This window comes from Pecten maximus, chromosome 2, assembly GCF_902652985.1.
Source record: "Pecten maximus chromosome 2, xPecMax1.1, whole genome shotgun sequence".
NCBI lineage: Eukaryota > Metazoa > Mollusca > Bivalvia > Pectinida > Pectinidae > Pecten > Pecten maximus.
The window spans coordinates 24,603,312-24,675,400 of record NC_047016.1 but is presented as its reverse complement, the minus strand read 5'-3'; the positions used below and the strand labels follow the sequence as shown (position 1 = coordinate 24,675,400).

The 72,089-nt window shown below is 35.6% G+C and overlaps 1 protein-coding gene across 1 annotated transcript; it reads left to right on the top strand.

Moving 5' to 3' along the window:
• Window positions 1-37,937: 37,937 nt before the first annotated feature.
• On the top strand, window positions 37,938-71,030 carry LOC117342240 (neurofilament medium polypeptide-like). Its single transcript, XM_033904301.1, has 12 exons — window positions 37,938-38,052; window positions 38,858-39,456; window positions 51,210-51,396; window positions 56,853-56,948; window positions 59,291-59,452; window positions 59,758-59,883; window positions 60,416-60,636; window positions 61,316-63,498; window positions 65,227-65,378; window positions 65,584-65,688; window positions 65,870-65,986; window positions 66,388-71,030. The coding sequence occupies exons 2-12, from the start codon at window positions 38,876-38,878 to the stop codon at window positions 66,424-66,426; spliced, it is 3,969 nt and encodes a 1,322-aa protein (XP_033760192.1). The 5' UTR covers window positions 37,938-38,052; window positions 38,858-38,875; the 3' UTR covers window positions 66,427-71,030.
• Window positions 71,031-72,089: the final 1,059 nt, after the last annotated feature.

The window sequence follows — 72,089 nt, the reverse complement described above, 5'->3', positions numbered from 1 at the left end:
TTAGGGACATCATACGGCTGTGTCGTTCTTCTAGGACTCGTCAGTGATATTAGGGATATCATACAGCTGTTTCGTCCTTTGTAGGAGTCGTAAGTGATGTTATATGGACATCATACAGTTGTTTCGTCCTTGTAGGAGTCGTCAATGATGCTAATGGCCTAAGATGGTCATAGGAGGCGACTAAAAGACTCAAAAACGTTCAAAAGAAATGTCAAAATCTGGATGGGGAGGTGCAAAAGTCAAATGATTAAAAACTGCACCATACTACTGTTAGATGAGATATAAACAAAAATGGTGACGAAATACTGCCCAATGTCAATGCAAGAGAAATTCGTTACTACTTATTAAAATATAAAGACATGAAATAAAGTAAATCACTACATATTCGGAAATAGAATAGGAAAGAATTGTAAATGTAAAATTTGATTTGATAAGGCGGGGTAAGATTATTGTGCAGTTTTTTCGTAAGTGTTTTTTTTTCTTTCTAAAAGTGAAGTTTCAGTTTGGTTTGTTAAGCTTTCATCTTTCAGAAATGTTCTAGTTATAAAGACGATGTTCTCTCCTGGCTGATAAAATTTTTCATTAAATTTTGGAGAGACATCTCATTTTGAAGGAAGGCCCTATCTTGGACAAACAAAAAGCATTTTCTGAACTAGTTTCTAGGATCTACAGTATATAGAAGAGCAATGTCTCTCGTATCACAGCAGTATTCCATCACACACACTTCAAATACTATACACACCTTGGACCCAGTTTCTCGACATCAGACACCCTTCGTTGCTCTCTGACCCCTAGAACTGGTGATAATCATTGAACATCCAGTATAACGACGTTTTTTCTTAATGCCTTAGATATTGAAGTCTTCATATCTATTTATACAGTCTGTAGTAATATGATCGAATACGATCGTTTAGATTGCTTTATAATCTAATTACGACGTTGATTTCGTCATACAATTCACCATTTATATAGTTATACAATCGGATCACATGGTTTTTGTTTTTATGCAATCAAATCACAAATTCTGTTACTGCACTATCAGACCACACAAAAATCCGTTACTTCACAGAATTCTGAATGTCAAAGGTATTTGTTATATATAATCCCCTTAGTAACGTCACATCTTATTTCCTGGTTTTTCATCACTTCCAAAAAAATTACATTTGCAGTTTGAATTCCATTTGACAAAAGTAGCCACTAATAGCGTTTCAGGTATTTTTTTAAATTGGAATCCAATTGTGATATCCAAGCAATAGTTATTAACATCATCTAATTTCATTAATGTATATTAATGTCCAGTGAAACAACTACATCTTAATTATATCAGGGGTAAACATTAACCAGGAGAACATATTAATTAATCTATTACATGTCAGTTAAAACAAATTCACCAACACTTTAACATCTGAAATGTATTTTAGTTAGAAAAATAGTTTTCAGTTTTGAATGATTACCAGTTCAATACTGCACGCTAGCTTTGCATTTAACATAAATGCAATTACATGTCATCAAAATTCTGCAAGCTGTTTGTGTTGTATTATGTAACTGTAATATAGGATATTTGCAATACTTTTTTTCAACATTGGTGTTTTTTTATCAAAATAATGAAAGGGTTGTCAGCAGCTCCCTTAGCTTTTTAAGTCAATTTAAAACACGAACGAAACACAGATATGACCTTGGACGGTCGGGAATAAGGGGAAATACACCGTCATGATCGATTATATAATGTGTTATTGTGCTGATTCAGCGTGCTGTGTAGATTAGACTCCTAACGGTTTTACACTGTGCAACTCACAACATTGCATGTTTAATTACTTCACTTTCTCAGATCTTCGATTTGATGCGTGCTCTCTCTGAGTCGTTCTTTGAGAACGGAAACAGATGAAGAATGGGATTATTATTTTTTTTAATATAGGAAAATATTTTCAGGTTGAGTATTCAGTTGGATCAGATGTGTTTTTAAAAAAAAACCATATTTCGGCCATACCCCTTCCAGTTATCTTTGATAGTTCAAGTTTTAAAGGGTTTTTCCCATATACCGGAATGACGATCTTAATGATAAACTATGTCTGTTGATCATTCATCACAGAAACATTAAATGTCTTTGTACTGTTTATATAAACATATTTAAGCATTGATGTCAATTTTTTTTTAGTTTCATCGGGGTATGAAAAAAATTTTGCTTGCAAACTATGAATCCGCGTAGCGGATTCTTACAGAAATTTGCAAACAATTTTTTTTTCATACCTCTATGAAACAATAATTGATATCAACGCTTATAATTAATTTTTGAAAATAATTTTTCTTATTTAAAACATGTTTTATGTACAATTTTACTGGTTTTATATGGGATTATTTTTCTCAAATCAATACGCAACGTCAATTTTCGTATTGTGACGTCACATTTTTCGCGCCGTTCTCGGAATTATTTTCATAGTTTTATGAAAAAAAACATCTCAACCAATCAGAAAGCCGCATTCTGCGTTCAAACAATGGAAAATTAATTATAATATAATGGAAACGAAGAATATGGAAGATATTTTTTACAAATTACAGGGATGCGAAAACTAAAATTTATTTGACACAAACGACAATGATCGTCTCTCTCTCGAAAAAAAAATAGGAACATTCCTGTGCTCGTGGCTATTATTGGGCATTTCAAGGTGATAACGTGGACTTATGTATGGGTTCCTTATCTATATACACCTGGTGGTGCCCTGATTGCAACAAGATTGGGTAGGAAGTCAAAACTTGGGTAAGGTATGGATTTCGACTTGTTAATGGGTTCCAACTAATACGCAGGACACAAACAAGGTTAACAATCCGCGTTCAATATGAGCATCGTATTGAATATATATGCTAGCGAATTTGGGCGTTCATATACCGATTAACTGTAGAAAAATTCAACAATATTTATTCGGCATCAATGAGTATTATACACCACAGAATGTTTGTAATTGTAATTAAACCAAGAGGAATAACTCCACTAATTATGACTGGATTAATGGTTCTATCAGAGTTAAATGATGGTTTAAAGTTATATAATGGTACGGATTCATTAGACAGGTAATCCGTGGGTAGTTGATATAAAGAAAACTGCCATACCCGAGACATAACGTCATTAAATGTAAAAGTGGTAATCAAGTATGGCTACATCTCCATACATCTGTTCAACTGAATGATTAATTTCTTTGTTCAAATGTCCACAGCTTCAACAGTGAGAGTCAAATGATACCAAATTTTAATGTACGCATTGCGGGGTAAAAACGTTTCTGAGGAAATGTTAACGGGTATAACAACACATATTTCCTAATTTTCAGACAATCTTGCCTACAGGTAGACCAAAAATTATACATAGTGTTGAGTCAATCTCGTCTACAAGTAGATCAACAAAATTCCAAAATATTGAGTCAATTTCATTTGCAGGAAGACAAATGTAACATTCAAAAGTATGATAAATCACGTCGGCAAGAGGACAAACAAAGCAGACCTAACTGATGAGTCGAGTTTGCCTACTTATAGACCCCACTTAACTTGTTTGATATCAATCTGCCATTCAATGAACTAAACGTGCGATGTGAGTACATAAACTTACAAGGAGATAGTAGATTTAGTAAATTGGATGTGAGCAATGAGCACGACAAATAAGAAGGTACGGGGTTGTGGTTTATAGGATAATAAATGAACAGGGCGCTTTCGACCGCACGTTTGTTCGTTAGCATGAACATATATGTTTCATAAGCTGATGAACAGAATGAAATGACAAACCCAACCTCTCACATCTGAAATGTTTGTTCACCCAATATTGATAAAGACGTCACCATTTCCGTGTCAACATCTAAATATTCAGGTCAAGACCGAGTATAATTGGTATAATCATCATGAATACACCGATATGACCTCAGCGTGTCTTCAACAAAAGATTCATTGGCTGCGAAATACATTAGTTTTAAGAGCATGACAGCATTGACCTGGTTCTGTACCCGATATGTCGGGACGTTTCTCACCCAAATGTCAGTCAATCACACCTGTGTGACTCCTCTTTCATAAGTTCCAATCAGAATGACTGATCCGCTGGGCATCATTAAGACAATCAACATGATTCACAGTTGCTGAATGAGGCATTCGAGGTTTTCGTTGTCTTAAATTAAAAAAAAAATAGTGGCACAGATTATATAATTAAATCGGATTGGTTAGCTGAATGTAATACATGCATGTTAACATCTGACCAATCGAAATAGTAAGGTAACTGGCTCTATCCAAACTGTAAAACTACGAACGGTTTCCATAAAGCTCTGAAGCCAACTGTGACTTTCAATATCAATTTCGTTGAACACTTCAGCAGAGTCAAAAGGGTGTAAACATCAAGATGCAACATAGGATTATCTTTCAGTCATTCAAAATAAACAATGGAAATTGAAAATGAAAACAAAACATCACGTCTGTATTTTACGATCTTAAGTTTACAATGGGAAGTTTACGTAAATAAGAACGTTCTGTGTCTGGGTATAAAGCTAGAGATAAATAACGTCTAGTTGTTTTTCTCTCTCTCCTTTTTAGGTTTAGAAAACAATGACAAAGGCCAATATAAAATAAGCTGAATGTAAGAAAACTGAATTGCTGATAACCATGACCTTTTAGGAGTTGGTATTTTTACAAAAGGCTATTGACGTGTTGGTCCAAACAAATTGTGTTCCTGCAATTGCCTTCCATATCAATAAAGGTATTAGATATTGCAATGATTGTACAACAGATTCACTGATAATAGCGATGATATATTCATGTATCACCTTTGATTCGAAATTAATGGCATCACATAAAACATTTATCAGCCTTTAAACACAATCTAATTTACAAAGCCACTATCTGGGATGGTTTAAGCTGTATGGCCAATGTGCAAATTTTCCTACATTTGTACCAACTGTTCAGAAACTACGGTTTCAAGAAATACAGACTCATCAAGCCTTGTGGTCATCACCATGCTCTCAATGGTAAAAAAAAAACTTTGTTCTGTTTTGCATTTTGATTCGTCGACTCTCCAGATATTGTGAACGATACAGGAAATAAGAAGTCTTATACGGGCCTTAGCGGCCACTACTGTAAGATATCTATTGATTCTATGTGAGTCTGGTATCTTCTTTGTGTATCACATGTCTCCTCGGTTCCTCTTGGTCGATGGAGAAGAGGGAAACTTGTGAAATAACGAATTCAATCTCACACAGTCAAAATTCAAAAATTGGCTGCCTATCGGTCGTCTTTTTATGATTAATCTAAAAAAATCAACATGCACACTAGAGCCTACGGGACGATAAACGCAGATCCATGAAGAACATTTTGAGAGAAATAGCCATAACAAACCTAGCTATGGATGCCCTGCGGTTGTGAGATACCAGCACATATGGACTTCCTTATCAGATGAGAGGGAAATATTCTATCCAAAGGCAAAGTTCAGGTGGTCTAGATTGGTTACCTGGCGGGTATTAACGAATAAAGGATAAGTCTGACAATAAAATAAAATCGTCATAACAATAATATGCTATTAGTGTAAATCAAATCCTCCCTTGTAGAAGTCCCTGACTACAAACTAAATTGTAAAACATTAGATATCTATCTGAAAGTTCGGACGAATAAGTTACCCTGAAATACATAAAAGTTTATTTGGCTGCTGGGGCAAGAGGTTATCGCCCTCTGATAACTATTTCATTGATGAATTATATTTAATTGTATCTTTCCTATATTTTCCTTCTGTTATTATAACTAATATCACATGTCTGTCTGTATATCTGTCTTTCTTTTTTTCTTTCGTTCTTATTTTCTCAATATAGTATTGCAGCGCGTGGTATTAAAGGAGTGGCAAAAAGCTATTACTGTCAACTCAATTCCAGAGCTGTGGGAATTTGCCCAACAGAGTTATATTTATTCCATGAGAAAGATAAGTTTAAGCACACAACTTATAGATCCATGATCAGAGCAAATTGTCTGTGTTGTTTAAGAGTTTATTTGAGGCCTTATGATAAAGATGATATTTTAATGAACATGATTACTTGGTGTTACATACGTATTTCCTTTTTGTTTTCCTGTACCGCAATTACTATGTTTTACCATAGCGTATTCATATCATACTTTTTTTCAGTTATCAACAAGATATACTTCTAAGGATGTCAATATTCGCCTTTCGGAAGTAAAGCCGACGAATAAGGAAGCGAAACACGAAAGCATTGCATCTGGGAAATCAGTCGACACCCTCAAACAAAGGGAAGAAACTACACACACGCCAACTTCTGTGGCATTATGCTTACAACAGATTCACACAACATTAATCTTTTGCAGTTTTGACATTTAGTAAACACTGTTACCTGTCGTCACTTTTTGTCTTATATCTACGACAAGGTCTTACATGAAGGTGAAAACTTTTGTCACAGGTTCAATACATGACATGCAATGATGATATAGTCACCTCGACTGGCTCATACATAACGAGCGAGCACGTGGTCACTAAGGCTGCATGGAACGTGCACGTGATATATTTCTTGTCTGATACATAGTTTTCAGGATCACAAGTCTCGTAAACAACTAATTTGTTGAAGTTAGAAGAAGTTAACGATATTTATGAGTGGACTACATAACATGATGGTTAGGTTCTGTCAATGAAATTCAAGGTTAAAATCTATCCATAATGCATCTTTGCAACTTTCCTTCTGACACGTAAAAATGAAATGGGTGAATTATTACCCAGGTAGCATGCTTCAAAAGAATTTTCGTCAACACGCATGAAGCTTTCTATACAAAGGGATACGCTTGCATGACCAATGATGACGGACAGACCTAAAGAGAGCGGATGTCAGCCTAATATTATGTATGCTGTTCAATCATGATAAAGCTCCCATGGTATCACAACTGAATATTATCACACCTATGACACGCTGTACAATTAATCAGCTACTCAGTTTTATAGCTTTGTTTTGAATGTTATGAAGGAAGGGTGAATGGACCAGAAAATGAGCAGTAAGCCAATATATTCAAAACTCGATCAATATAGTTAAAAATACATTGAATTGTATTTTAATTTGTCTGGCAACGCTTTACTATCATTTTTAATGTTTATGTTAGTCTATACACTGAATCATTCTTGCTTTGAAGTGTTAGAATAATGTAAATAACAATAATTAGTTTGAGCGATTTTAAATACATGTATCTGTAATGAAGTATTGACCATTTAATGTCCTCCCTGACTAAAGATAAAGTATGCATTCATAAACTTGGCAGTATTGTCCTTATTTGGGAAATACATCGCATCTCCACATGCCCTTTTCTACGACTCGCCTGTTGTTTTCAGCTCCATCGCATTTCCGGCATTTCCCTGCGTCTTGCCTATAGTTTTCCGGCTCCATCTCGTCTAAAGGCTTTCACCCACGTCTCGCCCTCCTAAATTTACCATCTCCATTGTATTTCCAGGCTTCCCCCTCCACTTCGAGTTCAGCTTTTGATCTGTGTACCCTCATTTCCTTAACTACAAACATATCGGAGTAAAAACAAGAATGTTACGAATCAGGTTGACCATAATTACAAGGCTTCAGGTGCTTTTGTCCTAAGCATTTTGAGACAATTCATCTTGTCCCGAAGATAGATTGGTAACATAAGGCCAGACTTCGGGGATGTCTCGTCAACATTTTTCTTTTGATAGGAAATACTACTTCAGAGTTCATGGTAGTACACACGTTGGTACAGTTTATCAATTCTATATACCATAATTCTCTCTTAGACAATGCATCGCATGATCATGGAATTATGGCAATTTTCTGTCATTTGAGATTTTTTTTCTGCAAAGCCTTCACATAAGCAGGTTTCACAATAAAGGTTGTGACGGAAACATATGTCAATTTCAATGACAGCTGCGTTTTTTTCGCTTTGAATAAAACAAAAAACTGAACGGGCAATTTGACGGTTAGCACGCAACACTGTCTGGTGATTCAGCCACGTAAAAACGTAACTAGTAAATAGTCTGCCGTCTGTGGGTCATTAACGTAAAGCATCCGAACAGTCTGGATGTTTGACTGATGAAAAGGAAGAAATGCAAAGTGGAAAGGGTTTACCAACACCGCTTCCACTTAGTTTCACCTGGAAATTCTGATTATGATGAATGTCTACCATTTACGTTCTGAATAAGCTCATCAACATATCAAATACTCGATGCCAATGCAATGGTCAGCAGAAACTAGAAGCTAATTATTTGGCAAAATTCTGGTAATGGAAAATAGAAACATGCAGTTGTGTGTTTCGTTTTTAGTTAAATGATGATGCAAAGGAGATATGGTTATTTCTTGCATAAGATGAACCTTTGTCATGGAAACATTCGAGGAGACTGTATTGCGTTTGCATGAACATAGTTTGCTTTTCTGTAAGTGTAATTTTCATGCGATCTGTGACAGAACACAAAGTCAGACAATAGAAAAGTGTTTCCACTCGGAACGACAGTTGTTCCCATCAGACTCCATGGCTACCCTTGACCTCACTTAGATTTCAGATTTAAGACTTTGTCAATAGTCTTCCGTCTCCTCGATTACTCATTTCATTGTTTACATTTCCTTGATATCTAACATCGTCTACACTTATCAAAGTTCTACCCTTGTATAATGTTTCATGTTTTCTATCCTCGTTCTCACTCGTCCGATTCCCACCCTTTAATACATTTTCATGTTTTCTTCCATTGCCTTCGACCGTCAGATTCTCAGCTTATTAACATTTAATTTCATGATTTCTTCCCTCGTCTTTCCTCGTCAGAATCTTACGCTTGCTAACCTCATATTTTCATGATTTCTGCCCTCGACTTCCCTCGTCAGATTATCATTTTTAACTACATTTTCATGTTTTCTTCCATTGCCTTCGACAGTCAGATTCCCACGCTCGTTAACCTTTTATTTTCATGATTTTTATCCTTATCTTTCCTCGTCAGATTCTCACACTTTTCAACTTAACATTTTCGTGATTTGTACCCTCGTATTCCCTCGTCAGAATCTTATGCTTGTTAACCGTTTATTTTCATGATTTTTACCCTCATCTCCCCTCGTCAGATTCTCTCGCTTTAACTTAACATTTTCATGATTTCTACCCTTGGTTTCCCTCGTCAGATTCTCACGCTTTAACTTAACATTTTCATGATTTCTACCCTTGGTTTCCCTCGTCAGATTCTCACGCTTTTAAACTTAACATTTTCATGAATTCTTCCCTCGTCTTCCCTCGTCAGATTACCACGATTTTTAACTTTACATCTTCATGATTTCTTCCCTCTGCCACTTTATGTTTGTATATTCCTATGACAACATTGCCTTCATTTTCATCCTAATTGAGACACTAAAGGCTACATTGTTATCATCTACATTCTCCCGACTTCCACTCTGGCTACATTCAAATTTACATAACTTACTCTCCTTATATTAATATTGCACATTCCCAGATTATCAGCCCTGTCCGTTGATACATTTCTTGTTACCAGTTATGTAGAAATGCTTCAACTGTAAATAAAAACTCAAATGAAAACAGGTTACGATTAGTTTCAAGCGATATTTCAATTGGATTGTTTGTTTTTGTTTAACGTCCTATTAACAGCCAGGGTCAATTGGACAATCCCTGTCATTTGAAAATGTATGAAACAAGAAGAAATGACATAATCGCAGATAATGTTAAGATTACAATTAACATGTACGCTGAAAATAAATAATTACTGCTTTGGATTTTGTAATGAGCAGTGAAAATATAAGTTTTATCAGTTTGATTTTCTATATTTCACAGGCAAAAATGCAATAAATGACAATGCTATTCTTTGATGTCATATTGATTCATCAATTACAAAATCCAAAGCAGTAAATTATTTATTTATAAAATGAATATAAGATTCTGCAGTGAATATATAAGATTTTCGTGTTTGACCAATCAGAGCGAACCTCATTACAACTTGCCGATTTTTCCAATCAATGCGAAGATTGATAAATAAGTAATTTTGCTGTATTTTTGAAATATTCAGACTTGTTTTTGACCAAATACTCACTTGACGTTGGCTTTTCATTCACAGTTTCTCCGATAACAACAGAAAACGCTTACATTGTGTTAATCAATCCTTTCAAAATGGCGCCGTAACGCTGTCGTGAGGCAACGTCAAAAAGAGATTACGTTATGATGTTTCTGAATCCCGCACTTTATGACAGCATAAATTTTTCGATGTTTTTAATTTTGTTTTTTAGATTTCACTCGTATGGCAGAATATGTAGATATTTTTATTTGAGCTTCGCACTCGTGAAAATATCAATACCCTGTCATATTCGTGAAAGCATTTAATATTCTCTATTTATTTATTTATATATTTATTTATTTATTTATTTATTTAGTTATTTTTGGCAATAATTTTGGGAAAAAACAACAAAACGAAATGAAATATTCCAAAACGAAGGAATTGCAAGTCTAGTTCATTAAATGGAATGAATGTCGTTATACCGTGCTCCACATATAATACAAAAAAAAAATAGAAAAAGCAAAAAAAATGTTCGAAGTGCAATTTGTCTGAAATAACATATCTCCATTAACATGCATGTTTTTGGTTATTCGTGTATTTTACTCGATAAACGGACACGTATCACGCCACAGTGTCACATACACGTTCTGAGCACCGGAAGCTAGGGCAGGCTACAAGATCGGTTTCCGTCGTATTTGGAATAAATCTAGAGAACAGGAAGTCAACATTATTTTTCAACGTCAAACAAAGAAATGGGAAACCACAATATTAGGTGAAATTAACCGTAATATGTCGTCCATCGGAATTATATTCAAATAAAGATTTATCGAAATTAAAACAAAACAATAAAAATAACAAAACAAAACAAAAATAAACAAAAAACAAAATGTACCAGTGAAATCATAATGCAGTTTCAGATCATCCATCAATATAATATTATCCATCCTACTGACTGGCGAGGTCAACACACTCCATTTACTGCGTTATTGTATTGTTCCAGGTTTGTACATCGAATGTATCGTTTTATCTTCTAAGATAAAAGCTAGACACAGCTGTCAAAATGTTGTATTATCATATATTTAAAATTCAGTTATGAGATCCAGACCTGAAATGACGTGATGGGTACTGTCCACATCGCAGACAAAATATGCGTATCAAAGAGCGCCGGTCCTGTCACAGTTCGACAGTAACTCTGATATTAGTCGCACGATAAAACTACAGCACTCCGACAGGCACAAGACTATTTTTTGGAATAAAAAATATCAGCCTATCCCATCATACAGTAAGTGCTTCCTGGTGCTGTCGGATCCACAGAGATGAACACAGCGGACATTTACGTCCTCATCTGATAAATGTCATTCTGGAAATGTTCCATGATTTTGCCGAATCAACTCTTTTGTGTAAACGAATTGAGAAACATATCTTTATCAATTTTATATGAGTGTTATGTGCATTTTCCTTACTAAATATTGCCTGCGTAACGTACTTTCCATATATGGATTTCATCTCTAAAATGTTATTTGCAGAAGAATATGATACGGGTCAATTCAAATCGAATTTTGATGTTTTATCTTAGCTGATAACAATAAATTATCGTATATATACGACGCGAGGTTACTATCCCCTAGTCGTTTTATAGATCCATTCAGGATTGGGCATATCTAACTGAAATATACAAAACAGACAATTCCACGACATGAAAATAAATACGGACAAAAAAAAGGTTGGAGCTAAAAATCATCAAAGGGCCAGCGGGACACCAGAATAGGGGAAGACTTTATAGAATTATAGAGTAAGGGAATAATAAAAATATGGGAGTCATCGATGAACCGATCAGGCACAATAACATCAGGAAAGAAATCACTGAACTGATCACACACAATAACATAAAGAAAGACATCACTGAACTTATCAGACACAATAACATAGAGAAAGACATCACGGAACTGATCACACACAATAACATTGCGAAAGACATCACTGAACTGATCACACACAATAACATTAGGAAAGACATCACTGAACTGATCAGACACAATAACATTAGGAAAGACATCACGGAACTGATCAGACACCATAACATAAAGAAAGACATCACGGAACTGATCAGACACCATAACATAAAGAAAGACATCACTGAACTGACCAGACACAATAACATAAAGAAAGACACAATAACATAAGGAAAGAAATCACTGAACTGATCACACACAATAATATAAAGAAAGACATCACTGAACTGACCAGACACAATAACATAGAGAAAGACATCAAGGAACTGACCAGACACAATAACATAGAGAAAGACATCACGGAACTGATCAGACACAATAACATAAGGAAAGAAATCACTGAACTGATCACACACAATAACATAAGAACAGACATCACTGAACTGATCCGACACAATAACATAGAAGAAAGACATCACTGAACTTATCAGACACAATAACATAAAGAAAGACATCACTGAACTGATCAGACACAATAACATAAAGAAAGACATCATCGGAACTGATCCAGACACAATAACCTCAAGACCCGACATTCACTGAAACTGGATCAGACCACAATAACATAGAAGAAAGACATCACTGAACTTATCAGACACCATAACATCAAGAAGACATCACTGAACTGAATCACACAATTAACATGAGAAAGACATCACTAAACTGATCACACACACTAACATAGGAAGGACATCCACTGAACTGAATCAGACACATAACATAAGAACATACTTCACTGAACTGATCAGGACACAAATAACATAGAGAAGAAAGACATCACGGAACGATCAGACATCAATAACATAAGAAAGACATCACTGAACTGATCCAGACACAATAACATAGAGAAAGACATAACTGAACCGACCAGACACAATAACATAAAGAAAGACACATAACATAAAGAAAGAAACACTGAACTGATCACACACAATAACATTGCGAAAGACATCACTGAACTGATCACACACAATAACATAAGGAAAGACATCACTGAACTGACCAGACACAATAACATAAGAAAGATATTACTGAACTGATCAGACACAATAACATAGAGAAAGACATCACGGAACTGATCAGACACAATAACATAAAGAACAGACATCACTGAACTGATCAGACACAATAACATAGAGAAAGACATCACTGAACCGACCAGACACAATAACATAAAGAAAGACACAATAACATAAGGAAAGAAATCACTGAACTGATCACACACAATAATATAAAGAAAGACATCACTGAACTGATCAGACACAATAACATAAGGAAAGACATCACTGAACTGATCACACAAAATAACATTAGGAAAGACATCACTGAACTGATCACACACAATAACATTAGGAAAGACATCACTGAACTGATCAGACACAATAACATCAAGAAAGACATCACTGAACTGACCATACACAATAACATAAGAACAGACATCACTGAACTGATCAGACACAATAACATAAAGAAAGACATCACTGAACTGATCACACACAATAACATCAAGAAAGACATCACTGAACTGATCAGACACATTAGCATAAGGAAAGACATCACTGAACTGAACATACACAATAACATAAGAACAGACATCACTGAACTGATCAGACACAATAACATCAAGAAAGACATCATTGAACTGATCAGACACAATAACATAAGGAAAGACATCACTGAACTGATCACACAAAATAACATAAGGAAAGACATCACTGAACTGATCAGACACAATAACATCAAGAAAGACATCACGGAACTGATCAGACACAATAACATACAGAAAGACATCACTGAACTGATCAGACACAATAACATAAAGAAAGACATCACGGAACTGATCAGACACCATAACATAAAGAAAGATATCACTGAACTGATCACACACAATAAAATCAAGAAAGACATCACTGAACTGATCACACACAATAACATAGAGAAAGACATCATTGAACTGATCCGACACAATAGCATAAGGAAAGACATCACTGAACCGACCATACACAATAACATTAGGAAAGACATCACTGAACTGACCATACATAATAACATAGAGAAAGATATCACTAAACCGACCAGACACAATAACACAAAGAAAGACATCATTGAACTGACCAGATACAATAACATAAGGAAAGACATCACTGAACTGATCACACACAAGAACATACAGAAAGACATCACTGAACTGATCACACACAATAACATAAGGAAAGACATCACTGAACTTACCATACACAATAACATACAGAAAGACATCACTGAACTGATCACACACAATAACATTAGGAAAGACATCACTAAACTGATCAGACACAATAACACAAAGAAAGACATCACTGAACTGACCATACACAATAACATACAGAAAGACATCACAGAACTGATCACACACAATAACATTAGAAAAGACATCACTAAACTGATCAATGTATCACATATTTATTACAGTTGTCGAGCTCCTGCTATAATACTTTTGGCTAACCAGGATGTATGTAATTGGCTTATCCTACTTATACTTTTAACATCATTCACACTTTATTGACCATTCATAGAGGAGCTACTTTCCTGTGGTGTCGTTACTGTTTTGTTTTACATATCAGCTTGTGTTGGAAAATTCATCAAAGACAATTTTTAAAAAAATACAAAAAAACTGTTCAATCTATAGTTGTTACATTTTGATTTGCCACCCTTGATTATGTGTACTGGCCTACAATGTATCATCAGTGTAAAGTGAGTTCTGTCATGATCGCTATACTATTATATCCTACACCGGAGTAGATCTGACAGCGCGTGTCATTCACTTTGATAATGTGAATTTAATTGAGCGTTCAATCCTTGTGATTCTTCGTAAGGATATTTAAAACCCAATTACGTAATTCCGCCGTTAACCGTCATTTAGTGATTTTATCATTAGAATCCAGTGAATATTATACAGAATATCATATATTATGTTTGATATTAATGCTCGTTGCATTGTACAACAATGTGCCCATATCTGACTACGATTTGAAAAGCATGTGTCTTTTTCAATTCATTCGTGTACAAACAGTTAAAAGTAATACCATTGTCTACTCGTCAAAAGTAATATCACATCCTACTCGTCAACAGTAGTATCACATCCTGCCCGTCAACAGTAATATCAAATCCTACTCGTCAACAGTAATATCACATCCTACTCGTCAACAGTAATATCACATACTACCCGTCAACAGTAATATCACATACTATCCGTCAACATTAATATCACATCCTACCCGTCAACAGTAATATCACATCCTACCCGTCAACAGTAATATCACATCCTACCCGTCAACAGTAATATCACATCCTACTCGTCAACAGTAATATCACATACTACCCGTCAACAGTAATATCACATACTACCCGTCAACATTAATATCACATCCTACCCGTCAACAGTAATAGCACATACTACCCGTCAACAGTAATATCACATACTACCCGTCAACATTAATATCACATTCTACCCGTCAACAGTTATATCACATACTACCCGTCAGCATTAATATCACATCCTACCCGTCAACATTAATATCACATATTACCCGTCAACAGTTATATCACATACTATCCGTCAACATTAATATCACATACTACCCGTCAACATTAATATCACATCCTACTGGTCAACAGTAATATCACATACTATCCGTCAACAGTAATATCACATACTACCCGTCAACAGTAATATCACATTACTACCCGTCAACAGTAATATCACATACTACCCGTCAACAGTAATATCACATTACTACCCGTCAACAGTAATATCACATCCTACTCGTCAACAGTAATATCATATCCTACCCGTCAACATTAATATCACATCCTACTCGTCAACAGTAATATCACATATTACCCGTCAACAGTAATATCACATACTATCCGTCAACATTAATATCACATACTACCCGTCAACATTAATATCACATCCTACTGGTCAACAGTAATATCACATAATATCCGTCAACAGTAATATCACATACTATCCGTCAACATTAATATCACATACTACCCGTCAACAGTAATATCACATTACTACCCGTCAACAGTAATATCACATCCTACTCGTCAACAGTAATAGCATATCCTACCCGTCAACATTAATATCACATCCTACTCGTCAACAGTAATATCACATATTACCCGTCAACAGTAATATCACATACTATCCTTCAACATTAATATCACATACTATCCGTCAACATTAATATCACATACTACCCGTCAACATTAATATCACATCCTACTGGTCAACAGTAATATCACATACTATCCGTCAACATTAATATCACATACTACCCGTCAACAGTAATATCACATCCTACTCGTCAACAGTAATATCATATCAAACCCGTCAATAGTAATATCACATCCTACTCGTCAACAGTAATCTCACATACTACCCGTCAACATTAATATCACATCCTACCCGTCAACAGTAATATCACATCCTTCCCATCAACATTAATATCACATACTACTCGTCAACAGTAATATCACATACTGCCCGTCAACAGTAATATCACATCCTACCCGTCAACAGTAATATCACACCCTACTCTTCAACAGTAATATCACATCCTACTCGTCAACAGTAATATCATATCCTACTCGTCAACAGTAATATCACATCCTACTTGTCAAGTCAACAGTAATATCACATACTACCCGTCAACATTAATATCACATATTACCCGTCAACAGTTATATCACATACTACCCGTCAACATTAATATCACATCCTACCCGTCAACAGTAATATCACATACTACCCGTCAACAGTAATATCACATACTACCCGTCAATATTAATATCACATCCTACCCGTCAACAGTAATATCACATACTACCCGTCAACATTAATATCACATCCTACCCGTCAACATTAATATCACATATTACCCGTCAACAGTAATATCACATACTATCCGTCAACATTAATATCACATACTACCCGTCAACAGTAATATCACATACTATCCGTCAACATTAATATCACATCCTACTTGCCAACAGTAATATCACATACTATCCGTCAACATTAATATCACATACTACCCGTCAACAGTAATATCACATTACTACCCGTCAACAGTAATATCACATCCTACCCGTCAACATTAATATCACGTATTACCCGTCAACAGTAATATCACATTACTACCCGTCAACAGTAATATCACATCCTACCCGTCAACAGTAATATCACATACTATCCGTCAACATTAATATCACATACTACCCGTCAACAGTAATATCACATTACTACCCGTCAACAGTAATATCACATCCTACCCGTCAACATTAATATCACATATTACCCGTCAACAGTAATATCACATTACTACCCGTCAACAGTAATATCACATCCTACCCGTCAACAGTAATATCACATACTATCCGTCAACATTAATATCACATCCTACCCGTCAACAGTAATATAACATGCTACCCGTCAACAGTAATATAACATGCTACCCGTCAACAGTAATATCACATACTACCCGTCAACAGTAATATCACATACTACCCGTCAACAGTAATATCACATACTATCCGTCAACATTAATATCACATACTACCCGTCAACAGTAATATCACATCCTGCTCGTCAACAGTAATATCACATCCTACCCGTCAACAGTAATATCACATACTATCCGTCAACATTAATATCACATCCTACCCGTCAACAGTAATATCACATCCTGCCCGTCAACAGTAATATCACATACTACCCGTCAACATTAATATCACATCCTACCCGTCAACAGTAATATCACATCCTACCCGTCAACAGTAATATTATACAATTATTGCCCTTGTTCCGGGTTGACATGAATATTTGACCACCCGAGAGGTGTCATGTCACCCGAGGGCGTAGCCCGAGGGTGACATGACACCTCAAGGGTGGGCAAATATTCATGTCAACTCGGAACAAGGGCAGTAATTGTTTTATTATACCGAAAAAAACATAAGTGAATTAATTTTGGTATCAATAAGTTTATTTATTACTATCAACAGTTTTTAAGAAAAGTTTTTAAGAGGTACCCCATCGTCTTTCTGGACCCGGCATAAAATTCTCCCAGTTGAACTTTCAATGTATGGACGTCGAAGTTTTCACAATCCTTGGTCTAGGCCTACCTGTTGCAGATAGGAAATGTCTAAAGGAATCCACGGCCACATTGATGACCCTTTTGGTGTTTTTAGAATCCTTTTCTTGCAATAATTTCGCCAATTCCTCCTCTGTTGGCAGACGATAGCGTCCGCCGGCAGCCATTGTTGTTGTCAAGCAGAATACTCGGAACTTCTCTGATTCGACTACTTTTGAAGACGTTCCGGAAGAGAGTTCCGAGTTGGGGCTCACGAGAGGGTGACATAACGATTTTGGATGGCTCACGAGAGGGTGACATTATGATATTCAGAGGGTGACATGATGTTTCGAAAGCGACAGCAAGTCAATAATGAATTATTTGGAAAGTTGTGGTTGACATAACGAATGTTTTTAATCACGTGACATGGTTTTCACTAATCAGAAGCTGTGATACAAGTCTCAGGTATAATAACATATACTATCCGTCAACATTAATATCACATCCTACCCGTCAACAGTAATATCACATCCTACCCGTCAACAGTAATATCACATCCTACGCGTCAACAGTAATATCACATACTACTCGTCAACATTAATATCACATACTACCCGTCAACAGTAATATCACATACTACCCTCAACAGTAATATCACTTACTACCCGTCAACAGTAATATCACATACTACCCGTCAACAGTAATATCACATCCTACTTGTCATCAGTAATATCACATACTACCCGTCAACAGTAATATCACATCCTACTTGTCAACATTAATATCACATACTACCCGTCAACATTAATATCACATCCTACTCGTCAACAGTAATATCACATACTACCCGTCAACAGTAATATCATATCATACCCGTCAACAGTAATATCATACCTTGCTCGTCAACAGTAATATCACATTACTACCCGTCAACAGTAATATCACATCCTACTCGTCAACAGTAATATCATATCCTACCCGTCAACATTAATATCACATCCTACTCGTCAACAGTAATATCACATATTACCCGTCAACAGTAATATCACATACTATCCGTCAACATTAATATCACATACTACCCGTCAACATTAATATCACATCCTACTGGTCAACAGTAATATCACATAATATCCGTCAACAGTAATATCACATACTATCCGTCAACATTAATATCACATACTACCCGTCAACAGTAATATCACATTACTACCCGTCAACAGTAATATCACATCCTACTCGTCAACAGTAATAGCATATCCTACCCGTCAACATTAATATCACATCCTACTCGTCAACAGTAATATCACATATTACCCGTCAACAGTAATATCACATACTATCCTTCAACATTAATATCACATACTATCCGTCAACATTAATATCACATACTACCCGTCAACATTAATATCACATCCTACTGGTCAACAGTAATATCACATACTATCCGTCAACATTAATATCACATACTACCCGTCAACAGTAATATCACATCCTACTCGTCAACAGTAATATCATATCAAAGCCGTCAATAGTAATATCACATCCTACTCGTCAACAGTAATCTCACATACTACCCGTCAACATTAATATCACATCCTACCCGTCAACAGTAATATCACATCCTTCCCATCAACATTAATATCACATACTACTCGTCAACAGTAATATCACATACTGCCCGTCAACAGTAATATCACATCCTACCCGTCAACAGTAATATCACACCCTACTCGTCAACAGTAATATCACATCCTACTCGTCAATAGTAATATCATATCCTACTCGTCAACAGTAATATCACATCCTACTTGTCAAGTCAACAGTAATATCACATACTACCCGTCAACATTAATATCACATATTACCCGTCAACAGTTATATCACATACTACCCGTCAACATTAATATCACATCCTACCCGTCAACAGTAATATCACATACTACCCGTCAACAGTAATATCACATACTACCCGTCAATATTAATATCACATCCTACCCGTCAACAGTAATATCACATACTACCCGTCAACATTAATATCACATCCTACCCGTCAACATTAATATCACATATTACCCGTCAACAGTAATATCACATACTCTCCGTCAACATTAATATCACATACTACCCGTCAACAGTAATATCACATACTATCCGTCAACATTAATATCACATCCTACTTGCCAACAGTAATATCACATACTATCCGTCAACATTAATATCACATACTACCCGTCAACAGTAATATCACATTACTACCCGTCAACAGTAATATCACATCCTACCCGTCAACATTAATATCACGTATTACCCGTCAACAGTAATATCACATTACTACCCGTCAACAGTAATATCACATCCTACCCGTCAACAGTAATATCACATACTATCCGTCAACATTAATATCACATACTACCCGTCAACAGTAATATCACATTACTACCCGTCAACAGTAATATCACATCCTACCCGTCAACATTAATATCACATATTACCCGTCAACAGTAATATCACATTACTACCCGTCAACAGTAATATCACATCCTACCCGTCAACAGTAATATCACATACTATCCGTCAACATTAATATTACATCCTACCCGTCAACAGTAATATAACATGCTACCCGTCAACAGTAATATAACATGCTACCCGTCAACAGTAATATCACATACTACCCGTCAACAGTAATATCACATACTACCCGTCAACAGTAATATCACATACTATCCGTCAACATTAATATCACATACTACCCGTCAACAGTAATATCACATCCTGCTCGTCAACAGTAATATCACATCCTACCCGTCAACAGTAATATCACATACTATCCGTCAACATTAATATCACATCCTACCCGTCAACAGTAATATCACATCCTGCCCGTCAACAGTAATATCACATACTACCCGTCAACATTAATATCACATCCTACCCGTCAACAGTAATATCACATCCTACCCGTCAACAGTAATATTATACAATTATTGCCCTTGTTCCGGGTTGACATGAATATTTGACCACCCGAGAGGTGTCATGTCACCCGAGGGCGTAGCCCGAGGGTGACATGACACCTCAAGGGTGGGCAAATATTCATGTCAACTCGGAACAAGGGCAGTAATTGTTTTATTATACCGAAAAAAACATAAGTGAATTAATTTTGGTATCAATAAGTTTATTTATTACTATCAACAGTTTTTAAGAAAAGTTTTTAAGAGGTACCCCATCGTCTTTCTGGACCCGGCATAAAATTCTCCCAGTTGAACTTTCAATGTATGGACGTCGAAGTTTTCACAATCCTTGGTCTAGGCCTACCTGTTGCAGATAGGAAATGTCTAAAGGAATCCACGGCCACATTGATGACCCTTTTGGTGTTTTTAGAATCCTTTTCTTGCAATAATTTCGCCAATTCCTCCTCTGTTGGCAGACGATAGCGTCCGCCGGCAGCCATTGTTGTTGTCAAGCAGAATACTCGGAACTTCTCTGATTCGACTACTTTTGAAGACGTTCCGGAAGAGAGTTCCGAGTTGGGGCTCACGAGAGGGTGACATAACGATTTTGGATGGCTCACGAGAGGGTGACATTATGATATTCAGAGGGTGACATGATGTTTCGAAAGCGACAGCAAGTCAATAATGAATTATTTGGAAAGTTGTGGTTGACATAACGAATGTTTTTAATCACGTGACATGGTTTTCACTAATCAGAAGCTGTGATACAAGTCTCAGGTATAATAACATATACTATCCGTCAACATTAATATAACATCCTACCCGTCAACAGTAATATCACATCCTACCCGTCAACAGTAATATCACATCCTACGCGTCAACAGTAATATCACATACTACTCGTCAACATTAATATCACATCCTACTTGTCAACATTAATATCACATACTACCCGTCAACATTAATATCACATCCTACTCGTCAACAGTAATATCACATACTACCCGTCAACAGTAATATCATATCATACCCGTCAACAGTAATATCATACCTTGCTCGTCAACAGTAATATCACATTACTACCCGTCAACAGTAATATCACATCCTACTCGTCAACAGTAATATCATATCCTACCCGTCAACATTAATATCACATCCTACTCGTCAACAGTAATATCACATATTACCCGTCAACAGTAATATCACATACTATCCGTCAACATTAATATCACATACTACCCGTCAACATTAATATCACATCCTACTGGTCAACAGTAATATCACATAATATCCGTCAACAGTAATATCACATACTATCCGTCAACATTAATATCACATACTACCCGTCAACAGTAATATCACATTACTACCCGTCAACAGTAATATCACATCCTACTCGTCAACAGTAATAGCATATCCTACCCGTCAACATTAATATCACATCCTACTCGTCAACAGTAATATCACATATTACCCGTCAACAGTAATATCACATACTATCCTTCAACATTAATATCACATACTATCCGTCAACATTAATATCACATACTACCCGTCAACATTAATATCACATCCTACTGGTCAACAGTAATATCACATACTATCCGTCAACATTAATATCACATACTACCCGTCAACAGTAATATCACATACTACCCGTCAATATTAATATCACATCCTACCCGTCAACAGTAATATCACATACTACCCGTCAACATTAATATCACATCCTACCCGTCAACATTAATATCACATATTACCCGTCAACAGTAATATCACATACTATCCGTCAACATTAATATCACATACTACCCGTCAACAGTAATATCACATACTATCCGTCAACATTAATATCACATCCTACTTGCCAACAGTAATATCACATACTATCCGTCACCATTAATATCACATACTACCCGTCAACAGTAATATCACATTACTACCCGTCAACAGTAATATCACATCCTACCCGTCAACATTAATATCACGTATTACCCGTCAACAGTAATATCACATTACTACCCGTCAACAGTAATATCACATCCTACCCGTCAACAGTAATATCACATACTATCCGTCAACATTAATATCACATACTACCCGTCAACAGTAATATCACATTACTACCCGTCAACAGTAATATCACATCCTACCCGTCAACATTAATATCACATATTACCCGTCAACAGTAATATCACATTACTACCCGTCAACAGTAATATCACATCCTACCCGTCAACAGTAATATCACATACTATCCGTCAACATTAATATCACATCCTACCCGTCAACAGTAATATAACATGCTACCCGTCAACAGTAATATAACATGCTACCCGTCAACAGTAATATCACATACTACCCGTCAACAGTAATATCACATACTACCCGTCAACAGTAATATCACATACTATCCGTCAACATTAATATCACATACTACCCGTCAACAGTAATATCACATCCTGCTCGTCAACAGTAATATCACATCCTACCCGTCAACAGTAATATCACATACTATCCGTCAACATTAATATCACATCCTACCCGTCAACAGTAATATCACATCCTACCCGTCAACAGTAATATCACATACTACCCGTCAACATTAATATCACATCCTACCCGTCAACAGTAATATCACATCCTACCCGTCAACAGTAATATTATACAATTATTGCCCTTGTTCCGGGTTGACATGAATATTTGACCACCCGAGAGGTGTCATGTCACCCGAGGGCGTAGCCCGAGGGTGACATGACACCTCAAGGGTGGGCAAATATTCATGTCAACTCGGAACAAGGGCAGTAATTGTTTTATTATACCGAAAAAAACATAAGTGAATTAATTTTGGTATCAATAAGTTTATTTATTACTATCAACAGTTTTTAAGAAAAGTTTTTAAGAGGTACCCCATCGTCTTTCTGGACCCGGCATAAAATTCTCCCAGTTGAACTTTCAATGTATGGACGTCGAAGTTTTCACAATCCTTGGTCTAGGCCTACCTGTTGCAGATAGGAAATGTCTAAAGGAATCCACGGCCACATTGATGACCCTTTTGGTGTTTTTAGAATCCTTTTCTTGCAATAATTTCGCCAATTCCTCCTCTGTTGGCAGACGATAGCGTCCGCCGGCAGCCATTGTTGTTGTCAAGCAGAATACTCGGAACTTCTCTGATTCGACTACTTTTGAAGACGTTCCGGAAGAGAGTTCCGAGTTGGGGCTCACGAGAGGGTGACATAACGATTTTGGATGGCTCACGAGAGGGTGACATTATGATATTCAGAGGGTGACATGATGTTTCGAAAGCGACAGCAAGTCAATAATGAATTATTTGGAAAGTTGTGGTTGACATAACGAATGTTTTTAATCACGTGACATGGTTTTCACTAATCAGAAGCTGTGATACAAGTCTCAGGTATAATAACATATACTATCCGTCAACATTAATATCACATCCTACCCGTCAACAGTAATATCACATCCTACCCGTCAACAGTAATATCACATCCTACGCGTCAACAGTAATATCACATACTACTCGTCAACATTAATATCACATACTACCCGTCAACAGTAATATCACATACTACCCTCAACAGTAATATCACATACTACCCGTCAACAGTAATATCACATACTACACGTCAACAGTAATATCACATCCTACTTGTCCTCAGTAATATCACATACTACCCGTCAACAGTAATATCACATCCTACTTGTCAACATTAATATCACATACTACCCGTCAACATTAATATCACATCCTACTCGTCAACAGTAATATCACATACTACCCGTCAACAGTAATATCATATCATACCCGTCAACAGTAATATCATACCTTGCTCGTCAACAGTAATATCACAGCCTACCAATCAACAGTAATATCATATCCTACCCGTCAACAGTAATATCATATCCTACCCGTCAACAGTATTATCACATTCTACTCGTCAACAGTAATATCACATCCTATACTACTCGTCAACAGTAATATCATATCCTACTCGTCAACAGTAATATCACATCCTACCCGTCAACAGTAATATCACATCCTACTCGTCAACAGTATTATCACATTCTACTCGTTAACAGTAATATCACATCCTACCCGTCAACAGTAATATCACATCCTACCCGTCAACAGTAATATCACATCCTACTCGTCAACAGTAATATCACATCCTACCTGTCAACAGTTATATCATATCATACCTGTCAACAGTAATATCACATCCTACCCGTCAACATTAATATCCTACCCGCCAACAGTAATATCATATCCTACCCGTCAACAGTAATATCACGTCCTACCCGTCAACATTAATATCACATCCTACTCGTCAACAGTAATATCACATCCTACTCGTCAACAGTAATATCACATCCTACCCGTCAACAGTAATATCACATCCTACCCGTCAACAGTAATATCACATCCTACTCGTCAACAGTATTATCACATTCTACTCGTCAACATTAATATCACATCCTACTCGTCAACAGTAATATCACATACTACCCGTCAACAGTAATATCATATCATACCCGTCAACAGTAATATCATACCTTGCTCGTCAACAGTAATATCACAGCCTACCAATCAACAGTAATATCATATCCTACCCGTCAACAGTAATATCATATCCTACCCGTCAACAGTATTATCACATTCTACTCGTCAACAGTAATATCACATCCTATACTACTCGTCAACAGTAATATCATATCCTACTCGTCAACAGTAATATCACATCCTACCCGTCAACAGTAATATCACATCCTACTCGTCAACAGTATTATCACATTCTACTTGTTAACAGTAATATCACATCCTACCCGTCAACAGTAATATCACATCCTACCCGTCAACAGTAATATCACATCCTACTCGTCAACAGTAATATCACATCCTACCTGTCAACAGTTATATCATATCATACCTGTCAACAGTAATATCACATCCTACCCGTCAACATTAATATCCTACCCGTCAACAGTAATATCATATCCTACCCGTCAACAGTAATATCACGTCCTACCCGTCAACATTAATATAACATCCTGCTCGTCAACAGTAATATCACATCCTACTCGTCAACAGTAATATCACATCCTACCCGTCAACAGTAATATCACATCCTACCCGTCAACAGTAATATCACATCCTACTCGTCAACAGTATTATCACATTCTACTCGTCAACAGTAATATCACATCCTACCCGTCAACAGTAATATCACATACTACCCGTCAACATTAATATCACATACTACCCGTCAACAGTAATATCACATACTACTCGTCAACATTAATATCACATACTACCCGTCAACATTAATATCACATATTACCCGTCAACAGTAATATCACATACTAACCGTCAACAGTAATATCACATATTACCCGTCAACAGTAATATCACATACTAACCGTCAACAGTAATATCACATCCTACTTGTCATCAGTAATTCAATCTCTTCGAGATGTAGGTCTCCGGTTTGGAGAAATTACTCCTATAGCGTCACCTGTTATTTGGAAACGCGTCATAGTACCTACCGGAATGTATGCGTGTGGAATATGGGGAAAAGTGCCGGGGAGGAGTTTAGACAAACTTGAGGTAACGCAAAGAAAGAGCTGCAGAATCCTGCAGGGGTTTGATAGAAATTCACCCTCAGATAGTACCATCGAAACTCTCGGGATTTGTCGTCTCTCATACTACATCGATAAGTATAGACTATTGTTTTTTGGAAGACTGTGCTTGACTCAACTAACAAAAATACACAAGCATTTATTTAATTTTAACATAGGAATATACCTCATGTTCGGATTATCAGAATGTACCGATATTTTTCGGACATTAATCTCCACTATCTACGAATATGGTCTTGAAGACTTCTTGGATAGTTTCATAAGATACGGATGCTTCCCTACAAAAACCGCCTGGAAATATACAGTAAATAAAGCGATTTCAGAGACGTCTGAGCTTAAATGGAAAGAACGCGTAGCAAGACGATCAGAACTGACGCGATTCAGAAATATTCACCCACGTATCGCTCCACACAGACTGTGGTTCTTGTGCCTCGATATAAGCAACATGTGTCGGGAATTTGGATTCCTCGTCAAACTTGGAAGTCTACCTTTAACAAACTGTATTTGTGACTCGTGTAAACAAAATGTCGACGACATAGTTAAACATTTATTAATAGACTGCCGTGTATATTTTGAGGAAAGAGACATCCTACAAACTTCAATAGTGAATGTACTTCCGGTTATTCAGAGTGTCAGTATTTTAAATGATGATGAAAAACTTGTAAATTTTCTTCTTGGAGGAGATAATGATACGCTTGATATCAGTCCTGAGAATTGGAAACTATTGATGATCGAGTCCGCAAAGACATTCTTTCTAATGAAATCAGCTCTTGTACATTGGCTATCCCGCCTGTAGTGTTCTATCATAAGATTGACGAACTGTGTTGAACAATAATCAGCTCATATGACTTCGGCGAATTTCAGTCCATGTACTGAGTTTCAATATTAATGTAATACATACATAATATCAAATTAATGTCTATTTAATCAATGTACATACGTTCTCATTTTCATATTTTCAATATTGTCGAATTGATCTTCACACGTTGGAGGAAATAAAGATATTCAATTCAATTCAATTCAATGGCACAACGGCAGGTAACCCAGTCTCAATCACATCCGTCTCGTCAACACAAATATCACATCCTACTCTTTAATTGTAGGTAAACAGGACTATAATTACAAAAAAAACCTCTAAAATACAACGAAAAACTGTCGTTTTAACTCGACGCTGTATTTAACCAATAAATTTAACTTCATGATATATTTTGACACGCGGGAGAAAGAATGCATGCTGTATATATACATTGTATATACTCCAAACGTACATGAATATTGACTCGGGTGTCGAAAAAGAAATGTTATCCGAAATAATTCTGAATGCATTATTCAGAAGCTGGCAAAACCATCGTGTGTATGATTTCCCAAAAGTGTGATATCCCGAGATGGAAAGAAGTAAACTTTTTTTTTATTTACGGTTATAACGTAACTCGATCAATACCTTTACTATTTGAGAGACCGACCCGGGACCTCTGTCAGTGCCCGTAGGGAGGAGATCGCTCCAGAGTTGTTAACCTCTTTTCGTTACACATCAGGTATTGATTGCGTTGCCGTAAATTGTGTGTTTAGCTGGTGATGTTTCAACGATTCATGTATACTCCAAATAATCGTCTAAAATATTTATTGTCGGTTCATTTGTTATGGTTTCTTTTATAACCCAATGATGATATGTGCAAAGTTAAAACCAAACATTATGCAAATACATGACCTTTGGTGCATGCCTCGTAAATAGTATAACTACAAATGTAGACTAGAAAGATGGCTCTGACATACACAGGAACTAAACTCTCGTGCCAATGACGTTAACACAGGGTATATATAGATCTGGGTAATTAAATTCTACATATTCGACAATTTGATTGACCAATGGCATGTATGGATTTGTACAGGACGTCTTGTCTATCTCTGTTGTTATATACCCTTTATTCTATAAGTGTACAATATCTATATAAGGTACAGGAAGTTATGTTATAGGTAACAACCTTTATTCTCTAACTGTACAATATCTATATAAGGTACAGGACGTTTTGTTATAGGTAACTCTGCTATCATATAACCTTTATTCTCCAGCTGTACAATATCCATATACGGTTTTCTTCAAAAGTTCCTCCTACGTTTTTTTTCGAAATTTGATGAAGACGAGATATTAATCCAATGTAGAACTGTGTTAGGAATGTTAGTGACATCAAAAACAACACTTAAGTAAAGAATATTCTGTTTGTTTTTAACGATAAGATGTTAAGACCGATTACAATAAGTGTCCGCAGACCCTAATTTGTATTATTATATCAATAAAATAGATACAAGTATAGAAATATATAGTGTTAATCGCTACACTGCTTAACGATACCACATCGTTTACACTGGTTTTTTTTTTTTTAAACAAATACATCAAATGACATCCACTGTATAGAAATATATCTCATTTACACAATCACATCCACTGTATAGAAATATATCTCATTAACACAATCACATCCACTGTATAGAAATATATCTCATTTACACAATCACACCCACTGTATAGAAATATATCTCATTTACACAATCACATCCACTGTATAGAAATATATCTCATTTACACAATCACATCCACTGTATAGAAATATATCTCATTAACACAATCACATCCACTGTATAGAAATATATCTCATTTACACAATCACACCCACAGTATAGAAATATATCTCATTTACACAATCACACCCACTGTATAGAAATATATCTCATTTACACAATCACATCCACTGTATAGAAATATATCTCATTTACACAATCACACCCACTGTATAGAAATATATCTCATTTACACAATCACATCCACTGTATAGAAATACATCTCATTAACACAATGACATCCACTGTATAGAAATATATCTCATTTACACAATCACACCCACTGTATAGAAATATATCTCATTTACACAATCACACCCACTGTATAGAAATATATCTCATTAACACAATGACATCCACTGTATAGAAATATATCTCATTTACACAATCACACCCACTGTATAGAAATATATCTCATTAACACAATCACACCCACTGTATAGAAATATATCTCATTTACACAATCGCACCCACTGTATAGAAATATATCTCATTAACACAATGACATCCACTGTATAGAAATATATCTCATTTACACAATCACACCCACTGTATAGAAATATATCTCATTAACACAATCACATCCACTGTATAGAAATATATCTCATTAACACAATCACACCCACTGTATAGAAATACATCTCATTAACACAATCACATCCACTGTATAGAAATATATCTCATTAACACAATCACATCCACTGTATAGAAATACATCTCATTTACACCAAAACACGACTAAACTAATAACCTCGTCCCTATAAAACTGCACGTTACATAACCATATAGACTTGGATCATATATAATTTCTTCGAATGCAGTTAATTAATTAACTCAAACTAATTGAGGGTAGTAAAAGCCTAAATGTGTAAGTTTTGTAATTATGCTACAACCTGTTATTGTCTTCAAACCATCATAATTACTCTATGTAAGAGTTAGCTTCGTTAAGTGTAAGGTCACCATTACACAATATCTCTGTTGGTCATTATATAAACTCTATATACCCTCAATGTCCATTGTAGTATATGTTCTGTACACGCATGGTGTTTCGGAACAATGAAGCAAAGATTAGTTAAACAAAATTCCAATATTTGGTTAATTCGCTGTTAATGAGGCTATGGCGATAATGAAAGCAATGCTACTCACAACGGAAGTGCAATATTGTTCATATATAAAAACCGGAAATAACTTCATAGATAAAATAGTTTATGGAAAACCACGCGGTATTTACACGTTCCTCCTCACGAGGAAAACATTTTGAAAACAAACATTTAACATATACATATTTGTTAGTGAGACTATTATTTACACCAGGAATGTTCATTCATGTATACATGTAACGGATGCCTCCTTACCAATCACACAAATGTATTTGAATGTACTATATTCTATATGGTCCGATTTTACTTGATTCTATTGCTAAAACAAGGTTAATATTTTCATATATCAACCTGATCGTTTCAATTTTGCGTTTATAACGTCATAATACCCCAGTGTAAATTTCATGTTGTCTTATCTTACATACAAATTAACGTCCTTATATCATATTCACTCAATATGGTGTTATACGGACATGCTATATTTGATTCTACAACGTTGGTATAACACCATATTAACCTAAATAAAGGTCAATAATTGATATACGTTTCACTTGTAGGGTTCCAATTTAATTGAATACATAAACATAGACTATCATGTACATGGCATTCTTTGTAACACGATGCATTCCTAATAGTTGAAGCTTTATTTGTGGTAAATGACGAACAACGGATTTGTGCACTGTGAATAATCACTTACGTCCTACTAATACGGTACTTATTCATAACACTACCTCAGTATTGTGGTTAGCATATATATCATACAAGAAAGCAGTTACCAATTAGTGTATCGATGTTGACACCTTTAAATACACTACACTATTGTATTCGCATACACCAGGCCTGCACATACAATTGAGTAATGACTTCACTACGTTGTGTTGAATATTCTGACACAGATATTCAACGTTTTTGTTTGTTCAATTCTCACCTGATCACATATGCAAATATATCTCGCCGATAAAAATACAAAAAAGAAATACAAGCATTTTAATAATACAATATGGGGTAATATTCTACTTCAAACGGCCCGTACTGTCTAGACAATGGTTTAGGCTGTGACATTTTACATTTCCAATCAATACTTGTAAAATATTAAGCCATCCGACCTTGACATTCATCCTTATCGCAATAGGTTACAAACTGGAGCGTAATAGGAACGCTTCATTATATATGCATCAAAAAAGACAGACTGTGGCATGGTCAAGGTTCCGGGTTTAATGTCTATTGTTTTGTTAATCCATCTAACAGCCTTAGCACCTCCTAAGGATACGTGTTTTCACATAATGCATAACATCATCAAATCCAGGTATGTTCTAGGCCTCATCCATGGCGGCCACCATCATGCTGAGCTTGTTTATACCTTGCCAGGGGGACGATGGGACATTAAGCATGCATAAGACTAGTTACTGAATATGTACAAAGTTTGGAAGTAATTAAAATATATAGGATCGGTAAAAAAGAACTTAGATTAACAAAGCAATAGGCATAATCACATTCAGTAACTTGTCATATACAAGTTTGGCCCTATATCGTCAGGTATATACGAGCTCAACCTCACACTGGCACCCAAGTCTGAGGTCTAGAGCCTTCCTGGATTTGATGATGTTACTGTATGTATTATATAGAACACGTATCCATAGAAGGTGCTAAGTGTGTCAGAAGTTCAGGTGGGGGTGGGGGTGGGGGGGGGGGGGGGGTATAGTTGATGAAGACCATGGACATGCTATATCATTGTCTCCAAATTATCATTAGGACTAGTCAAATCCTGTGTGGAATAGAAGGGTCTACTAATAGCATATAAACGCTTCCAAAATAAACTATTGAATTATGTATTTGATACATTCTGACAGGAAACATCAAAGGCAAAATCATAAGATTAGAAATTAGAATCGGTATATCATGAAATCGCGGGTATAGGGTATAGTGTCTCTGAGTGCATCGTAACATACATAACAAGTTTAACTTCGTTTAAAAACATTGTTTTTCAACATGTATTTCATATTGTGCAGTAACTCGTTTTTACCACATTGTGTTTACAATATTTAATTAGATACCGTAGAGCCATAATGAATGTACCTGGACTATACAGCTATTCCGTCCTGCGTCCTTCTAGGACTCATCAGTGATAATGTTAAGGGTCGAAAATAAAAGGCAAATATTGGAACTAAGAAAGGTCGTCCGTATATAAAGAGGATGTACAAAATATCTATAATGAGGACAATAATATATATAATGTAAGAATACGGAATACTTGTTTAATAATGTTGAGCATGTTTTGATTAATTATCATGGCCGCTAACAATTTGGGTAAGGGAGTAGTTTTTCATCAATTCATAAGATATCGGGCAGTACCTTTATTGGTGTATTTAATACAGCGCTCTATAACCATACTATTTAATAGGAAAGTGAAACTAAAACTGACATGACTATGATAGGTAAATACTAATAAAGACAAACGTTTGTCAATAAAATTAAGTGTCACATTTTTGAAGAAATACACGTTTATAGACTGTAATTATTCTTAAGTATGATTATTCCTAAGTGATGGTGTCTGCAATCATCTACAGGCGCGCCACCTTGTCAACAAGTATTGATGAATTTGATGGAAGTGGGTTACGCCAGGATTAAGAATTCATTAACTTAATGACTAAAGGAAATGGTTTTCACTTAGATTACCACTCTGTACTGGGCTCTCCAATCACTGACCAATAAGAGGGTCACTTAGGGGTAGGTAGACGCCCGTGTATACGGATCTATGTAATCCCATTTCAGAATTACAGTATGTACGCTATCTATGCTTGTTCAATAAATGAAAATTCATGTCAATATACAATCCCAAGACACTTCTTAGATTATATAATATGCTGAAGTGGACTCCTTCAAAACTTTTCCCCTTTTCGGAAGGACATGCTGAGGGCTTTTTTTCCTTCTTCATAATATTGCTCTTTTTCCCTTTCTGACTCTCAATATAGTAGACTAACCGTCCTGAGCGTGGCTTTATGTGAACATTTAGAAGCAGCAATGTGAACAATATCAACATGGCCTATTTCGATAATGGACCTTCTATATCTGTGTTTAAATAGGGCAAAGGTACATCAACATGTGGTCCAAGCCCGCGCCACCAATTTGGCACTATTTAACTCCCAATGTAGTGTCCATTGTTGACATATGTACAGTACCATCTTTTTTATTTCAACATACAAATGAACAATTGTTTGAATAAACCAGTGTGGATATGGTTAAAACGAGTAAATAATTTCACATGATCATGACTGTATCATTTTAATGATTATTATGTCGGTATAATTCATTATCTTAACAGTATGACTTTAACATCAATATTGATAGGTTTACAAAAACAATACTAATTTGTTTCCTATAATGTTTTTCTAAGCCCTGGAAGAGCTTAATTTGTAAGAATAATGTACTCAAGTATAGATATTCAAATAAGATAACTGACGTTAATGTGGTGGATGCTTGTTAATATACCCAGTGGTTCCGCCGCCATCATTTTGTTCCCATACAATAATGTTACTTAACAGTGGTTTGACCTAAAGACAGGTCTGTGCCATCGATTAAACATAATACGCTTTCTCCTCTAGAACGCATGGTCTTGTTCTACTTAAACATTTTCAGGAGTCTCCATACAAATCTATATTTAGATTCATATTTTGTCATAATTCTAAAGATACTGAGCTGGAAATACAGTTTTGTTATTATGGTGGTATTTCTTGTTTTTTGTTGTTGTTTTTTTTCTTCATAAATCATGATATCTCCAAAAGAATTCAAGATAAAGTTAAGTGTAACAGAGATATCTGTAGCGTACATAAGAGAGATAAGTTTGATATATACCAAGTACGAATTAAAGAGATTTATTAATGGTTTAACGTAGAAATGCATATATCTCGAACATTACATGCAGGGGAAGTATACAGTTGATTCCTCGTTTGGACAGTATATGGTTTTAAACGCTATCCAAAGCCATTTGTGTTTTTATTTCTTCCTCAGAATCAGATGACATTATAAGTAACCTATTCAAAACCGTATCAGATGTAATTCCACCATTTCTTGTGTATGTATGAAGTAGACTGTCTGGTGGATTTTGGAAGTTTTGGTTTTACTCCTCAAACCTTGGGTACAGTGTGGAATGTGTGGGTGAAGACATGGATGGAGAATGTTTTTAATGTTGAAATGATGGCTATATATGTCACTGCGTCCTTCATTTCCTGACGCCGAAAACGTGTTCTTAGTGGAAATACACACTCAATACATCATTTCATGGGAACGCACTCAGAAAAATTTGGCGTTGTATCATCTTGGGAATGTTCCCGAAATTATCTGTAAAACCGCGTGACAACCCCAGAAGTCTGATACACTCATCCATTGATTTCTAGTTCCCCTGCTTACAACTCCTGTCTGGTTATAAAAGTAGTATTTCCATTGCATTGAATATTGCGTTAGGAACAGCAATATTATAGAAAGATATTGCACACAAATGTAAATATAATGCGATGATGAACACGTCTGTGAAATAAAGGAGACGCTGAAATATGTCTCTCACTAAGACGCGAGTTAATCTCAGATGAGAATATTATTGTTATTGTCTGTATCATGGCAGAAAATTCGATTTTAAACGTTTTAGATGAACAATGATATTTTATCCTATATTCGATATTGTAATGACAGCTTAGGAGACACAGGTTTGTATACAAAAGTCTCTTTAGATGAGAGCATAGACACCCTTGAAATATTCCTCTAAATCAAACAGAAAACCGGTGGTAAATTAAAACATACCACGCAAATGTATTAAACAATTAGTCACATTGAATGGGTTGTACTGTTAATATACTATACTGTGTTTGGTGTGTTTCATTACAAATTTATCAAATATTTGCAAATCTATAAATTATAAGATCATCAAGATTTCCAAACGATAGGATTAAATGTACAACTTATTAGTCTTACCGGTGTCCTGACGTATTTTCTTTAATTTGAAAATTTGTAATTCTAATTTTCACAACATGCTGCTCCATACTTATGTTCAATAGTTTGTGCCATGTAATAATGCTTTAAAGGAGAACAGAACAAACACTATACAACAGCAAAGATGCACAGGTACCAGATCGAAACACCATGAAGATACGAAGAAATCAATTAGAACAGGCATGTCAGAAATACCTTATGTGAGAAAGGTGCACCGGATGGCTGTCCGTAATCGTGTTATTTATTCTTCAATTCTTGTCTATTTCGGTTACACTGCTTCTTACTATTCAGAATAATCAGGGAAATGGTTATTACAACTGATAAACATGCATACTATAAAACAACATCATTATTAAATACCTATATTTACAAGCATTGTTTCATTGTATTATACCATGTTTCTAAGTACAAAGTACCTTAAGTATATAAATAGGGGGCCGCGGTGGCCGAGTTGTTAAGGTGTCCCGACACTTTAACGCTAGCCTTCCACCTCTGGGTTGCGAGTTCGAAACCTACGTGGGGCAGTTGCCAGGTACTTACCGTAGGCCGGTGGTTTTTCTCCGGGTACTTCGACTTTCCTCCACCTCCAAACCTGGCACGTCCTTAAATGACCCTGGCTGTTAATAGGACGTTAAGCAAAACAAAACAAACAAAACAAGTATATAAATCAATTTAAATTTCGATAAATTTTATTGAAAATGCGAAAGAATAAGGTATTAGGCAAAGCCTATAAAGGCCATCTTCATATAACTTTAGTATAATACAATTCAATAGAGTGTCTCTATGTCTTAACCACACTAGATTTAAAAAAAAGTTACCGTTTAATCGAATATTACAGTGTAAATAATGAACTCTGATATACATTGTAATAAAATGCATTTATTTCTTCATAACATTTATGAAGTAACGTATTTAAATAAAAGGGATCATAGGCAATAATTTAGTTAATCAGCTGATTTCTATGTACAGGTTTGACTGTATTTCTCGTGAATGGTTGACACTATGTATATATTGTGTTAAATTTAGATATATGTTTTCTTTTAAATGGCTAACAAAACCACCAAAAATCGTAATAAAAATGTAGAGTGATCGTTTCCTTCAAATATGCTTCAATATTATGGAGTTATTTAAATGGTAGGTCTTGTAATATATAATATATAGATTTGTTAATCGGGAAGTTAACAACCTAAATGTATTTTGAATTATACTTTCTTCAGAACATGATATTCAACACTGATATAGTGTTACGTATATATCATCCACAGATACCTCCAAAGTCGAAGCACTATTAGGTTTAATCAAAACTAAGATTTTTTGTCAGCAAATTCACTGTTTCAAATATAGACCTGAACTACATTAAATGTGCATTATAAAACATTGCGAATGTAAATTCGTTTTGGAGAACATTAGTTAATGACAAATGACGATAAGTGTATATTAAAGCATTAATAAACATATGAATATTTGGAATTTATCTATGTATTCTGGCGTTTAATAATAACATCGGAAGGTAGTTATGAACAGATACGTAAGAATATGACCACCTTAACTCATTAAAAATGTACTTTATCTGTCACAAGCATTATTAGTAGGTACGTTCCTTTGGGTGATTAGATAGCTTTCATTTTACGAAATTCATCTCCTCTTTTTAATAATTGTTTATTCTGGCAGGGTGACTCTGAACTACAACACGATGTCGGAGTAGGTAAAACGACTTTTCTGCACTGTTGTCCATTTCATTAGTTTATAAACAACAAAATTGTACTCTAAACAGGATCCTTATTTACAAGTTAGATATAATGACAACATGTGCAAAATAGAAAACACAGCTAAACTATGCATTGACTAGCAACGTAAACATGTGACAAAGAGCTTTAACGCGTGAGAACGAAGTACGTCCAAACACGTAAATACTGATATTTGCATTTGTTAAATCTCCATCATTCAACCACTGCACACACCGAATGCTTAGCCCTCCATATATGGCAATGTCTGACTCACAAAAACTGTTTACAACAGCTGAAACACTTAAATGTGAATATACGATTATTCTAGAAAGAAATGACCAACACAAAAGTAACCAGAATATACACAGTGTGTCCCTCCCACTGAGTCCGCGGGCCAGGGAGTTGGTCACTACGGTGAAAGTATGTGTATGATTAAACCTTCTGATCAATGACATGAATTGTCGCTTGTGACATTCCAAATGCAAACAACCGCAACATAAGCGACATAGTAGTAATGTTGTGTGCACACTACCGTGTCGTCTGCTCACAAGTGGTGAGTAGTACACCTTACTGACAGACAAACGACAGTGAGTGTATATCTACGAGGGTGGGAGTTTGCCAAGGATTCAGAAGGCCCTGGAGAGTTATGTGCTGACCTGTTCGGTAATTAATTACAGTACTATAATCCTACAGCTGAATAAGCACTGGCTTCACCGTTTGATGTGATGTTTTGCGGGTTTGGAGTGTGAATCACGTGATATTTACAACCAATCCTGATACATTTGATAAATTACTCTCTGTATCCAGCATAATATATATTGGGGAGGATTCAGGTGGTACGGTCACTCTATTTCGATTCTCGAACTGAAAGCTTGGCAGTGTAAGTTCATATTTGGCTTCTTGCTAAATTTGGTAGTGCGGATTCTCTTAATATATGTATATATATAGGCAGTGTGTGCTAGGTGGCCGGCGGACTACCACAGCTGATTCTCTCGGTGTATAGTAGCGTGCAGTGTTAACCTTCCGCTCTCGATTTTAGTGATACCTTTTACTGGTATAGTGCTTGTGATAAAATTGTCACATTTAATTTTACCTTTCGGAAATTATCTACAGGTGATTTAAATTCTGCACTAGACGCTGTTGACTTGTGATTGTTGGTATATTGCTTAATGATGCACTCGTTTGCTCTGTCATGATAATATTTGATGCTTGAACTGTTTCACTTTCATTCATCTGTAATGGAATTACTTGTGAATAGCCTTTTACTGATATTATTCATGAAAGTTTATTATGACAGTTTATTACTTGTTGTCACTTGACAAAGATGTGTAACAGGACAGTCAGCATAGCTCTTTAATTCGTTCATGAAGTGTTAAACTTTAAACATCTCAATGAATACTTTATAGCCCATGCTTGTTGCATTCCTTAGATGTCTACTTTATAAGATGATAAATGTATTTACCCATTGCAGTTTGGACAACATTGTCAATGTAGCAGGTGCGGCATGCTTTGTAATTCAACTTTGTGAGAAGATGGGGGTGTATGATAGTGTTTAAGTGAATGATATGTATTTATATTTTTATTGGAGTGTGTCCTTAAAATAGTTTTGTTATAGAACTGTTCGAAACTGTTTTAAGAACAATTAGATGTGAAAACATGTATGATTTTGTACATTTTCTCTACAGGCTTTCTGACAAGGCAAGATGTCAAAGTCACGCGAAACCGTTACCGAGAAGAGGACGGTGATAACGTCTTCCTCCTCCTCCAACTATGACGACGCTGGAGACACCTCCACCAGCTCTTTCAAGTCCACCATCTCCCCCCGGAACACAGTCTTGGCTCGCTCCCCCGGACTCCCCGGACTAAGGACTTCAGGACTCGGCGGAGACTCGGGTACTGTCATCACCCGCACGGTTGAGTATGGATATGGCAACAAACACCTGGGTGGATTGCCATCAGGTGGATATGAACAACGTACGAACACTGGTGTCAACGAAATGAAGCATAATCGCGAAAAGGAAAAGAAAGACATGCAAGATTTGAATGAAAGATTCGCTAGCTATATAGAAAAAGTGAGGTTTCTTGAAGCCCAAAACCGTAAACTAGGATCAGAGTTAGAACATTTAAAATCAAAATGGGGAAAGGAAACAAGTCAGGTGAAACAAATGTACGAGACCGAGTTAGGAGAAGCAAGAAAGTTAATAGATGACCTAACACGAGAAAAAGCCAATCTAGAAATCAAGAACAACAGTCTACAGGAGCAGATGTCTGATATGCAGAGACAGTAAGTAAAGCATTATATTAATTCAACTGATTATATGTTATTGCAATCGATTGAATGATAAATTTCATATAGTTTTTTTCATGAATGTCTACTTTCGCTTTCATTTCTGTTTTAATTTTAGACTATAGCGTCAAAATATAACGTAGTGCAGTGATAATGCTGGTGACCATGTGTTAAATTGGGGACATTTACTTTAATTCGATTAGTTCTGCAGTCGTTTAATGACACCTTTGATTTTGATCACTGATAGGAATTATCAGTACAATATCAGCATTCAGTTGTACAGCTTGTTTAACAATAACTCGACCTACCTGTCATCTTGTGACCTCATTAACTGTGATTGATCCAGTGATCTTTAGTTATATGCCCTGCCGATCACGGACCAATGCTAGCGGTAACCTTAATAGAGTATATATACTAGTGCGTTAAACCCCGTATTAACAGCTAAATGTCTGGGCAGATCTCAAACACGATCTTTGATTCCATGATAATTATACACTTGATATCATTGTAGCAAATCATTTTTACTTTTGCTATTGATTTACATTGACTGAGAAAAAATAATTCAAAATACGTGTTGACATACGTATTGCTACCGTAAGCTACACATCATACAAGAAAAATACAATAAATTCTTCTCGATACTGTAAATGGATAATTGTATATAATTGCAGTCGGCTTTACTATTCTTGTACAGTCATGACTTATAATATAATATATATAGAAGTTCATAAGCTAGAAAAGTAATATTCTATTCCATTGATAATAGTTTACTGTTGTAGGAGTTAATCACCTAGAATAGATTTAACCTTCCACTCTCTGTAAGAACCTCGTGGCCCATACCTTATAAGAGGATAACGTGCCTGACTCTGGTTAAATACACGTGTAATGCATTAGGAATCTCAATTCATTATTGCATTTAGTTTTGTTAACTAGTTAATCATATAAGCCTGGTATATAATCAAATGGGAACGTAAAACATTAATTGACTGACAATTTATTCATCTGCATTTTCATGATTCATGAAGCCAAGTCGATTTCGCCTAAAGCTACATAATTTATGGTTTTTAAACTCCAAACGTGTGCGACGTTCTGTATATATTAACTTTTATAAAACGTGTGTCTATCATGAATCCACATATAATTGTAATGATAGATACTGACATTACACAATAAACTGAAGCGGGTATTGAGATAATATAATTATAGACACATTCAGATGTAAAGTAGTTATTTAAATGGTTAATCAAGTGTTAATAATAGACCTAAAATGTAGCCGTTATAACACCTATTTTACAGTAAACTTATTTATATAACGACATATACCACACTTACTGGTACAAAGTGACTCGAATGTACGCTAATTTATATGATGCGGTAGTTGTTCCTAACATACCCGGGAACTTTCCTACCAAACATAGCATGTCGCGACCAATGTACTTCTTCACTTAAGAATAAGGATACTCACCCAGCACTCAAATACTTATGTACCTGTATTATATTCTAATAAAGATACATTTTCGCATTCAAACGTAGGAGGGTAATTTTAAAGATTATATTCGATTAGGAGAAACCTTTCTCTGTGATTAGGAATAAGGGAGTGGGAGTCACGGTGTCTGTAAGGGATTATATGTCATTATTGTAATCGTCTTAACCATCACACCTGTACAATTTGAAAATGTAGCGCAACATTTGTTTTCGAGTACAAATCGTGGGTTGTATTAGAGTGGGTTAAGTAATGAAATACCGCAGTCACCGAGTACAATGTTTACATTCCGTGTAAAGGATCAGGCTCACTACAACATCCATGCTGAATTTATTTCTACCATAACTTTATATGTTTTCACCACTCCCGAATTGTGTACCGAATAGTAGCGGCAATGATAAAGTATACGAACTATGTTAAATAGGGTGGAAACGTTGAATTCGTTAGGAAAAGACGTCGTAGTACTTTGTAACGATGCCAAAAGTCGCATTGTGAGATTGGGGGATTACGTAGATGTCGCAAAACAATAATCGAACCGAGATATTGCTTCGCATCTCTATCTACCTTTTAATCAATTGCAACATCTATATATGTCGTTTAGTCTTATTTGTTCTGATATCTATTTACATTTGGTACGCTATTGCTTACTGTACAATTTTCAATCTTCAGCTTATATAGCTTTACTTGACAGTCATGTTTACAACGGTTATAGAATGAGAATCATTGCTAGAAAACTATTATTTTCGTTTCTTACAACTCGATCAAAAGTGCTATCATTCGACTACGAAAATTGTTTCCCTCATTATCTTGATTATGCTTCTGTTGTTGAAATGTTCAGGGGATACAGTTAAATGGTTGTCGAGATAAACACTTGTCTCACTACTAGTGCTAAAGATAGCAAACCGTATTTTCCACTAATCTGATTCTCCAGTCTTAGTCTAGTTCACAGTTCTCAGAAAATTACGTTAATGCGACATAAATAGAGGATATCTAACAGTGTCTTCAGTAATACCAAATATATTTCACGAGTGGGGCTAATATTTTGATATTTTTCACGAGTGCGCATATCACTTTTATAGAATGAATAATTTTTGATATTTCACTGGTAAAAATGTAATAATGTGCTTTCTATGATAGCGACGATGTATTTCTGAAACAGTTTGAAACTTCTTGTCTGATTCCATGGAGCATGCTAACACCGCTAACGTGTTAAGTTATTTTATCAATGTTAAAATGTTATTACAAATAGAGACTATTAGAAATTAATGTTAAAACAATGACAGTTAAATCATTCATTCGGGTACCGGATATGCAGCAACGTCACGGTTCATTTACTCGGGTACAGAATCTGCATTGCAGCAGAATGTTTATACAGAGACGACCCAGACATCTGTTGTCTTATCGTCTGTAATTGCAGCAGCCGGATCAATAAATGATCTGTCCTGTTAGGTTTAAAACACTGATAGTTGTGCAATAAACGACCATGTAAACATCATGTTAAAGAGACTGCCTTTTGGTGAATCGCTATCGGTTATGTGTATGGTGTTACCAAGAATTGCCATATTTAAAAACATTGATTAGCTTTATAAAACATCCTAACTAGGAAATGTTTGGAAGTTTACCAGTCTACCTATACCACTGATTTAACATGGGCAATACCCTGTTATCTGTCTGCCCAATAAAATGCCGTGTGTCGATAAAACAACACGATTCATAGTCCTAAAGTCAGTCTAACGTTTAATATCTGTTCATGTTTACCATCTCGTTATTTATTGATTATACATAAAAGTCTGGGCGGGCTGTGTGAGGCTCGTCCGGGAATTACAACTTCGTCGACACAAACGAGGCATCTATGGAGATATATCGACGTAGCGGAAACCTATGTAAAATATACCGTCCGACATAGAATATATATAGCTGATATAGATATTACAAAATAAGCATTCATCAATATATAATAACATAAAATTTCTCGTTTAGAAGGCAGCCGAAGAACTCTTAACATATTCATTTCCTGTAATAAAATAATCTTAATATGCACATGTAGAGCATTTGCGTTGGGACTTGGCATCATAAATTAAAAGATTGGAGTGTGGTATTCGCAGTTTTGTGTTACAATGCAGATACAAATACACATTGATATTAAAGTAAATAACAAAACGTGGTAAAAGATATAAGAGTATAGTTTTAATTTCTAAAAAAAATCACACATATTTAGATATTCTTAAATTTGGTCGTAAGTTATTTAATATAAAAAGCTGCTTCTGTAAAATAAACGTACATGAGCGTTGGTATAAATCGTTATCTTACCTGTGAATGGGATACCTTGTAGAACAGGTTTGACTAGGTGTTCAGTCAGGTATGGTAGGGTCACAGGCTTGACATGAAAGGGACACACCAGTGACTGACGACTATAAACCAGAAATAAAGTTCAGCAACACTTGTTTCGATAAAAACAAAGCCGTTTTAAAACAACTAAATTGTTTATAACATCCTTTCAACAATGATTGTCACATTTAATCTCGTCAAGCTGGCATTATATAATACAAATTTGACAAAAATACCAAAGCGTCAAAGGCAGTGATGCATGAATGCACATGTTATATCAGTGTTACACGGACATTACATTTCGCTCGCAAGTTTATGAAAGTGGCACTCCATAATTTGCATACTGAAATGATAACATGTAAATTTATGGAAGGGAAGACGACAATTTAACTCTGAGCAGCTTATAGCTTGTAAACATATTTAGTCGACAGTTTTTTTCTGCTTCATTCATAGATATTGCCTTGTGACATGTTCTTGTGAAGGGCTTAAAATTCAAGATGTTTTACCGTACAGATTGATATGATTCTTTCAAAGTATTTAGTTTTAATTTTGATCCGTCTTGCTGTGGGAGTTTACAACATCACTAGTGATATGGGACATGACAGGTGTGGAGAGACTCCCGGTGTGAGAAACAGCAGACAAATGTGTACAATATTCCTAAACCTTTGTTCTCTGAGTTGTTTGCTATTCGGTGTAATTTATCCTTCCTGCTTGGTTTAATCTAAAGTCAGCGATACCGTCGTTTGTTACCATTATGTTACTTTTTATATACAAGGCTATGGGTTATGTACTGTAGAAAATGTGGGACGACAGATTTCAAGCATACAGGGTCCTGCCTCGGCATACTGTTTTATAGGTTTTTCTCTACAATGAAACTTGCCAGTAAACAAAATTCTTATGAATCTCTCACATCCAACGTCTCGTTAATTTATTCTTTTGACGATTTTATCTAGTGTCATCAGATAAAGCTAGAAAATGAGTTGTTTGGTGACAAAATATGCGATTAGTCGATTTTGACAGATTCGGTCGAGCTTTTTTACAATTCATGTGGAAATGTCTATTTTTTAGTAATTTTCAGGAGACACATGCTGTTAAAACCATCTTTAAACATTATGATTAGAACAAGATAAATCAGATTCCAGAAAGAAAACTGAACAACTGAAATCAATGTATATTGTCATTCTTAAAATATTGCTTAGGGCCAAATTTATGTAAATCTAGATGGTAAATCAGTTTATCGTTCATAAACCACATTGACTGTCGACAGATAACAAACCGATACTAACATACATTTATTTCAATTTCATCGATACTCTCTATCCTCCTACACAGGATAACCTGGCAAAAATCGATAGGACACAAGTCGTGTCGGCTAAAGTGCTGTAGACTGGAACGTGTGCAAAAATCGCACTGTCAGCAATTCCATTGAGCCTCGCATAATAACCCTGTCCTTGTTTCACACTTTTTTATGAATGTTTCTATTAGCGTATATTTCGCTCGGTATACTTACTCAGTATAGTCACATATTATATTACTCAGTATTGTTACTCATTATAGCTACTAAGTACAGTTCCTCAATATTGTTATTAAGTATTGGCATTTGGTGGCTTGGGTTTATCCTCTGGATGAAAACTTTGAGTAGTAACAATACATTAGTAACTGGGGATGATGAGTGAGGATATAAGCGATATGTAGGAATGAGTAATGACTTTAGAGGCCTGGGTCGGTACCTTGTCACGTGCTGATGAAGATATCCTAACGTTCTGTCAGGCCAAAGGTCAGAAATGCTGCGCACACCTTCGGGAAGTGTCCGTTGATGTCTTAAGTTGACATCAAAGTGTAGCTTTAGGCAATGCTAGTAGAATTATAAATGGAAGTATAATCGGATGGTCATTACTTACTGCTAGCAAGTACGTACGCCCAGCAGTACGACTGTCCCATACTGTTAGTTAATTAATGGGGCAAATCCGACCATTCAGAATGCATGGTCAAGGTAAATACGCGCATTTCACTTTTGCAACAAATACATGTTAATAAATCAAAGTGTAAACATGTTACAACCATGGCTTATTGTGTAACAGGTCAAGCATTCACTTATAACTAAATTTATACGGGCAAAGGAACAATCCTTAAATACATAACCGAGAAAATAACAGATCTTGACGAATATGGCATAATGTGTATTTAAGGAAATGCAAAAAAAACTCAAAAACATTAGTATGGTGTAAAGCATAACAAGAACCCGAGAACATTTAGTACTCAAAGCCGACTAGGTTATACACTATGATAGTATTCCATTCCACTAGGATTATAATGTCAAGTTGGTCACACTTAAACATGTATTTGTCTATTATGCTAACTAAGTGGCTCGAATCACAAATGAGAGTAGTTCAAACTTTTGAGCTGTTATTTTCAAATATTGGTTTAGTAACAAACTGATATCCATGAATTTGACGCTTCGTTTACAATCTGGTTAAGCTTTCCAATGTTTAGTTAATTTTAGTAATGGAATAAATAAAATAATGTTTAAATATGTTTGCATTGCCAACAGCAATTATGAATACACTTTTGGTTAACGTAGTATAAGTCATGCGTGACGTTAGTATGACCTAAATATAAAACAGTTACCTTATTACGATACAGTTCACCACCGTGCCCCGAAGACATGTTTGGTTAGAACAAAAATGGGAAGGATGGGATTGACGGATTTAATACATTGCTGAAATCATTTCATTTAATTCTTCTGATTTCTGTTTTAGAAAAACATGTGCAAAACACTAACTGAATCACACCGAACTATCTTAAAGCCACTTGGGTTACCTCTCAGATCGCACATTAGATCTGTGTATGGGAATTGATAAAGGATATCAAAGTGGCATGAATCAAATACACAGGAGAACGCTTCATAACAAAGATGGAGTAAAACTCGTTTAAGGCAAATACGTCATTAATCAATCAGCATGAAATGTCAATTATACAAATTTCATAATCAAATATCCTGATAGCCATATAGAATATGATTTATATAATCACTTAGTCAGAGACCAGACGCATTAACTGTGATCTAAAATAACAGATATGGGACTGGTAAACCATTATCTGTAGAAGTACTGGTAATGGTAGTGATAGGACGGGTAAACCAATATCTCTAGAAATACTTGTAATTGTAGTGAAAGGACGAGTAAACCATTGTCTGTAGAAGTATTGGTAATGGTAGTGATAGGACGGGTAAACCATTATCTGTAGCGTCAGATAAAGGACATTATAACTATTGTCTATATTGTCATCGATAGGACTTTATATAACGATGCCTACAGGGTTTTTAATTCTCGGAACGTTGACCGGACCAGTATTGTGTATACTTTACTTTATCTACAAAGACAATGCCAATAATGTGCGCCTTATCTAAATTACGAAAGGAAATCGAGCAGCTTGCCGAGGGTTTGAAAACATTACAGCGTAGGGCTACATGATCGATACAAAATTTGCGTTGTAATTGGTTCAAAAAATGTATTTCCTCTTGAAAATGATATAGATCTGGTTAAATTCTGCGTCTGATTCGCTATTTAAACATTGTAACATGGACAAAATTTCTGCAGGATTTCGTTTGAAATACAAAACAAATTTTGATGAAATTAAATAGTAAATTAAGAATTTTGACGCCGGTTGCAAATCGAAGATAAAGTGTTCAGAATAATATCTGTACATGGTTTGAAACGTCAATTTACGACAGTGGAACCAGAGTAGTATTCCTTTCACACTGACGGAAGCGTGCGTAACTTCTATAAAACTGAAGTGTGATCTGATTAGTTATTCTGAGTTTATTGTATTGTGGAATCTTGTCAGTTCATAGTATCTGTATCAACTGGGTTATCGTAACCCTGGAGGCAAGTACATAAGAAATCCTACTAATTCACGCGTGAAATTTCCCATTTTTCAACAAATGTTATGAATGTTATAATCCCCTGCGGTCAAATGATATCTGTTAGATATATATCCACTGTTCACATCATCTGATAATGCCAGATTGATGAGTTCACGTTGCATCAAAATTTACATCTTAATGTTTTAGTAGATTAAGTTCACATTGAAAAGGTTCAACATTAAATGTTTCACGTTAAAAGAAAAACGGGTCACTGAACGAGATACAGGATAAAGAGTTATAATCAGAAAACCATATAGAAGTGATTTGGTCAATTGCGTCCATGTATTGGCAGCTTTTTTAACGTGTACTGAGGCTTTCCTAACAGGTATAAACCTTACAAAAGGTTTTCTTCAGATGTCCACGATCAGGACATACTAAGCTACTGTTGTGTTCTACTTTTAGGCCAAAGTTATGCAATAATCATAGTAGCCCGAAATCTAGTGATAATAGCATTACTCCTCGTTCTGAACAAGGATAAATATATCGGTTTGGAGTGTGATTAAGTACAGTGAGTGTCCCACACAGGTTGATATTTACATATTAGAATCATCGGGGCGTGTCTGATACAACCCCAGGGTTAACACAGGACGATGTTTAACACATTAGGTACCTAGGTTTAGGTGCTTTATACAGATTCTATTGGAGATTTCAGCAGTCTGACCTGAGATAAGAAATATGTTTTACTGGGTAAGGCAGAAGACATATGTGATCAAAGAGGAACATAATACTAACATGCAAACGAAATCTCAATTCTAATATAATACTGACATGTAAACGAAATCTCAATTCTAACTAAATATCGATAAAACGAGAGCAAAATGCAAACGAAATATACATATTTGTATGGAGACCTTTGAAAAAAGTTAAATGATAATATAATCTGGCAGTCCGGAAGGGTAAGCATTTCTGCTTCATGGAAGACACCCGCGTGAGAAAAAATCAAGCGAAATCTGGATAAAAGTCACATACTCAATCTGAGAACCCTGGTGGTGGATACGGTTCCATCAGGTGCATCATCGAACATGTAAAAACGTCTGACTTCGTATGGCATAAGGGATATATACATTTCACGATGAGGTCTCATAATTTTATGGTAATGAATTGAACATTGATGTTAATCACGAGCTAGCTTTGTCATTAAATTCTGCTTTCTACATTATACACCCTACTTTACATCTAACGCTAAGCTGTCTGACAGTATAAGCAGGTATTATAGAAATAGATGTATATCTATTATGTCGTATAGTAAGCACCGATATGTTGGTACGAAAGTGAAGTATGTGTGTATGTTGTAACCTGATCACCTTGTACAAGTTATAAGTGTAAAGAACCCATCATTGTAATAGAAAGGGTATCAAAACGATAGCTCGACCCTGACCTTTAAAACACCAGTGTTAAAGTGTTCGGAAATTATGCTACCGCCATGTTATCTCTTTGAAGCGTTGTTATTGTTATGGTTTTAAATACTAGTAGACAAACAATAGATGGCTGAAACACGATATCTAACCATACCGGAAAACACATTTTGAAAGAAAAATAAAAACACCGTCATATTTTGAGATATGCCATGTATATAAATTCTGGTTTTCAAAAATGACTTTAGCTCTTTATAAAATAGTTTCCCTTTTCATCCCTGTAACGATATTATTACCTATACCAAGCATACATTAGAATAATCAATATGTAGTAAATTTTAGTACGCAGTCTAGACAAACAAAAATGCCCTATTCATAAATATAACATCAAGTCACACAGTTAATGGTGTGCTTACAAAATGCAGCTACAAACAGCTGTAATATATTACTAAATACAGGCCCGTGTGTTATTCTTATTAATTTAACAGTGTGAAGCACAACCATATACACGTGTAATTATTCAGTACTTTCACGCATGGCTTCCTCGTGTTACCTTGATTGGCGTTACAGAAGTGTCACGGGAACTAAACCGAATGGCTTGAAGCAGGTTTGCTTATAAAAAAAAGCAACAACTGATTTATATCGGTGTGTGACATCCATTCATATCGCCATACCGTTCACCCATCCTTTGCAAAATATTATTTCTTAATTCCTGAAAATAAACCGCTCTAATATATTAGAAATTGATTCCTGTATCACGTGTTTCATCGTTGGACAGTTTCGAATCTAGTTTCTCTTGTTATATATATCATTATACAACAGAGTAAATAATCTCAGTGTTAAATACATCGAGTAGTTTCCCTGTCATACTCTGATTCACAAAGTTAGTACACCTATAGCTTCAGTAGAACTACTCAAGCATATCTCGATATGGTTAGTTAATATAGGGACCACACGATTACCACGACCACCTGGCCACTGACCAACCCTTTGTGTTCAGCAGACAATACACTTACATATTGTTCTGTGACGGAACTGGTTTCGTTACTTAGGCCATAAAGGATAGGCGTCGATAAGGGAGCTTTCCTGGCCTACCTGTCATGAAAACATTTACGTTTCTGTGATCACACATTGTGATATAATATGTGTTTCTCTTTCATCTATTGACCAGAGTTGGTCTGTGTATGTCATATTTATACTGTGTTACAGAAGCTTTATTATTTCTTTGACAAAATTCCTTTTTAGTTTAATTTGAAAGTTATATTTACAACAGACGATTTAATCAAACTTAATCCCTTACAGAACCCCAATGTGGGCGTTATGACTTGTTACTGTTTAAATACATTTGTTTACTGTCGATAAATCTTTTGCCCCAGGCTCGGCGTTCTAACTACCAGTCGGTCATCTCGACTGGAACATAAATAACAGATAAAGATACCTTTCTTAAGTCTTTTATTACACTTATAGAAACTTTAGTACACACATAATTATAGTCAGTTTGTACTCTGTCATAGTGTATAAGTATCGATATGCCGTCACCATCAGACACAAACAACTGGTCATTGTGACTGGTCACTTTAAACTGTTATAATGGACAAAGACCCATGATAATATCTGCAACAATCGTTAATGCTCCAGGCTGTAGAGAGTACGGAGTATAGATCTCCTGTCAGAAAGGGACCCGTATATGTGGCTATGATTTCATCAAATCATAAGAAATGTTTCATGACTTTTTAATTAGTTGACAGAAAAGCAACCACAAAACTGCAAATATTAATTAGATATTTGCAGAATGAGTATGGTTATTATTTATTCATTTTTCTATTGCCAATTGTATACTTCAACTCGGACGTAAATCACATTGAAACAGAGCGTAGATATTATAGGCGTATGCGATAAGGAGATATGATTGTGAATTGTATGATAAATGTTAGGATAGTATTTTAAGATATTGTACTGAGCGAAACGTAAAAAAACGAGGTCAGGAGAACGCAAATAAATTACATCTAGTTTATTAACAGTGACAACATGTGTTGTGTCTTAATCGTATTAAATAGCCATTACTTTTAAAATGCTTCTAAGGAATAAAATAACGTTTAATAGCTTCAAATGAAACATTTCACACTCAAGACATCCGAGAGATCCCGCAACCGTAGTAAAAGAAAATACCAATGAGCGAATCAAACAATATACTGTAGTTTGCTGATTTATGTCATTTTCATAAACATAAAGGGATCATTTCTTAATTTTAAGTTTTAGATTCGTGTTAGCCTGACAGTGAGTCTAAATCATTACAAGTCTTAGTTTTTAATTTTATGGCCACAGTAAAATGTATCGACATTAAAGGTTTTTCAAAATAGAACAAAAGCAAACAAACAAAAAAGATGCATTGAAGTGTTTACAGCTTCTTAGTGGCTTGATTTAGTAACTAGGAACCCTTAATTTGAGGTGATGGCTTTCCGGCAGAGCCTTCTCAAGAGCAACATTGCAAGAACGTTTCCGAATATCGCCCAACATAATTCTAAAATGCCTACAAATTTATTGGAATTCCAAATGTTTCGACAAAAAAAATTACTTCAACTTTAGGTCTATGTAGATAGTATATTATATACCTGGTATTATAATCTCAATTACCGAAAATGTAATTTTGTCTTTGTAGACTTGACGAGGCTAAGAAATACCGTTCTATTGACCGCGAGCAGATACAGAAACTGAACCAACAATTATCAGACTATGAGGGTGAGATCAACATGCTGAGACGTACTATCGAATCCCTGGAGACAGACCGACAGAGGGATAGGGACCGTGTCAGCAAGTTACAGTCGGACATCGACAGGCTGAGAATGGTAAGTAATCAAGGAATTCCAAGTTTTGGCTTCACATAGAAATTACAAAACGTAGTATGATAACCCTACTTCTAATGCATTCTTCTCATAATCTCCAAAAATATTATAATATTCTCAGAATGCCTATTTATTATCATCCTACAGTAACATGTGATTTGTAAATATATTTAATGATGATAGATGTTCGATATCATTATTTGTAATCTTTACAGTACTTAAATAAAAATTGAAACAAAGTACTATATATAATATTCAGAAGGATCAGTTGACATGTATGGCACCAACTTCGCACCAATGCAGTATTCGTGTCGCATGTAGGAGACTGAATTGCTGTTAGTGCGACAAGACGCAGGAAATACAATGGTGCAATGCACCTCAAATTGAGGGTTTCGTTGGCATGCAATAATTTTCAGCAGAGTTTAGATACAATTATTATTCTCAGAATAAACTAGTTCATTGCAAAAATACATTTGTCTTCCATTCAAATGTAGCATTATCAAGTAAAGGAAAAGCAAAATAAAAAGTATATGAATCCGTTGTGTATCAAATTCAAAGTGTTGATCATGCTGGCTATTAAGCTTTCAAAAATAAACCATATTTTATTTTAATGTCCAAGACCCAATCGACGAAAATGTAATATGTTAACGTTTTCTTTTACCTTTTTAGTTTTATTCATTAATCAACAACTAAATGAATAACATATTAGAAACATTGAGCTATAGTTTGAAAAGCTAGATCTATGGAAGGATTGGATGTCAAATGCATTACACTGTTGTTTTATCAAGAGCGAAAAGCTCATACACAACACGATCAAATACTTGTAAAGGTAACCCCTTATGCAAAAAGTAGGCGGATGTTGATAAATTGTTGTTAGTCATGCAATCCATAGCTATACAATGAAACCACGCATGTTGGTTGTATGTTGCTATGCAGTCTAGCTTGTTAGCGGTGCGTTCTATCCAGTCGTTGTACTCCATATGGTGCGTTCGATTGCATACGCCAACCACACGGTATTGCACTAGGAAAGTTGCCAGAACGCACCCAACAATTGATGCATTGCGACAAAGGCCCAAAACCTGGTTTACCAATTCCGATACATCTGAAGTCTGCAGTCTATTTTAACTTTCTAGGTATGATAATTGGATATGGCGGTTTCCGTGATGCGCGAATTATATTGTGATAGAAATTGTTTGATAAGCTACACGTATACTGTTAATATCGATCCGTTCTTGTATCTCGATGTTTTTGTAAAGTCATTTAAACATTTTTTTATCGCCGAATGTGAGAACATCTACTGGCGCTTGGCTGCCTTGCTGCTGCTAGTATGTAGTAAGATAATGTTTTGCCTGCACTCCGAAGGTTATCGAACAAACGGCATGATTTTGTTAAATATTGTTTCGTTAGATCATTTGAAAATGTGAAAATAAAATTGCAAATTTCTTTTTATTTATTATTGGTTATTGTTCCGTACTTATTACGAAGTTTTAAAATCAAACAAATATGACAAGCATACAAAAAGCAACCAAAATATAATCAATTTATGTTTCTCTCGTTTGAAATATCAAAAACAATTCTACTCAATCCGGACCCTTAAAACTTGGATCCAAGATGGCACTTACACTGCATTTACTATAGTATTCATTGATTTTCAATATACCTGTACAGCAATTTACTTGAAATGGGTGGTAAATTATTTAATACAAATGTTATAATGTATAGCTCCAACAAATAGCTTTAGATGATATATAAATAAGCAAGGAATGATCAGAAAATGACAAAGTGGCTTCTATTGGCAGCCACTGAGTGTAATAATTGGCTTTATGTATATGATATTAACACCTTCGCTGTTTAAGTGGGTTGTGGTTGTGGTTCTTCCCGTATACGGATTAGTTAGCCATTGTTATGCTGGTAACACTAATTCTCCTCCCTTGTGATTAATAAAACACTATAGGTAAAACAAAGACTTTATCGGTAATATTCATATACACAAGTTCTTGTAACTAAAACTGTACAAGCATACAATCTCATCATTCTTTTTTTTTCACAGTGCATGGTAATTGTATGTTAAAATGCCCTTGGAATATTTGACCTTTTAAATATTGACATAGTTTTGGAGTGTTTCGAGTTTAATTAACGCAAAATCCATTAATTGTTTTTATATGTATAACTAAATGATGCCGTTCATTTGCAACCCCGATACTTTTCGACTGATCAAAATGAAAACTAACAATAAAACTATTCAATGCGACTTTCATTTTTTTTTTATTTCTTCACTATGTTATTAACAAACAATAAACCCCAAAGTGATTTAAGAGATAACAACATATTGTCCATAAAAGTTGTTACCAATTGTTTTAAAGCACAATGAAATCCCCAAATATTTTTTTCACAGAGTTGGCAATGGCCAATGTGTCCGAGCGCACGTAGCCTAATAATGTATCACCACACGTTATCACTCTAAGTTAACTTGGAGAGTAATGTGTTCATATATCACCCAGATCCTTGTTCGATCGCAACAACCAACAAAACACAAGTCAAGCCCTCCCAATGCAGTAATCGGTCATGATGTATTGTTAGGTTATATCTTTGTTACTTGTCATCAGGATCCCGTTAGCTAACATCAGGAAAGGAGATAGTTCAAATGTTTTTTTATTTGTTATATTATTGTTTTAAATAAGTCTTATTAACAATCCCGTATTATGTCTATTACACTTCTTTGACAGTATCTGAAACACCAACTCAAAAACAATTTTCAACGATCGCCAATTTACCCTTATGCTTGCCTTTTTACACACAGGATATTCACAAATGTTTTATTGTAAATACGAAAACTCAAAAAATGATTCTGATTGATTTGATGGTAATGTTATAGAAAATGTTAGAGTACCGATACCTCAAGGTAACAACACTGAAACACGTTACACCATAGTGATAAATTACGGGCAAATCTACCTAATGCTTCTTGATTAATCGGAAGTGTTCAGACTAACAAATTATCAGGGAGTAAAGCCAGGTGCTGTTCCGTTACATAAATGAGATTTAGTTTTCTAATATACTACAGAGCAACTCATTTATATTACGATAGCCTGTGTAAATTTTTCATTTTGTATTCAAAGCACTGAGATTGCGTTTCCACTCTTCATTTACATCTAAATGTACATGTCGACAGATTTATTGACATGAAAGTCCCCTGGAAAATAATCTTATTTAACAAATATTAGGCAGTCTGTAAGTTAAAGGATCGATGAAAAAATGTAAAATCTGAAAATGAGTCAGTCCCTCGAGACACCCGTTCTTCTGTTGCTAAGACAATTCACAATGATGTTGCTAAGACGTTCAGAAAATACGACACTGAAGTCAGTTTTTTCACTTATTTATTTTAATTTTCCATAATTCTAAAAAAGATCAATAACTACGTAAATAATACGGATCAAGTAATAATTTCAGTCTTGTACAGTATATATATGTGTATGTATGAGTTCATTTTTTAGTTAGAAAATGATTTTTTTATTGATTTTAAAAACTTAAATATGTATTTTAAACATTTGCTTGTTCTTCACCTCATTTTCTTGCCTCTCACATTCGGAAGTTTTGCGACAATGAATGATTGAATAAATAATGTTTAATCTGTCATAGTTTCTGCTAAAAAAATGGTATCGTCTAATGTATGGTACGCATGCCATGCCACAGACCGTTGGCATCACTCAGGTGCCCGGTAAAATTGACAACCAGAGGATATGTTTCTTATAATAAGGCGTCATTCGTAACATGATAAAAAAAAAACATTTTTTTATGTGACCTTGCCACAAAATGATTACCAACTAGAATGAGAGCCGTCTAACTTTTGTATCCTTCAAATATCTAATGAACCTTTTTCCTCATACCAAAGACAGTGCAGTTCCTTTCCCAACTTCAACTCTATATAGATTTTGTGGTCAATAATGTTTGGGCGTATTTAGTTCGTTACTCAGACAATTTCCTCACTTCTTGTCTGTCAGTCAGAAGCGGCCGATCGATAATGGCCCTAGCACAAATTGTGCTGACAAAGCAGTTTTTCCTGCAGCTCCCACAGAAAAGCCGTATAAGCCCACCTACAAAACAGGACTAGTGAAATCTAAGTATGCCTCCACATACTCATGGCGTTGAATTTGCTATATCCATTTAGATGTTTCATACCAATTTAAGTGTATTTTTGTAAGTAAATATACATTTACATGTTTTACCATATAGATAATATCTGGGGATCTATTCAAAACTAATATTCGCCCATAGACCAAGAGAACCCTACAAGTACAACTTGAATACATTTTATTTTCCCGAGTTTAAAAGGGGAAACTACTCTCCCGTCGTCATGGGGTCAATACATTATCCTTAGCAGTTTCGGTTCAAATAATATTCAACTCTTCAATAAAAGTTTTAATGCGCTGGGTTCCAGATATTCAAGTAGATGATTTAGGAGGAATCGTGTGGTCACCACGGTGATCCTATTTCCTTGTGCAATGTTTGACGTGTTTGATGTTCGATAAGTATTCCTGGTTATTTTCTTGTAACACACAGGGACCGCGGTGGCCGAGTGGTTAAGGTGTCTCGACACTTTATCACTAGCCCTCCACCTCTGGGTTGCGAAAATGATATTGCTAAGCTTTGTTCTTAATAAGAGTCACGAAACATTTGGAAACGTCCGGCCATCTTCTGAATCTCATTGTTTCTCAAGGATAGTGCGCATCCTTAATTGGGTTTCAGTTTTGGTATTATTTACATGCAGGTATCTGGAGTATACACATGGATTTACAATTATTGAAATAGTTAAGTAAAGGGTTGGTTCCTCCTGACGGCATTATAACATTGCATAACGCGGATGGGTACGCTTTTAAAGGCGCATTACTTGCTTAAGTAAACATCATTCTCATTTAGGTTAAGGAACGCTACGTCTTTGAATTTATCTCTGTAACGTGAGTGCAGAAAAAATTATATACTGTAAAAGTGGTAAAACAGATGCTATATAGGTTATACATTATTATAAGATAGGCGCCATTGCGTGTGTCTACTATAAATTGCATGATTATAATATAAAATGCATCATAATGACAGAGAGGTCCTCACAGAATGCCTTGAATGAGGGCAGCAATGCGTACGACTATTAATGTATCAGGGTGGATTCTATAGGTCCTGCAACGTTAACATAATTATGTCACCTTTTATTGTGTAGTTGGTTTTAACGTATGCATCAAGGCAGCCTGTCGGCAGAATTATAGTCTCAAAACTGAATTTTCACGATATATAAGCATGAATATGTGTCTGTTTTTAATTCTAATATTAATAAAGTTTCCTCAACAGAAAATTTGACATCGTATGTATTTGTCATTGTAAATTCTCAAGATTTACTTTTCATAATCACATATCGATACACATTTCAAATTATATACGGTACATAAAATAACCATTCTCTCCAACAGGATTTGAACAATGAAACTTTGAATCACCTCGATGCCGAGAACCGTCGCCAGACTCTGGAAGAAGAAATGGTGTTCCTCAAGAATCTTCACGAACAGGTGAGTTATATGCATAATTACTATAAAAAAAACTGTTTCTATTCTAACGTCATATCAGACCTTGATGGATATTTCTCAACTCAACCATATTTATAGAATTTTATAGTGTAGTGTTGGTCAAATTGAACTAAAATCGGATATGAGCAAGTAAACAAAAAACTGGTGAAGCATAATGATACGATTCCACTTGACAAATAAATAGCTCAAATAACGGCATTGTTTCTCTAGATTCAACATACTGCTGCCTTTCATAAAAATATCGTCGTTAATGTGAGAGTGTGTACTCTAGAAATTGGCAGCAAAAAAGTGAACGACAAAGCAATGTTTTTTCACCGAATCCTAGACCTTATGTATAGTGTGTCATTAGTGTTCAAAATATCAGCTGCTGGCGGTTTTACGACAAAGAAATCAGCAAATATCGAACATTTGTACATTTTCTGTGTATCACTGCCTAAGCACTTAAATGCATTGGATTTAATAGCATTCTGAGACGTTCAAAACGGAACTGTAAAATCACGCAAACATGTAACATGAAACCTATTTAGCGGCATTAGAAATCACAGAAATAGAAAAAATGACATTACATAAAGAGTGGTTCACTGTGTAAATTGACTGATGGATAAGGTCCAATTAGTCATAGTACCTAGTCCATCGACTTCACTAACAAGATAAGTTACAAATACCCGCTGAACTTATAGTGTCCTATATCTGAACATTGTCCCAGCTATCGTTCTGACACATTAAACTTCATCTAGTTTATCAGCATTTATAACATTTTAAAATTTAAAGCAGAAATGAATTGATAATTATTTCATTTATAATTTAGTAAGAACAATTCTTTGATATATCTTATTTCTTAAAGGGTCATTTGATTGAACTGGTAAATCTGCCCTGTGCTTTCTATTCAACAAAAACTGTTTGTATTAGAAATAACTCTTTCCTAATGAGAGTACTTTTTTACAAGAGTAAGTTAAGGTCAAATTTTTGTTTTAATGGTATAGACTGGAACAGTCAAAATGATCCTATTTCAGTTTCAACAAAATACAACTTAAAGATACATATAAGTAATAGCATTAAGAACGGAATCTTTATAGAAACCAGAGGAATATAGTTTCAGCGTTTGAGTATATAGTATATGATATTAAATAATCATGCCAATATAACCAATCCGCTTTCTTCATTTAAGCTTGAATGTAAAAGAATATTCAAAATAGATAAACGAGTGCAGTTTATGTAATGATTCTGCTGTTGAAAGCAAAACATTACCTTTCAGGACTTGCAAATAGTAATCTGATTATCTATTGATGGCGTTGCCATGGCGACCAGTCTATATCCCTTGAGATCTGGCTGTATATAGTCGAGGGCTAAGTTCGCGCGGATGTGTAATGATTAGAGTATCCCTTGGGGATGTACGCACGTAACATCAGGTCTATGGCGACCCCACATTGTATCGTTTTATGGTGGAAATAAATTATTTTGCGTGAACCAATGAAGTATGATGCCAGCAACGAAGAGATGCAAAAACTTGTTTTATTGTTCGGAATCTCCATTGTGGTACTCACTAATATGTTTTCCGCCTAGTGTAAGCCTAATATTTAACTGCTAGATAGCGGGAATACACGCTACAACAGGAATACATATATACTTAAACATAGGTGTGTAATCATTAGCAACGTACTCTCACAAGGAAGAATTTGCCTTCCTATAAATATGCAATGGACAGTGCCGGTTATATAGCTACCATTTATAATGCACAAGTATGCTGCTTTAGTACAATCCTTATATAGGTCGTCACGAATTAGCCCTAACTGTTTCCTATGCTACATATTCAGCTCATAAGTTTCATTGTTCTTTTTTCGGTCGTTCGTTTTGGATTGCTCATCCTCGCAACACTCAATGTTCATATGAAGACTTTGTCTTTAACTATTAGTTCCAATCATAAGCAACTTTAAAGTATTAACACATTTAATTGACCTGATCTGGATACGTTTGCATGACACTCCATCATCGTCACATGATACAAACAATAGGCTGATCAACCCATTCAATGCCAAATATCAAGCAGGGTTTAGATTAAACATATTCCATTGTCATATATTTGAACAATAAGAATTAAGAACAAAAATTGCTTAATCAATAGAGAAGGAAGCAAAGAAAAAAGTGTTACTATGCTTGGGAAGTAGAGAGAAAACAAAGGTACCAAATGTTAAAATCGGTAAGCAGATTTCGCTTGGGGTTGTAACATTAGTTTCTTAACACTTTGCTACTTTACTACAAGCAATTTGTTTTTCACCTAAATCAATAATAACATGCACTGTAATTTCCTTTTATTCCTTTTATAGGAACTTAAGGAACTCGCCGCTCTTGCCTACCGTGACACAACCGAGGAGAACCGCGAATTCTGGAAGAACGAACTATCATCGGCCATCCGGGATATCCAGAGAGAGTATGACCAGAAATCAGACCAGATCCGTGGAGACATGGAGGCCTACTACAACCTCAAGGTATACAAAGGACATTCAAATAAAGACAACTTTAAATAAATAACTAGTGATACATAATCCATCGAAATACATCGGCGAAAGTATAATGACATAATATAATAATTCATTAACGTATACTACAAAATAGATATTTCAATCAAGGTTATTCAAGCAGAGCTATAGCATATGCCATCGCAACTTTTTAATGTTGTCTGAGTTCGGGGCCTTATGAGCATTACAACTTTCTGTTATATTCATTGTTTGCAAATTATATAGATCATTGATTGCGTTCTTTGAATAACTACATTATGTTTTCTGCTATTCAGGTTCAGGAATTCCGCACAGGGGCCACCAAGCAGAACATGGAAGTTACCCATGTTCGTGAGGAAAATAAGAAACTTGTCAAACAAATGAGTGATCTTAGAGGAAGACTTGCTGATCTTGAGGCTAGGGTAGGTAAACCAGTCGGTGATTTATGACTGTAAACAAGACGTAAAATCCCGGGCGTTTCTCTTTGTTATATAAATACGATACCTGGTGAAAACTATCAGATATCTTTGGAGGTTCTTAAATGAGTAATAGTCATATCATGATATGTTTCATAGCGTTTTAAGTAATGCCTGTTGTTCTCTGAAGTAATTCTTTCAAGATTTGGTGCATCTCCTCGGAGTTACTTCCCTTTTCGACACTTTCTTTAAGATTTCACTAAAATATGGGTCTATTCCTATCATTTTTGGGGCCGTTAGCTTACAATATGACTTACAGCTATAGATTTCTCCTGAGAGTATTTTGTAGCAGAAAGAGATAATGAAATCGAAATTTAATCTACTTCAATCATTTAAACCACATATAATTTCCAGTTTCTATATCTTATGACGGAAAGAGATTTATAAGTCCGCTGGTAGATTGCATTTCCTTTTGTTTAAGACTGATTTGCTTCTATTTTTATATAAAATATATGTTCATTATTCTTCTATTTCGCAGAACGCACAACTCGAGAAACAATACCAGGATATGCTCCGGGAATATGAGCAGATGGAAACTGATCATACGTTGGAGACAGCCACTCTGAGAGAAGAGATTACCAAGATGAGATCCGAAATGGAAAGCATTCTTCAGGAACTTCAAACCCTTATGGATGCTAAACTTTCCCTGGAACTCGAGATCCTTGCCTACAGGAAACTTTTGGAAGGAGAAGAAACACGGTAATAAATTTATTTAAGCACTTCACGTATTTATTTCGTTAAGTTCACATTTTCTCTATCGTCAGAATATTACTATGATGCACTTCTATATAAATATTTTGAGATCGAAATGTACCTTGGTTTTTGTAAGTGAATTTAAATTGGCATATGAAACATTAGACATGGTAATTGTGAAGGAGAAAATGTGAACTATGAAAAGATATTAACATTTTTCTTCATGCATTTCATTGGTATAAATCTATTCAGTTCCATGACATTACTCTATGATAAATATAAAATATGTCTGTTTATCTGCATTACAACCTAGTTTCTAATGGTAGAAATCTGAAAAGAAAAAAGTTGGTTTGAATGTATTTTTTTCCAATTGTAAAATCATATATCCTGATTTGAATTTACTTCATTTAGTATAAATATTTGATAATCAAAATAGACAACAACCATTCCATGAAAGAATGTTAATATAACGATGTTAATAGAAAAAAACTATTACTATTGAATGAAATCACACCAATGAAAGAAAAAATGTACTGCTATAAATGCATTTACTAACAATTTACTTATTCAAATTTATTAAAATGATATTTTGAATTTCATCGGATTGTATTATATGACACTCAGATATGTGCTCTCTATTTTTCCTTTCGCAATCTTAACTGGAATTAAATTCCTATCAATGATGACGATTCTTCATCTTTACAAACTATCACAGAGCGGACAGATTTCGCAACCTTGTAGGAATGGCACATACTCGAGTATCTGCTCCATGGAGGAGATATGACACAACAAGTAGTTACGGCAAATCTGATGCCGATGCTGATGAAAAAGCGTCTGTTGATGATGAAAAAACCGAAAGAGACATTACTCCAGAGGATGAACTGAAATCTATTATAGACGTTAAAGGGGGTACGATGCCCACGGTTGATTCTGCCAGTGATAAAGAAGATGGCGATGACGACGGTATAGATGATGAAATAGCCAATACAAACATTACGGAGGAAGTAGCCGAGGACGTTGTAGTTGAGGAGAAGGTAACTACAGAAGAAGTCGTTCAAACTGAATCAGTAGCCCCACCTAAAGACGAAAGTGAAACAAAAGAAGACGATGATGTGGGAGATGCAAATGAAGACAAAACTGACGGTGGAGATGATACAGAGGCGAAAGATGCAGCTGTTACTGACGAAGTAGACGCGATTTCTGATGCACAAAAGGAAATACCTGATAACAAACCGGGTGAAACCGAAGAGGAAAACGAGGAAACGGTACAATCACAGAACGTAGAGGATGTATCGGAGGAAGAAGTAACAAAAGAAGAGGCGGAGGTAAGTACAGCTGTAACTACGGACGAAAAAGATGCAAATGAGACCACAACAGATTCCGAATCAAAAGAAGAAATTACAGAAGACAAGGAAGAAAAACCTAGTGAGACTACAGAAGATGCTAGCGAAGTCAAAGATGATGAAAAACCAACAGAAGAACCAGAAACCGAAGAGCAAGGGTCAGTAGAAGAAAAGATTGACGTTTCCGAAAGAGCTGAAACTACGGAGGATGACTCAACACAAAAAGACGAGGATAAAATAGATGACGAACAGACCGACTCTGGCATAAACGCCGGTGGTGAAACAAAACAGGATGAAACAAAGTTAGAGTCTACAAATCTAAACGAGGATTCGCAGGAAATCACACAAGAAGAAACGGAAACAAAAAGCGATACACCGGATGCTACCAAAGACGATACTACAGAGGCGGCAGATGAAGATGCAACGGCGGAAGGAAATGCTGAAGACGATAACGAAACAACTAAAGAAACCACAAAAGACACTGAAGGGGGAGAGGATAGCAAAAGTACAAAAATAGAGGGAAAAGATGATACCACTAAAGATGCGCAACAATCCATTGTAGAGGAAACAAAAGAATGCGATGGTGATGATGATAAATCACCGGATGAAACAGAAACTAAAGAAGACGATGGCGATGATGATAGAAAACAATCATCAGACGAAACAGAAACTAAAAAATCAGAGGATGCAAAGGAAACCAGCGAAGAAGTGACTGCAGAAACAGTGGATCAAACAGACGATTCAAAAACGCAGAAAACACCTGACGATGACAACAAGTGTAATCAAGATAATAAGGAAAGCGATACAGAGGAGACAATACCAGACGAGACTAAAGTGGAATCATCTACTGATGATGTTACAGAGGCAAAAGAGGATAACGAGACTTGCGAAGCACCAGACGCATCATTAACTACGGAAAAAACAAAAGATGATTCAACAGAGGTTGATAATGGAGAGACGACAGTAGATCAGGAGGAAACAAACGATGTCGATAAGAAAGGAAATGAAGAAAAATCAGAAACATCTGATAAAACCGAAATAAATGGTGAAAAAGATTCAGGAGAATCGAATGAAACAGAAGACACCAAACTAAAGGAAGAAACGGCCGACATTGACACGAAGTCTAAAGAAGATGATGAAAACAAAATTGACGATACAAATGATAAGTCTGAGGAAGTTAGTGAGGATAAAACAGATGCTACTGAAACAACTACAACAGAGCAAAAGTCTCAGGAAGGTGAGAATGACGACAAACAGATTGGTGATGTAAGTAATGAGAGTGAGGAGTCAACAAAGGTAAATGATGATGCAACACCACAGGTAAATGGTGATTCTAAAACTGGCGATGGAAGCACAACAGATAAGTCAGAGGCGAAAGAGGAAGCAGATTCAAAATCTGAATCTGGGGAACAAAACAAAGAAGATCCGTCCAAGACAACAGATGATTCAATGGGTACAAACGCAGTAAATGGTGATGTGGGTGACGATGCTGACGACAAGGAAACGACACATGACGACGATGCAGGTGATTTGTCTTGTCTGATCATCGTTACCGTTTGAGCAGCACCCCTAATATGATTTTCTTTTATCTTTTACTCCGCATGTAGTTGCCTTGGCATCTGTTTGTGGTCTTGCTAGTTCACCGTTTTATTCATCCAGAGAGGCGTCATGCTAACGTTGCTTTTCTTTTATATGTTGTTTTTGGCCGACAGATCCGCCTTCGCGTTAAGGTATCGTCACGTCCCGGATCCGCATTTGGATCCCTGGGTTCATTTAAGGGCGGAACCAGACTACCCTCCCGCGGAGGCAGGTACGTCATCCAGACTATAGCATGCCACGTGACAGCCAAGACATGCTATGATTGGTTCTTAATTTCCCCTTCCATGTTTGTTTTATTTTCAGTTTGTTTTCTTTTTTTATTTTCAAACCAACAGAGTAGGACTGCGAAATGTTGTAGAAGAGGCAGTAAACTCCCAAAGCAGAGGGGCATCCCATATGTCGGAAATGATATCAGGCTACGAGTCAAAGGGTGGTGCGTAGAACAACACTACTGTCTGTTTACAAGACTAACTGAATATAGTTTAGATGTATAACACCACTGCAAATATATTTATACCAGACTAATCCGTATTAAATAGGTTTATAACACTGCTGTATACTACTTAATCTAACCTTTCTAGATAAATTGACAAATACATTCTTTCAAGTACTTTCTAACCAACTAACATCACTAGAATAACTACTTAAAAATTGCATACAACTCGATTATGAAATTATGCATGAAAGGTATGGCATACTGTACTTGCGATACAGTTTTGGGGGTCAATATAAACAAACTTAGGCACGATAAAGCTGTGAGATTAAAGGAATGAATCAAAATGATAACGAAACGCTTGCTTTAGAGACCATACATCAAATTATACTGCAAAGTTCAAAATCCTGCATTACAACAGCATGTTTTGCTTCGTTTAATCATAAAACATCGCTCGGGCATTTCAAAGCTGCATTCGAAAGACCTGGAAATTATCAAAACGCAAAATGAAAGCTAGGATAAACATTATGATCCATTGCTTAATTGTTGTGTCAGACTAGGCTGCAACGCTTCGCGATCGGAATTGATTTCACCTCGCGAAATGATAAATGAAGATTCAGTGTGCATTAATTTCTGCTTTGAAAGAGTCTGTTTTCTGACTTTCTGACTACAGCACATGCGGCTTCAGGTACCATGTTTGTTACGTTCTGTATGCATGCACATCACTTGCACGTGTATAATTTCTCATCCACATCGACTATCATTTTCATCCTTTCGCTATTTCATGTGTTATTCTCATATCCTTGTGATTTGTTATTCGATGTCAATTCCATATTTTATTGGCAAATAATATTCTTAGGCTTCATTAAAAATGTAGATTCTTATGTGCACTCTTACCATTTTACTTCTTTAACAATATTAACTCGCAGATTGAAATGTGAATGCCTATATATCAGTTGAACACTAAACGTATATCAAATAATTCATCAGTGCGACTTCATTTTTCATTGTATTTGAGTCATTCTCATCACGCCACACTGATAGCATTGTCTTTCTCTTGGAAAATTCAATATGTACATCAAAAGTAGGTTCAGATATACTTACAATATATAAATTATTATCATTAAGAGGTTGAAGTGACATTTCAATGTTAAAACAGACGATTAGTTACCTTTGAAATGGACGTTACATTTATATTGTGTGGGTCGCCTTGTGTTACAGACTCTTCCGTAAGCATGCGAATGATGCGAGGAGAAGTGTCTGCTAAAACAACCTACCAAAGAACATCTACTGGCCCTCTCTCCGTGTCCGAGGTCAGTCCGGAAGGAAAATTCATAGTCTTGGAAAACACTTCTTCTGGCACTAACAAGAGGGTGAGTACGTCTGTGTATTAACTTATTTTTGATTGGAATGGAAAATGCAGACCAAGCCCCTTTTTTATCTTAACAGTTGACTTGATACTTCAGATAGTCTTAAGAACGCACCCCCCCCCCCCCCCCCCCCCCCCCCATTATCAAAAAATGATAAAAGATGATGAAATATTATTTTTCTTATGAGGAGTCTTTTATTTTGTTTTAGGAAGTTGATTTGAACAAATGGAGACTGAAGAGAACCGTTGACGGTCAGCGTGACTACATCTACGAGTTTAGAAACTTTGCCCTCAAGCCAGGAAAGAGCGTGAAGGTAAGAGGTTTTAATATACATTCTCATCACATCTTCAAACAAATATACGCACGTTTTTCTTAATTAATCAGCTAATGTACAACATTTAATTTATGAAATCTTCATATTTAATCGTAGATATGATATGTCTCAATACTGTATAGTATATATTCGTACTCATATGATGTATGTAATACTTTAGATCTTTGCCCGCGGGTCTGCCGGTGAGGCTGGTCTGAATGATCTGGTATTCCGTGACGAAGAGACCTGGGGATTTGGTGCCCAGGTGACAACTGTTCTTTTGAACGAGAAGAATGAGGTAGGCATCGTAGCCATAATGATCTATTATGATATTACATAGTGATCCCTAGATTTCATTTTGAGAATGTGACTTAACCTGAATTTGACCTAGATTTGTATGGCGGATGTCGCCGTGAGCTAGATTTGTATGGCGGGTTACGTCGATAAAGTTTAAGACTCTTATCCATTTGAACACCTGAATTATCTCCCTTGTGCTGTTTCAAGGTTCCACATGCACATTTCACAAACAAAGCAAAATTGATTAATAACAAATAATAATGATCAATAATAATCATTAGTTAAACATATAGGAATGTTTTAGAAACACCACACAATTCATTGGTGCTATGCAGAATGTGGTAAGAGAATATCATCTTGCGTCCTTAGTTAAGTTTCTTATAATCAATGTTTTCATTTTAGGAAAAGGCAACCCACACCCAGAAGACCAAGTACCAGTAGGACACCATCTTGCCATGCCATGACGCCAACAACTACTGCAAATTCTGTATCTACTGTAGTGCGCTTCCTATCATCGACTGCTGACTTCTGTTCTAACGTTCTATTGCGCTGTTGATTGGCTAACGAATCGGTGTTCGGTGTTAAGGTTTCTTTTAAAGATTCGTTAGCCATTCGTCGTTCGGTGTTTCAACTGTCCTCAAACTGATAGACTCGATGATCACTACTCCAGTATTCTTTAACTTATAGCTGGTTGGTGCTTCAAATTTTCGTCTGGTAAATCGACAAATACGTTTTGATATACATGAGAAAAGGTGCAGAAGTCCTGTGTGTATGATATGATATTGATAGGATCAAGTATTCGTAGACAGTTTGGTTTGATAAAATCTTATTTTTAGCAAAGTGTAGTTATAACAAACAGCAATAACATTTCAAGGTATTCGGACACTTTAGAAAATCACGACGCAAAGAACTTAGAACGCAAACGTCAATCGAAATAAAAAGTAATACAGGAAGTCTTTAATTCTATCCTATACTGACATGATGAATATCTGCTAGCTCAGTTCCGGTGCGATCTTTCTTGTTTCCTGCTCAGGGTACATACCCTTGCTTAGCTGTATACCTCCGTGAGGAAATAGATTTCTGATGAATGTACGCTGGTCCACGAGATAACATGGCTGTGAACTGTGATGCATATTTGCTGCTTATGTAGCATGCCATTCACTAAACATTAGATGTGAAGTGATGTATGTGATTTTGGATAACTTTTATTAATGTACATGTCATTGGTGTACCAAATGAGTATTTATTCAAAATTTTAATATTAATGAATATTAGTAATTTTATGTTTTTCAACAATTACATTTAAGTTGTAGTTTTATTGTGTTCCACCTCCCCTCCCTTTACTCGTCTTCTCAGTTAAATAATTACTTTTTGTATCTTTTATACATTTTTTAATCATCATCATAATTCATTTTGCGAAATTATATCCTGGACGTTCTGGTTCGGCGATGTAGAAGAAGGCAAAAGTTTGTTAGGTTAAGCGTGAATATTTAACGTGAAGATGAGTATAATTAGGGAGACTATTAACAAAAGCATTTGGATGGTTCCACTCCCACAGCTATTTATAATATGCTCGACTTTATTATTTATGCAATTTTCTTTCAATAAATGCTGTATTTTGTATTTTCGGTTTTGTTCTTTTGTTTTCACAGTTTTATGTTTGAATGTCGTCAGGTTTCTTACTGGTTGTTTTTGTTGAAATAGAATTTTGGATTCAACAGCGTTACCGACAAAGAGGTAGCGAAATGTTGGGATTTTTTAATGCATACCTCATGAATCAACCGTGAGTGATGAAATGATCAAATGTAAAAGTACAACAGGATATGTTATACGATTTTAATTGATATTTTATTAAATGACGGCGAGGTTATATGCGAGTGACTATGCCTTGACACGGATTGTGATAAGCAGACGCATATACCGCCTTAGCGTCTTCTACCAATAAACTCGAATTGTGTACATCCGGTATTGAACACAACCCTCTGTCAATGATAACAGTTGCTTCGGACAATAGACCAATCATAGTCAAGCATTTACCTCTATTGTTGTTTTAATCAAGGGGATTAAAACGTCACATCCGTCCATACGATCCAAACAACGTTATATTGCAGAAAGCCTAATATCAGTGTTGACACATGTAAGCGTAGAGACGTCGTAAGTATGGGATAGTGGGGTACTGGGATATAGGCTTACAGTATTCTAAATTAGACACCATCTAGTTATTGTGTTGGTTTTTGTGTATGAATTATATGAATGGGATTGATGAGAACATTGTCTTAAACTCTCCAGATTAGTGCTACTGAGAAAGAAAAAGCACCATAAGATCCGCTAGTTAGCCACGAAGCATGTTCCCAACAACAAAAATAGAAACATGCTAGAATTACTTGTGTCCTGACAGCTGACGACAAAAAAAATGAACTTAAAACAATTGTACACACTTTGGTATTCAGGGTAAATTACCACTACCTTTACTGTACAACAACACGTCTAATAAATGTTAATAGTTTTCTGTTTCGGTAATAAAAGGTCAATACCTTTCCCGATAAAATATATTGAATTAAAATCAATAGAAATGTGTTTCTTAAGAATCGCTGAAATATCACTACTTTTCCTTATAAAAACTAAATTGGCAGGTGTCTGCTTTACCGTCGACAATGACAACTGATTCATTTCCGGTTTACTTTTTTCTGTGTATTTTGTTGAGTTTTTCCAGTTTTATTTTCTCTCTCTTTTTACCTTTATAGATATTTTCCTTACTACTATCGGTCATCCATCTATTGTCTAACAAACTGGTATAATATTCTGTAACATAGTGATCCACCCATATCACATTATGTCTACTCCTCATGATCAACTTGGAGTAAGTGTAATATATATATATATATATAATAGTGATAGTTCATTCATGGTTCTATGAATACAATATATGGTGGGGTGATAAGAACAAACGAGTGCTCGCTTGGAATATTGATATCTGTATATTTAGTAGTATGTATGTATGTATTTACAGCAATAGCAAGCAATTATTAATGATGTTGATACTTTTGATATGTAAACGTTTACTTACATGGTTGTAATTACATGACGCGGCATATAGATTATATCGTTATGACACCCCGTATAGGGCATTTGTATTGGTTTTTTGACAATACTGTTATAAAATGTTGATAATTTTGTAAATAAGTTAAAAATAGCGCATAGAATTTATACATATGTATAGAACACCGGTGACCTCCATTTTATTCAACGATCATCTGCCATCTCTAATAAGCGTGTCATCTGATTCAGAGTCTGGGCGATACTGTTGTACAGGTGTCATCCTGAACTATAACACATGCAAATCTCCCTAGTACTGTGTTGCAGAGTTTATGTTCTCCCTGTCATTGGGGTATTCGTACGATATCATAGATACATTCCTGTATGAACACCACTAGTTTAGGTCTAACACACGTGCTGCAGAACTATTGGATTTGTTTAACTGTTCAATCTTCTTGATAAACCGGTATAATGGATTCATGAGCACGGATGGTAAGTTATATCTATGATAATAACTCGATAAGCATTCTTACAAATGATATCTTATTTTTTTCTCAATATAACGCCAATTGACTTAAAGGAACATTTCTCAGTGCGATAAAAACAAGAATGACGTTATCATATGTGATAACATAATGATGTTATCATATGTGCGCTTGATTACTTTATAAATAGAATGCGAGTTTAGCAGAGCAATTGACATCTGTTATATCATAATGTACATCGCATCTTAACTCACAGAGGTATGCAAATGAGCCCAAATCAAAAATAATGAATAAAAGGCTAGATTCATTCAATCGCCCAGGTCACAATATAATATTGTTTAATGTCTCGAACATCGGTAACAGCATTTTTTTTTTTTACTTCGTTCTCTTTTTTCTATTTTGTCTGACAGTTAATGAAAACAAAAATATTGTATCACTAGCTTATGTCAAACTTCAGAAAAACGATGTCTGATATAACTTTAGCAGAAGTAAGTTATGAATGTAGATTGTGTAAATAATAGTGAATGTATTCCGTCCGGGACTGAGACCGATATTAACTCTTGACAAGTTGTACCTGAAGTACGTCGATGGTTAATTAGTGGACATCACTGTCAGTGGGGATTAAACAAACCATGGAGAGCTTCATTTTTGAAATGATATTGAAACATGTTTTGAGTCTAGAACAGGTAGTCTTCCCCGTGGAAACCGATGGACTATCCCAATATTCCATCGGTCGGTTATTCCATTGATCAGTATAGGTGTGCTTGTCATTTTAACAGTGGTTGTTGGTGGTATTTTGGAACACCAACAAGATTTAAATGTGTGCGCATGTGTGAAAGAGAGATTGAGACGACTGGTTGTGTTTCACTATATTTACAATACATTATGTATAATTGTTTCCTGTATCAAGACCAACGAATATCATCTCCATATGCCTTAGTTATACCTGCATTTGGTCTGCTATGTCCCCTCGTAGATAGCACTTGGAAGTTAACGACACGTAGGTAGCAGTTAAATAGTGTAATATCACAGTATGAAGAACATATCACAATGACTTGTCCGTATGACAATATGGTAAACAGACAATATACAGCTTATAGTTCAATAATTTTAACGTTAACATATGATGTACTGTTCATTATAGGTTACGTCACACTATTCTCCTTATTTGGAGGTGGTTGGTATCGCCAGGTAGATATGGTGGTCACTGGGGTTTTATTTTTTCACTATTTGAAAACGACGGGATCACTGGCTATGCATTACACTATTTTAGCTCTACAGACGTGGTGTTCAGTCTCTGTACTGGACAATGGTTGATGTCCAGTCGCTGTACTGGACAATAGTTGATGTCCAGTCGCTGTACTGGACAACGGTTGATGTCCAGTCGCTGTACTGGACAACGGTTGATGTCCAGTCGCTGTACTGGACAATGGTTCTTTACTCTTTTATCTTGGTATCTTACGCTCGTCCAATGTCTTACATTCTATTATATGTTTTTCTGTGATATTAAAACTTACCACTTAAGCTTTGATACTCGTGTCTTTTTCTTTAGCTTATGCGTTACATGTATGCAGTATCTGATATGGTACATTATATATGATATCGAGCCACAGCCGCATGACAATCTTCATTAATCCTGCTACCACTAAAACAGTATTCCAACTATTTAGAGTTTTGTCCATGTCTTTTAGAAAGCCAAGCTTTTTCAATCCAAACATTTCACAACCCAGTCATTTCATCCGGAACGGCTAGTAGATGGTGGATACTGTACCGGGAGTTTGGAGACGCATCCACTTCATAAGACTATGGATTTACACGGCATCATTTACATATTCGAAGCAGTTTATAAAAAAAAAAAACCAAAGCAGGAAAAACACAATCCAATGAAATCTTGACATATTTTTTCAGTAAATCTGAATAATATTAGGATATTGTGGCATGCGCCAATGTGTAAAAACCAGTTTAGGAAGTCGATACTAGAACAGAATTGGAACCCAGACAAAAACAAAGACCGGCGAAAGTCAAAACGAAAGGAACATTTTAGGGTTTTCTACCTGAAGTGCATCGATGTTACGTCCTACGTGCACGTGGTAAACTCATCTCTTGCTATGATCAGACACATTTTCGTTGGATATTAAGTGCTACCATGCTAAAACTAATAAATACTTTCCTGGATTCCAATGCGATACGAAAGCAGTGTCACTTGTGGTGTAGGGACCGCTGACGCATCCCGAGGACCGACTTCATGGTCACTTCCCCTAACATTAAGTCAGAAATGCTACCTAGCAACACTACATAGGCCAATGGGGCTTCATACCTTAGGTATACATTGAATAAGATATGAAAATGCCGTAGTCATCGGCTGGAACTCACTTTATCAATCAATACTTTTCATAGTGACACAAAAGAGTGGCTAGACGTCCGTTGTTATTATACATAATACGTGCTATGATATGGGACTGATGTCTTATGCGACTATGGCAAGCCAAGTTGTCATTTATTCGCGGAGCAATGTTGATCCAGTATTTTACCAAATTATATAAGATATCTTATATGTTTATGAGATATCTTATATCTTTATGA

Bases quoted from the DNA above. Each gene is read 5' to 3' on its own strand.
- LOC117342240 (XM_033904301.1), top strand. From the start codon at position 38,876: ATGTCAAAGTCACGCGAAACCGTTACCGAGAAGAGGACGGTGATAACG. The intron at 56,949-59,290 runs GTGAGTTATATG...TTCCTTTTATAG, and splicing joins TCAAGAATCTTCACGAACAG to GAACTTAAGGAACTCGCCGC. The intron at 60,637-61,315 runs GTAATAAATTTA...CTATCAATGATG, and splicing joins TTGGAAGGAGAAGAAACACG to ACGATTCTTCATCTTTACAA.